This window comes from Hydractinia symbiolongicarpus, chromosome 6, assembly GCF_029227915.1.
Source record: "Hydractinia symbiolongicarpus strain clone_291-10 chromosome 6, HSymV2.1, whole genome shotgun sequence".
Lineage (NCBI taxonomy): Eukaryota > Metazoa > Cnidaria > Hydrozoa > Anthoathecata > Hydractiniidae > Hydractinia > Hydractinia symbiolongicarpus.
Window position 1 is genome coordinate 14,660,677 of NC_079880.1, and position 72,089 is coordinate 14,732,765.

Consider the following 72,089-nt stretch of genomic DNA (forward strand, 5'->3'; position numbering starts at 1 on the left):
ATCTCCTTTTTTTATTTCTACATCTATGCTCTTAAGTGTTTCATACATTCCCCTCTCACTCTTGCAGCTTATAATCTTTAGATTCCCACAAACTTTATTAAGGCCTCAGCTGCAGTAATTCTTGATCAACTTGGTGCGGCAGAAAATAAGAAATTTCTGTTTGTACCTGACTGTTTTTAAGAAATATGCTCGGTTTATTTTAAAGAAACGCATACAACGTTTTTTAATGGGGAATTGAATGACCTTAAAACAACAATAACCAAGGAGAGAATAATGACGTGAAAAAACCCCACCCAAATGTGGCAAAAGAAATCATAAAATGTTCTTGAGAAGATTTTCCAGCATAAAATGCAGTTGTATTATTCGATTAACACATAACACACATGGGACAGTGTTTTAAAAAGATTACCAATCCCTTGCTGAATGTGATAAAAAGAAAAAAAGTAACACTAATAAAGAATAAAACTCAATGCCATTTCAATGTATCTAAAGAGAATCCTATATCACATTTTGTGTTTATAGTGATTGAAAACATCTTCCAAGATGAATCATTAAACGCCGGTTTTACCCTGTTTCTAATCTGAAACATTACAGGTAATAATGTTGTATAAATTAAAATCAAACGTTTTTTGTTAAGCCGCAAATATGCAGTAAATAAATTAGTTTTAAAATGGGAATCACAATAGCTCATAAAAAAGGCGCCAAACGCTGCTCTATATATGGTCATTACGACTTTTTACCTCGTTACAAAAATATATAATCGATATTAACGGCTTGTACAAAAAACACCTTACTTATTACTTTAAAAATCGCCGTCATGTGTAAAAAAAACCTTAAAAAAGGCCGGCGATTCAAAAGTAGCTACACATACAGAGCAGTGCACTCTCGAATCTTTGATAGTGCTCAATGACCGTTGAGTTATGTATAAGTGGTATACTGTACATCCGTGCGATCGTTACTGTGTCTGCCATCTTACGTATTATGTCCACTTTGCATATTATGATTTATGTTGCGTTTGTTCTTGTCGCATGTTAGTTTACGAGAATATGGCGGAAAAAGTAACGAAGGTCTTTTTACTGCTATATATATTTATTCTACATTCACAATACGAATTAAGATACAGCAGTATACAGAGTACGCTGACATTGACAGTGGTAAATAATGAAGAAAAATAAGTAAATTAAGCTCTTCTGTCTTAAACCATTGTTAACACGGCATATAATTTCGAAACGTCTTGAACAAAATTTTTTGCTGTAGAAATCCGGGTTGTACAAAGAAACAATAAAATTAATGAAATTTAATTTTAAAAAAAACATTATTTATTATTTTTATTATAAGCACACAAAGAAAAGAAAAAACAGTATCTACGGACCAGATAAAGTTGGCTCGCCCACCAGGATGGTTCGGTTAGGCAAGGTGAAAAAACATCACACAACTGTGTTAAGATTTTACGAAACGACCTAAAGTAAATTTCAAATACATTATTTTTTAAGCTTAATATAACAATAAAATTTAAAATTTTTTCATTTGTCTGTTTTTTTTTCTCCGTATTTATTTATTTTCTCTACGCATTCATCATTATTTTAATAAACAACAAAAAATAAAAGTTTTAGCTGTAAATTAAAGTACTTTAATTATGCGCAAAAAAATCAGCCTGCTTAACCGGAATGGCATGCTGTGCGGAGATCCCGCTTTTATTAAAGATTTTCAATGTCTACCTTCATGATGTAATCATGTGATGATTTCTTATAAATAAACATTATATGCACTATAAAATATTTATATCAAAGCTCCCTCGTTGTTTCTTTTAAAAACGGTACGGAAAAGAAAGAAACAATAGTTCCATGCAATGTTAATCCGAAGCAACACACCGTGTAAAGAACCTCCGTAAACTATTAAATTCCCACTGTTATAGTGGAAGTTGATTTCGATAAATTTTGTGGTAGCTACAATCATGGACGAAATATATTAAAATAAATTTTTAATTTTAAAGTTCTCAAGTGAATCCATAGGCTATATCTGTGTTAATTTAACGCTCTTTGAAGTTAGGATCTAAAAAGTTAAATTCGTAGTCTTTAAATGCACTGATTGATGCTGATGCATAACAATTTTTCTCGATGTTGGGATCCGTATAGAACAAGTCACTAACAAAGTTTAAACGCTGTCCACCTTGCCCACCTATGCAAAAAAAGTGGCAACTGCTTTTGTTTCAATATTTGGTCGACGATAGTGATCGCAGAGCACATTAGGTAACGCAAAATCAACTGCTCTTGTTTATTTTTTTAACCATCATTGCAGTTTTTGCGGGTATATTTGAGTAAAGCAAATTGTCATTCCCTTTATCCCATTTATGGGTTTGCATGCCATTCAAATAAACTTTATAGCACCCGGTATACCACCAACCACCAGAATAACGTTCAGCACAATCATTATCCGACGGCGCATCGTAAGTTAAAAACTTTATATTTATATGGTCGGACAAAACACAGTTTCTTTGAGTGGAATTTACACACTCTCCAAATAGAAGTTTATACCGTTGGCCTTCATTTTCGATTTTAAAGTCGGGGTATAAATCATAAACCGTTTCATTAGAGGTGGTAACCATTTCAAAATATAACCAATAGTCACGGTCAACAGTCAGTTGGTTCAACGTTTCAAGGCCGAGCCATATTCTCCGTTTAGGTCACCAAATCCTTCTTTGTAATCAACCCAAGGCTTGTTAAAATCAACGCTACAGTCAAATCTGTTTTGAAACTTGATCCAACCACCGCCCTGGGTTAACATATCACAAAGAACATGTGTCATTTTCAAATTGACTTTGATTTCGTATACACCACTCTCGTTGAATCCTGCTTGATACCAATCATCACAGCCTCGTTTCACCGAGTAGGCACAGCTGCACTCATTTTCACCACTCCCGTTGGCACAATATTGACAAAACGAACTTCATAGTAACTTGAATTCTCATGTGCTACAAGTGACATGTTGCCATGATTTGTAAGGTCGAACAGTTCGCATATTACCTTATCTTTATCTTGGATAGCGTTGAAAGAGACGCAGTAATTTTATAAAGACAACGATCCATGCACTGGCATGCATTTTCAACAACAACAGTATCAACAGCAGTAGCATTTCTCCCCAATTGTCCTCCAATTAATTCTACAATTATATCATCTTTTCCACGAAAGCAAGGCGTAGTTGTCACAAGAGATGTGGTTAGATAACATAATAAAATTAAACCACGCATTTTACGGCTACTTCTAAAAGTTAAATTGTAATTCTAATAATGTCAGTTATAAAAAAAGATTTAATTTTCGTTTCATCAACATATAAAAATTTCTCCTCAAAGAAGTCATAAATTCTTTTTTTAAAATAGGTTTGATTTCGAAATAATTCTAGCTTATTATTATTTTTTTTCTTGAAATTGTTGAAAACTTTAAACATAAAGATAGGGCGTGAACTAAATTTTAAAACATAATATAACAGACAATGCTACTTTCCATTAACGTTTCCAATTTCGCGAGATAAGCTACTGCAACAATTTTCTTGAAATCTGTTTTAAACAATAGAAAATAGAATGAAAAATTCATTTTACAACTAGGAGGTGCAAAATGAAATTGTCCGCAATTTTATTGATAAACAAACACATTTTGAAAAAAACCATATTTGTTTCGTCAATTACACAAATTAAAATTCTAAGCAACCTTTAAGCATTTAAAGCTATGTAAGACAATAGACCATTTGGAAGTTAAAATTCCAATATTTGTGAATCATGAGCTTTGTGATATTATTCTTAAGTACGATATTAACAACGAAGATTTATGGATTCAGAGTGACAATGTGCCGACTCAAAGAATGTTTTGGAGATGATCCTCAACGGTATACTGACATTTCATGTAGTGATGGTTTAGGATACAATCGACAAGATCAGAACATTATTGACTTTCTTGAAATTCAATAATTTGCTTTGCTTCTCAGTGGTAGCCCTAGTAACCGCTTTATTTTGTTAAAGTACTTGGAAAAAAGACAGCTCAACACCAACACCAACGCCAACACTTTTAACAACTCCTTGAATCACTTTAATTTGAATTTTAACGGAGGCTCTTTGTGTAGTGACTTTTAAGTAAATAGAAAATTTGAGCTTTAAATAGTCTATTTTCATATATATCTTTTACGCTTAAGAGTTGCTTAGAATTTTAAAATCCAAATGGTCTATTGTCATATCTAGCTTTGGAGGCTTAAGAGTTGCTTAGAATTTGGACCTCCAAATAGTCTATTTTCATATATTCTTTTACGGTCAGGAGATGCTCAGAATCTCAACCTCCAAATGATCTATTTTCACGTATAGCTTTGAATGCTTAAAAGTTGCTTAGAATTTTAACTTCCAAATGGTCTATTGTCTTACATAGCTTTAAATGCTTAAAGGTTGCTTAGAATTTTAACTTCCAAATGGTCTATTGTCTTACATAGCTTTAAATGCTTAAAGGTTGCTTAGAATTTTAACCTCCAAATGGGCCATTGTCATATATCGCTTTGAACTCTTAAAATTTGCTTGGAATTTTAAACTCCAAATGGTCTATTGTCTTACATAGCTTTGAAGGCTTGAAAGTTGCGTTACTTCGTTATCCTGCATTGATAAAATAATGCAATAAATGGAAGAAAATATTTCAACTTTCTCAAAATTGCATCATAGTTTAGATCGAGGTTTGTTTTCTCGTTCTTTAGCCATTTCCACTTTGAAAAGGAAATCGAATGACACTTTAATGAGGCCCATCATGATAAAGGCTCGATAGATAGCGTAGAAGGACTATAAAGAACAGTCTCCCGAAAAGTTATATCAGGCCGTCCTGCAGTAAGAAAAATGCTGCAAGAAAATTTGTACTGAGAATCATTTCTATGTATTTTCCAATTATTGACATGCTGGAAGAACCGAAGCATGTACCAAAAATTGCGATCGTGTTTTATGTGATCATGAAGAGTTATGGATGCGAGATGACAATAAATGCGCTTTTTGCGAAATCGATTATGATGTATGCATTATTTTTATGGTTAATATAAAAAGAAGGAGAAGGGTCAAAAATCTATTAAATTACTATCTCGCTCGCGAGGATAGTATTGCTTTCCAACTCCTAGCTATCTAACTATGTCCGAAATGGGTGATTTCTAAGTCATCAACGAGCTGTTTTTACGCAAATTTAGAAAAACATACTACGGGGGATTCAACCCCCCCCTCGACCTCTGAAAACCCACGACCTCTGGGTTGACGTTATGATACCTCAGCCAACGTGAGATTGAACGTTGAGTAAAAACGTTTAGTTTGAAAGCTTTTATATTAATCATTTGTACAACTGGTGCAACGGCAGTCGAATTATGCCGCTGAACGCATAATGATTTATTGATGTGAAATAAAGTTATTGGATTTTTTTTAACCGTTGCTTTTTTGTGCCAATCTTGTGAAACGTTGATGAAAATAATGTATACTCTGTATGTGCTTCCGACGAACTCTTAAAAGGAGACATAAGCATAGAGCTCTAAAGCGGTTCAAGAAAATGTACATCTATATAATTATATGCTTTATGTTTCGACGAATATTTTCGACCTTACATAGATTAATTGGTGCCCTAATGTTTTTAGATGATGACATCAGCTCTTCCGTTCGGAAACTCTTACTATTTAGTGAGGATGAGGTACCCTCATAAATAGATTTCTGCCATAGTTCCATTTAGATCGGCACTATATCTGTGCCATATAAGTGGCAAATTTAACACCAGTTTAGATATTATTTCAAATTCATTGTTTTTTTAAGAAAGCGTATATCCGCTGTGAAGATATTTTTCAGTCAGCTTTATGAACATAAGTATTTCACGCGGAAATTATTCTACGTCGTTTGGTACATTCTTTTACAAAATATATTCAACGCAGAACCTTGGTAGGACATTCATGGAAGTTTTTGCTCCACAAACAGTAATATTCATTAAATTGATATGCAAAAAAGTAGTTTGATTTTTCAATATTATGTTATATCTAACTGATTTCTTTGCTGCTTTTTTATTTTGTAACAAAAAAAATCTTGAAAAAAAAAGGCGTCATCTTCTTTATTATCACGCCAGTAAGTTGTTGTTGCAAATATGAATTTAATTTGACATATCGATGATAAGCTGTTTAACTTATCGTACAGTTGATCACACATTTTTTGTTTTGTTTTTAATTCGAATGAACATTGCTACACCACAAGCAATATAAAAAGGACAAAAAGGATGCGTTTTAATATAAACTGCATGTAATCCCAGATGTTGGGACTTGTGCAACTATGGGTAGTACTTCTCTCTGCTGCAGAAATTGTTTCCATTGCGTTTTACATCTCTGTTTGATTTTGCCAAGTTGCCTGTTAAACTAAAAATGGGAAGCTTATTAGAATAAAATTTAATGACCAGCAAACGTACAGCGTAATGCTTCAAATATCTGTCATACTCCACGCATAGATTTTACACTGTTTGATTGAAAATATTTTCATTTTCAAAAGGACAATTGGTGTTCCAATTTCTCATTTTTCGTACTTTAAAGATTTAAATTAATTTATTTAATTCGAGTCTACTAAAATGTTTTTAAAGATTTTCAATATAAAACCGGGGTACATTCTAAATTTTGCTTGACTTCTTTTAAGGTTTTGGCGTACGTAAATTAAGCCCACAAAATATTCTTGCTGAGAAAATCAAACAATAATTCAAATAAAAGTAGATTTTGTTTCTGGTGACAGTATCCCCAACATAACATTTGCTGGAATTGAATTGAAAAAGTTGAATTTATGGTAACTTGAATGTGTATTACTTTTGGTATTGTAGAAAATGTATGTATTTGTGTAGTAACTTGTATTTAGTGGATACGCCTGTACTTAATGTATACACTCGTATTCAATGTAAACAATTGTATTTGTAGGCAATGTTGGCGCTCGTTTATAATGCGAACAGTCGTATTTCGTAGATAATCGTATTCGTTGCAGTCACTCATATTTGTTGCAGCAACTCGTATTCGTTGCAGCAACTCGTATTCGTTGCAGACACTCGTATTAGTTGCAGACACTCGTATTCGTTGCAGACACTCGTATTCGTTGCAGCTACTAGTATGTAATAACTCGTATTTTTTTAGTGACTCAATTGTATTTAATGTATACACTTGTATTCAATGCAGACAATTGTATTTAGTACAGACACTTTGCCGTATAGAGACACGTATGCCGTAACTTGTATTAAATGAATCAACTGCATTTATTTTATATACTTGTATTCAATGTAGACTCTCGTTTTTTATGCAGACATTTCTTTGATGATGGAATACATGTTTTTAAACAAAAAACTACATTATCAATATTCATATCGTCAACCATAATTATATAAAAAGCTAGTGCAGCGCTGATCATATCTTTTTAACAGAACAACAAGCTGTAATACTAATTCTTGTCTTAAGACAGATGGTTGTTGCTATATAGAGGCTATACCGCCTAAAAATTGTGCATTTTAGTTTGAATCAAATGCCCCGTAAAGGAAGAGGCGTTTATTAAAAAGGACATTTAATAAAAATAATAATTAACTGTTGATATAAAGATGGGGATAAAAATAAGCACCCACGGTGATAAATAAGGGCCGATGATAATAGTAAGTACCGCGGTTGATAAATAAGGGCCAACGATATTAATACGTACCACAGTTGATTTAGGACTGGGGATAATAATAAGTGCTGAGGTTGATATAAGGACATACATCGCCTATACCCATGCTTCCCCTGATCGAACCTTTGGTAATTACCTACAATCTTGTGTACAGAAAAGTATAATTTAAAAAGAAGCGGCTAGTCACCGCAAAACCTTCACATTTTTATGCCCTAGTAAGAAATTGTTTTTAAATGCATTAACAGCATTTATTCCCATCGTACGGCCATATTTAAGTGCTGAAATATTAGGGCTAATAAATGACATCCCTGAAACTTCCTGGTCTTTTTTAATTTTTCTGAAAACTTCATGGCCTTTTGAGGCAGAGATGACATGATTTCTAATATTATACCAAGCATAATTCTCACTTTGTCTTTCTGGGTTTTTTTTTCAATGTCAATAACTTTCTCGGGTGTTATGTATGCCACTAGATTATATTCAAATTCAGTTTTTGTTTGTGTATGTCATGTATACTGTATACGCTTGATTCTCTCTCTTAGAAAGTCAATTTCTGGGTTTGGTACAGCAGTAATTAAAATACTATCAGAGATAATTTATTTCAATGCATCTGCTAGTTTAAAGAAAGTGATTTCTCGCCACAATGTTGAAGAGGATCTAAGTTTATTTTAGATGTCGATACTAAAGGGCGCTTCTCTTTCCTCTGTCTGAAAAGTTATCTCGGCAAAGATTCAGGTCATTAATTTTAGTAGAAGTTACTTGCTTTCTGTTAGCCGTGCTTGTATAAATTGTATTTGTAAGTCCAATTTTGACAGTAGCTTTAATGCGATATGCAGCAGCCGCAACATGATTACATGTCTGGCTCATTTCAGCCATGCATGTACAATGGCACGACATTATCTTACCACTTTTTTCCAATCGCTTTCTAATTTCTGCGTGTACTTTGAAAATGCAAAAATTACTTCCTGTTAGATCATGATAGGCGAGAGTTTGAAGCCATGCAGATTTAAAATAGCCATATGCCTTTGAGTTTTTGTAGTCATTCAAATCTGAACTACCTAGTTCTGATGGATAAAACATAAGATAACTAAAGATGTTAGGATGCAACACTATGGGCCAAAACTTTATTCCTTTCTTGCTCATCCATCCAATCGTGAGGTATTTTGAAGGATCTGGAAGTGTTCTATCATTTATTTTCGGCTTCTTCTGATACTCCTTTTTAAAATTACTTTTTACTTCTTGAGCAGTTTTTACAGGCTGAACGAAGTTCTCAGCTGCTGAAAACACTCGAGCAATTAGTTCTTTCTTTCTTTTACTTATCCTTAAATTTCTTCCTCTCAAGAAATTCTTCAATTCTCCAACAGACGTTATCCATGTTTGTTTTAATGTTTTAAAATGTTAGTAAATAATTTGATATCTAAGGAGTCATAAGTCTACTGAATCTTAGCGGTACCACCATATACCGAGACTAAGTAATCGCATTATGTTAAATAGGTGTATCCACCTCCTGTGTTTTGATAAGCCCTAAAGAATTACTTTATCAGGCAATGATTTATTTATTTTTAGAATGATTGTTATATCTTTCAACAAACCAACTTTGCGAGCATCAAAAGTGATTTTCCCAGTTTTATGGGGAACACGAGGAAAGTCTAACAGGCTTGTACCATCATCAAATACCTAATAAAAACAAAGCGTTGATCAACTGAAAAATAGATTGGTGTTTTCTGTAAATTTCTTATAAAAGTGATGTACATACATAGTCAGCACGACTTAATTTATCTGCTGGGTCGCTTAAGACCTGCCCCACTATTGAATTATCACCCTGAAATAAAATATACAAACAAATTAATTAAAAACAACTTTTGCAACTTTTTTTTTCTTGAATATCTGAAATAATTCTCATGAATATATTCTACTTTTGGTAAATTTTTTTTTTTAATCAAGTAAATTAAAAATAACGTATTAACAAGCTCTTGTAGCAATACATTCATTTTCCTGTATTCCTCCAAGATTGATTTTGAAAGTTTAGTCTAAAAATGTGTAATAGGTCTTTTAATGCTCTAAACCTTGCATCCTTTCTTTAAGAGCTGAGATTAAGTGCAGCTAGTTGTGAAGTTGTTTGGGATTAAAGTTCTAATTCCAGAAGTATCTGTAATTATATTTTTCTGGGCACGATGCAGTGAAGTAAACATCAGGTTTGTGTTGGAATCTGCTGTAACTATCATCATTCCATCCCAAATTATACAAGAAGCCCAGGGGCTTGAAGATTTCCGCCATTAGCCTAAAAGATTTTAAAATTTGAAGTTGATCTTGAAAACGGAGAATTATTGTGTAAAGAAATCATTGAGTATTCTCAATTATTATTGTAAAGGGCACTTGTACAATATCACTGAAATATAACTTATAATATCAATATAATTTCTTAAAATATGTTTAAAATAGAGTTATATTTTCTTATAATTTCTTATAATATAGCTATAATATGTATAATTTCAACACCTGACATGTGCGTCATAACCTCATAATTTGCTGCATGGCAATAATATTTGAATAAAAACAAACGAGTTTGATTTTAATAATATTGTTGGTGATCTGGTTTCTAATGCCGTTTTTGTGTGACAATAGATCTATTATCTGCTAGCGTTGTTGTGGCAACGATGTTAGGAAATTAAATGAAATTATAACGATATGTTAACAAATTATAAATATATTGTAGAAAAATTATAACTGTATTATAGAATATATTTAATGATATTATACAACTGTATTATAAGTAGATATACAATAGGTAAACATAGGTTATTGAGATTTATTAACCCGAGGTGATTTATATTCAACGACGCGCAGCGGAGTTGAATATAATATCACCGAGGGTTAATAAATCCAATAACCTATGTTTACCTATTGTATATATGTTTTATTATATACCCAAAAGAGAGAAGCGATTCATTTTTGTTTCGATTTCTTTGTTTTGATGTTTTTGTAAAAAGAATTTTCTCGACAAAAAAGTTCCCGCCATTTCACGTGTTTGGAAATCGACCAATCAGAAAACGGACCACTAAGAAACAACCAATCACAGTTAATTACGATAAAAATTAATGAGGCGGAAAGGATAAAATCAAAACATGCGTTTACGAATGTTTTGTCAAAACTATTGTTACGTCACAAGCATTGAATAATACAGGTGGAATACGATTATTTATTCAATGGCTGTTTTTGCTTACGGGTATATAATAATAGATTATATTTAATGATATTATACAAGTGTATAATATAATATACAAGTGGCCTTATCTAACCTGCAATGTTAAAATACAACTCAATAAATAAAAAATAAATTTATGAATAATTAATTAGTTCTGCTGAATATAGCTTTAGTCTACGTGCTTGAAAAATTGTACAGAAAGAAATGACGTAACATCAAAGATAGCGCATTATAAGACGATCTTCATTATGCTAAACTGCACAAGCTTTAACATGCGATAGATATAATCTTTAAAATAAAGTTGTTTATTGGATAATAAAACAATAATCTGTTGCCCTGTTAGGATTCTTATTGGCTTAGCCTCGTTCTCAGAAAAAAATCTTTAGCCTGGATAAGTTTCGGGCGTCCAGCTTAGCTATCTATCTCTCTATCTCCTCGAGCGATTTTAAAGATTCCGCCTTCGCTGCCGGAAATCAAAAAACGTCAGCTACAATATATTCAAACTTCTCAAGCCATTCTTTCTTAACTGCCGCATCCGAACTTTGTTAATAAAACAAACCAATTCAGCAGGACGTATTTTTGTCGATGCCGCAAACTTATATCCAAAGATGTGCAACGGTTGAGTTAATATGATCTGTCGCTCCTTATTTGTTAAATTCTCCTAGATATAGAATCCCGCACCTTTACCGCATTCACCTGTTTTTCGATTATTTTATTCAAGGGTTTAACCAGGTGTAATCAAATTTAACTAAAACGTGGGCTGTATTATTCATCAGGCCGAATTTTATGTCTGCCTTATATGACGAAAATTTGGATAAGTGATGAAAACCAGGGTTAGCGAAGGTCGATAAGTTATGTTCTTTTACACTTCTTTGTGTTACTTGCTGTTATTATTTTCTTGAGTAAACGTAATGACGATTAGAAGACAGCGTTACTTTTTCGCCTTTTGATACACTGTTTCATTAACGAGCGGGTTAATAGCCTACATGGCGCTAATTAAAGAAAATCTCGTATTTCATGTTTTTTTTTATCTTGGTATTTTCCAGGATTATGTCAAAGTCAGACACTTAAAACGCGACAAGAAGACTCTTGATTTATATATTATATAAATATTTATTTTTCGCTGTAGCAACATCCCTAAACAATACTTAACACAAGTAGTGCCAGATTTGTCTGCAATTTGCGTAGCTTAAAAATAAATTCTTAAATAGAAGTGAAACTGACAGATAGTAAACAGTGAAGCAGTTTTGTTTACTTGTAGCGACGTTAAAATAATACTTTTTCTTTCATTGATTATCGAAGTTTTAGAAGGTTGCCCTCTAGTCGCCAACAGTACGTGACCTTATAAAGAGACAATATAAAGTTTTCATCAAAGAAGTAAAAAGCTTTCAGAAAATGTGTTTGAAATTTTGCTTCGTTTTTCTGATATTCAGATGTTTGTCAACTACCTGTGCGTAATATTCTCGTTTCTTCCGATTTTGTTTACTAACATCCGGCTAACGTCACGAAGGTTGTAATTGGGGTGAAAAAGATGTACTTCAAGTTGTATGTTTTTAAAATATGGCGTTAAACAAGATTTGTGTAACCTGCAAGTTTTAGCTTTTTTATGAAAAACTACAAATTAATTATTACTGTATTAGTTTCTCTATTTCTTATTATCTTTTATAAATTCAGGGATTACTTTCTCTTTATAGTATACTCAGGAGAGGTTGTTTCCACAAACGTACCTACTACAGCAAAAGGTAAGCCATACTGTCATAACTGTTTCGGACACGGAATAAAAACAAAACCTGATCCACGCTGCAAATTTGGATGCCAACGAATGGTCACTAATGCGAAATTCGCAACGTATCCAACCAAAGTTTACCTTTTGTACGACGAAGTCAATTACCAGCATAGTGCAAAACAAGAAAAGAAAGTCGGGAAAATGACGAAAAAGGTTACTCATCACAGTTACGCCCTTATATTTTCTATTAGTTTGTTTACTGTACTCATTGTTTTTATTATCGCTATTGCAGTGGTTTTGTTTAATCGCAAACGAAATGAAGAAAAGTTTGTCCATGCTGTCTACAGAAATCCTATCGCCATTATAGACAAAGCATAGGAAGACTCATTAGGGCCATGTTACATCTGTAACCTGACACTTTTGGTTTAAATGTAAGATGATTACAGATGTTGTATACATAGTAAACATTTGCAAGGAGTGATTATCAGATTATGTGTACCGTAATATTTCTATATATAGCTGTGTTATATTTACGGCAAGTAAACCGCTTTAGGAAATATAAAAGAGGTATGCATAGATTTATGAAACCACATATTAAATATTCATATTACATATTCTATTTTTCAAAAGTTATTTCTGTTGAAAAAGTGCTCAATACCAACAAAGATGAAGTAGAGAGATGTTAAAATTCAATATTGAATTTTATTATATATTCTATAAAAAAGATAAGCGTTTAATCTTTGATTTTGGTAGCCCGGGAGCAAACATTTAAAATTTGTCGTAAAAATAGTTAATACTTATTTTTTTAAATTTGTTATCCAAAGAACATAAACAATATGGTTTCAACTTTGTTTTAATGTTAACAATTATGTGTCTTGGAGATCGTAATTCGGTAATTTTTCACGACCTATGGCTGGTTAAAATGTATTTTTGCACAATTGTTTCACATTTTTTAGGCCTACTTTTAAAAAGTACATTAACACTTTTAACTAAAACAATTTTCTGCTTATCTTATCAATCTTTTATTTATTTTTGTTCTGTGCAAAATATTACGGCCATCATCTTACTCTGCAATTCGTGTAGTACTCAGTGCACAGGTAGTGTAAACATTTTCAAAGTGTTTAAAATATATTTGCGCCTCTGTTCAGGAAACGCACTAGTGTAGGACATAATGCACTGAACTAGCAGGTTACAACGTTATTGACACAGAAAAGTAACCGCAGTGTGACAACAATAAAGCCTCTCTTTATGAATACGATAGTTGTGTGCCAACTTTTGGCTTCTTTATTTAGATGTCTTGACGTCATAGACTATTAAAAATGAAGTAAAAATAAACTTATGAAATATGAAACACTTTGTAAATATCTCTGTATAATAAAAACAAGTAAGTAAGGAGTTGTTAAAGGCGTGTAGACATGGATACCTTTCGGTCACGCAAAATTTGAGCAAGTTAATAATTAGCGGGGTTGGATTTGACCCGGGTTGGAAACATTTTTGTGCCAGATTTCACAACATTTCATGACTGACCGGCGTAATTCAAGTTTTTTTTGTATTTGTTAAGGATCGGATACACTTGTATAATATCACTGAAATATACCTTATAATATCAATATAATTTCTTTTGTTTAAAATAATGTTATGATTTCTTATAATTTCTTATAATATAGCTATAATATGTATAATTTTAACACCCGGCATGTGCGTCATAAACTCATAATTTGCTGCATGGCTGTAATATTTGAATAAAATTCCCTAAATACATAAGGCGCATAGCGCCGCAATGGAATTCTAATTTTATGAATAATTCGACCTTAACTCGTGAAACAGACTCCATCCCAATCCGATAAGACTTCCAGACAATATGCGCATTCTCCCGGACAATAAACAGAAATACTAATTTTGTAGCATTAAATTGTATTTGCCTAATAAAATGTAAATACGACGACTTCTTCTAACGTTGGTACCGTGACGAACCTGGAAGAGGTAAAAATAAATACATTCAAAGAGCAGTTAATGAGATATAGGTTGCGAGGAGGGTGGGCAATATTAGATCGTGCTCTGATTTTATTCATAAAATACGCGCCTTACGTGATTAAAGAGTTTTATTTCATATAATCCTTGCCAATCTAACACTGGAATCACTCGACCTCAACTTCCTAAACAGAGTCCACCCCAATCCTCTAACCCTCTGTTCAAAGTGGATATCAAAATCAGTTTTGCTTGTATATAGAATCCTGAAAAGTAGCCTCCTTAGTTAGATATCAAAATCAGTTTTGCTTGTATATAGAATCCTGAAAAGTAGCCTCCTTAGTTACTAAGGCTTTATTATAAAACTTTTGCCAAGTGGCTTAAGTAGTACATCTAGCGATGCACCATTAAGATTGGCGTTAGTACTAGTAGCAGCCCTAGCAGAATGGGTCTTGAAAACCTCTGTGTTTATGCCGCATTTGTGTAAAAATCGTTTTATCCAACCTGATATGGTAGATACAACTGGCTTATGAAGCTTCACAGTCCCCAAGAAAGTTGATTAGCCTCATCGGTTACTGTAATGTAGTGACATCAATATAAGAGTTTAAAGTTATCACCACACAAAGGTCCGAATTTAACAGGTATGCTTCAAATATAACTTGTGGTGGAGCCCTGCCTCTACGCCAGTTCTTGTGCAATTTGTGAAAGTAAAATACATATTTTGTGTCAGTTCGACCCATACCCAAGGTTTAAATGTTGGATTACAGACAACCTTGAGAGAGCAGTTAATGGCAACAACATTACTAACTTATTAGTCAAGTCTACTAAACTTAAATCCTCATTTTTTCCCATTGATTTAATATAATCTGTTACAACTTGTATATCCCAAACGAAATTATTACGAAGTTTTAGGGGTCTCTCATTAAATATGCCATGTAGTCGCTCACAAACATAGATGTGTTGCCCTACTGGCCTTGCATCAACTTTCTAATAATAAGCGGCAGTTGGCAATTTCTTTTTGTTTTGATCTTCGTTTGGCGCGATCTTAAACCTCTTCTTTTTTGGTTCCTTATATTTTCTGCTTATCTTATCAATCTTTTATTTATTTTTGTTCTGTGCAAAATATTACGGCCATCATCTTACTCTGCAATTCGTGTAGTACTCAGTGCACAGGTAGTGTAAACATTTTCAAAGTGTTTAAAATATATTTGCGCCTCTGTTCAGGAAACGCACTAGTGTAGGACATAATGCACTGAACTAGCAGGTTACAACGTTATTGACACAGAAAAGTAACCGCAGTGTGACAACAATAAAGCCTCTCTTTATGAATACGATAGTTGTGTGCCAACTTTTGGCTTCTTTATTTAGATGTCTTGACGTCATAGACTATTAAAAATGAAGTAAAAATAAACTTATGAAATATGAAACACTTTGTAAATATCTCTGTATAATAAAAACAAGTAAGTAAGGAGTTGTTAAAGGCGTGTAGACATGGATACCTTTCGGTCACGCAAAATTTGAGCAAGTTAATAATTAGCGGGGTTGGATTTGACCCGGGTTGGAAACATTTTTGTGCCAGATTTCACAACATTTCATGACTGACCGGCGTAATTCAAGTTTTTTTTGTATTTGTTAAGGATCGGATACACTTGTATAATATCACTGAAATATACCTTATAATATCAATATAATTTCTTTTGTTTAAAATAATGTTATGATTTCTTATAATTTCTTATAATATAGCTATAATATGTATAATTTTAACACCCGGCATGTGCGTCATAAACTCATAATTTGCTGCATGGCTGTAATATTTGAATAAAATTCCCTAAATACATAAGGCGCATAGCGCCGCAATGGAATTCTAATTTTATGAATAATTCGACCTTAACTCGTGAAACAGACTCCATCCCAATCCGATAAGACTTCCAGACAATATGCGCATTCTCCCGGACAATAAACAGAAATACTAATTTTGTAGCATTAAATTGTATTTGCCTAATAAAATGTAAATACGACGACTTCTTCTAACGTTGGTACCGTGACGAACCTGGAAGAGGTAAAAATAAATACATTCAAAGAGCAGTTAATGAGATATAGGTTGCGAGGAGGGTGGGCAATATTAGATCGTGCTCTGATTTTATTCATAAAATACGCGCCTTACGTGATTAAAGAGTTTTATTTCATATAATCCTTGCCAATCTAACACTGGAATCACTCGACCTCAACTTCCTAAACAGAGTCCACCCCAATCCTCTAACCCTCTGTTCAAAGTGGATATCAAAATCAGTTTTGCTTGTATATAGAATCCTGAAAAGTAGCCTCCTTAGTTAGATATCAAAATCAGTTTTGCTTGTATATAGAATCCTGAAAAGTAGCCTCCTTAGTTACTAAGGCTTTATTATAAAACTTTTGCCAAGTGGCTTAAGTAGTACATCTAGCGATGCACCATTAAGATTGGCGTTAGTACTAGTAGCAGCCCTAGCAGAATGGGTCTTGAAAACCTCTGTGTTTATGCCGCATTTGTGTAAAAATCGTTTTATCCAACCTGATATGGTAGATACAACTGGCTTATGAAGCTTCACAGTCCCCAAGAAAGTTGATTAGCCTCATCGGTTACTGTAATGTAGTGACATCAATATAAGAGTTTAAAGTTATCACCACACAAAGGTCCGAATTTAACAGGTATGCTTCAAATATAACTTGTGGTGGAGCCCTGCCTCTACGCCAGTTCTTGTGCAATTTGTGAAAGTAAAATACATATTTTGTGTCAGTTCGACCCATACCCAAGGTTTAAATGTTGGATTACAGACAACCTTGAGAGAGCAGTTAATGGCAACAACATTACTAACTTATTAGTCAAGTCTACTAAACTTAAATCCTCATTTTTTCCCATTGATTTAATATAATCTGTTACAACTTGTATATCCCAAACGAAATTATTACGAAGTTTTAGGGGTCTCTCATTAAATATGCCATGTAGTCGCTCACAAACATAGATGTGTTGCCCTACTGGCCTTGCATCAACTTTCTAATAATAAGCGGCAGTTGGCAATTTCTTTTTGTTTTGATCTTCGTTTGGCGCGATCTTAAACCTCTTCTTTTTTGGTTCCTTATATTTGCCACTTTCTTCGTCTGAAATCTTGGAGTCAGAGGAAAAAGAAGTAGAGGAAGGAGATGGTGATCGTTTTCTCTTTCTTTTGGAGGTTTTTGTCTTTTTTCCCTTCGATTCCTCGACGTTTTGCACAAGGATATCTTCAGGCTTTTCGCCTACATTTTCAGGTTCAACTTCATCCTCCGGTTCTTCTTCTGGGAGAGATGTATGTGTAAGAGAAATACTGAACCTTTTTCTCGTTGCTTCGTTCGAACTTGTTCCTTCGTTGGACATGATTTTGTAGATGATGCTTAAGATAGCGAAGATCAACAATAAAGATGAAATACAATGCTGCTCACAAAAATGTTTGTGTTCAAACACTTTGTCCAACAATCCCGTTAATTACTACATGTCTAAGCACTCAAGGACACCGACCCGCGTTATTTGGTTTAGGAGTCAGCGTTAATTAATGGCCGTGTTCATTCCTGACATTCCTTATATGTTGTGTAAAAGAGTGATTTTTAAAAGATTTGAAAAATTTTAGAATTAGACCGTAAAATATCGTCAAAAATTTCATCCCTTAAACTAACCAAATCTAAGCTATGGCACAAAAAAAATCATAAAACCATGTCTCTTAAACGAAACTGCCCACTAGGTAAAGACAACAAGATGTCTCATTGGTCCACTAACTTTGAAGGCAACATTTATCCAGCGAAATAACGTCATTATGTTGCTTTCATTACTGTTCTAGACATGTGTAAATATCCTGTACCATGTTTATATGATAATACTCTATACATGAAATTTCTTTTTTCTATTTGGTGAAAGTCTACTGAAAATTTATTGCTTAAAAAATTTATTCTAAATATGCAAAAAAGCCTTTTGTTAGCAAGGTTGGAAAACTTTTAATTTGATGACGTCATGTAAGGCATGAGCTTTGTGTTACAGGGTAGTATGCCTTTATTAGAATTAACTTTGCGTACCGTTGAAGGACATTTTATGGAAGAAATTTAAAAGTCCAGTGCTATTCGCTTGGTATGTCGCCATCTTTGTATGTTTATTTCTTGATTATTTTTGATTTTGTTAATCCTGAAAAAAGGAGATGCAACTGTCTTTCTAGCATCCACTCTAGCGGAATAACAGACTGCTATATCATATTTTTCATTCTTGAAATACGTTCTGGTGGTCAAGAGTTCGTGTTAACCCTATTCATGCCGGCCTTTTTGGGGCCGCTTAAAACCGGGAATGTGCACATAGGACTGTGATTTTCATGAATACGAAAATAAAATAAATGATAAAAAATGCTAGTGCGACAAGAGAATTCGCACCGATGGAAATTTATCTTTCCCTACTTGATCAATCACGTTTTTAGTCAGTCTTAATAATTTCTCATACTACGCTTTTCTCTACAAGAAAGTTTAAATTACTCAAATGTGATAGAATTTTTTGTACGTGTATATTATCAGTGGCGTCATTATGCATATGTTTAAATATTCACTCTATTCCACTTTTAAACATGCTTAGAATACAAGTTAAAATAAGTTTTTCAATTGTTTTATTCTTTCTGTAACTTGATCCCAAAGATTTGATGAAACGGTTCTCAGACATGCCTTGTTATGTGCATTCCATGCTGGCTGTGCCATAAGGATAGCTCGAGTAACTCCCTCATTTTGCGTGCAAGCAAGGTATGTCCATGGCCCTCCTTTAAGAACTTTATCTGTTTTAGTGTTGTAAATACGCGACTGAAAATAAACCGCTTTTTTTAAAACACCACAGCCTTTATGATAAGGGCTAAACTCGGGTATATTTTGAATATACATGTTTTTTGGATCTTTAGGCCAATACATCTGGTGTTTCCAGAACGCTATCAAAAACTCACGCCGCACTTCGATTTTAATCACGCGGCAGGTGTATTGCTTCGCAGACGGTACAGCTGTTTTGAGATGCCTCTCGAAAATGCGAGCTTTTATCGCCACATCTCTGTCGATACTAGCTTGACGTGTTGTGTTTGATATACTCTTCAACATATTCGAAACAGAAAGAAAGGTAACAACGTAGATATCGTAGTATTTTAAATACAGAGCATTCTCCTTATCAGTCTGTCCCCGAAACTTCGGTTCGTATCCTGACAAGTCCTCTTGCAAGTTTTGAAGGCAGGATCGTTTAAATCGGACATCGACTTTGGACATGCATGTATGTAATCTTGAAACCATTGATTGGTGCCATATATTTAACTGCTTTGTTTTATAAGTGTCAAACTTTTCACCGACATATTTCTCAACATCTGTTTTTATTCCATCCCATACGTTTGTATCGCCTGTAGTGAAGAGCCTGTCCACGAAATATATAGCCGGTCCAGAACCAGGGACAAAGTTTGGAAACATCACCTTAACAACATGACATAAAAGATTCGGTAGTTGCGATAAATCAGAAGGACATAATGTTGCTTTCACACTGTAACATAATATTGTCAGAGTGATGGCACAGAAGACCCATCTGATTGTCGCCATTTTAAGATATGATCTTGTGCAATTATCAATAAAATTATTACTATCTTTTTCATAACACGGCAGGGTTTTTCTGAAATATTGTAGACAGGGAGATCCGCGATTGATAACCTACGTATAGCTTCTTGTGTCCACTTATAATTTATTGTAATATATAATAAATACTCCTAAGCCCCCCTGATGCGTATTTAAACATCGAGACAACCGATGATATTTTACGCAGCTGTGCAAAATCACCCACGTAAGTGTAGCCTTCAACGTATTATTCCGTAGAATACACTTTGTAAATGTATCGTTCATTGTGTGTTTTACATATTTTCACCTACCCTCTGATTAATACTTTCGGGTTTTCGATATCACGTCTATATAAGCGACCTGTGATAACAATGTTTTTTTATTTTTATGCTTGACTGTAAAGAGCGTAAACAGTGCTATCTTTTTAAAAAATGAAGGCGTTAACTCTTTTTACAATTTTACAGGAAATTAAAATATTCTTAGATAATTCGCTTATCGTTAGCTCTTCGTCCAGGAAAACGAATAATATAAATAACAAAAAATATAAACGCTGTAATAATTGAAATCTAGTTAAACTAAATAGTTACGTTAAAATACTTGGAACTTGTTATACTAATTTTAGGACCTTTTTTATGCATTCCTGAAAAATTAAGAGGTCATCCTGGGTAAATAATTTCAATAATAATAATTTCAATAATAATCTCTTTAATAATAGCCGTATTTTGTCTGTGTGTCCGCGAAAGCCGCGTCCCGTAACGGTAACACGAAATTTTTAAAATGCGCACCAATACCAAATGCGATATATTTTTGTCCACTTTGTTGCGACGGGTAAATTTAAAGGACGGGCGAACGCGACGGGCGACCCCGTGGATATTTCCCCGGGTTACGACTAGTAATAATAATAAGTATCGATGTAATTAGCCATTGTAATTTTTAATCTTCGCATGCCCGTACGTCACGTAACTTTGTGAGTGTTTGAAACTTGTCTAATATTCACTTAAAGGCAAAATCGATACTAATATGGATCAATTAGTGTAAAAGATCTTACTTTGCTTCGTGAAGTCACAAAAGTCATTCTAAAAATTCTTTATAAACACTAGTGCAAACACATACATCTTTAAACGATTCTTGATTCATGACGAGTGCATTCCTCCTGCGTGTTTATCAAGTTGTGTTTAATCAACCTTGATCTGTTTATACAGCTGATATTTCTCTTCTTTCTTTCGAAGCTATATGCAGAGACTATTTTACATACGTTAAGTGCAAAACATTTCGGACAAAGAAAATAATAACGTCCGATTTATTTGTAGTCCAGAATGACCTAAAATCACCTCAAATGAAAATATCTTAAAATTTAATGTTATGATATAGTTCACAAGTAAATGCAATATTTTTCCTATTTATGCGGCGGTGGTACTCGATAATAAAAGTAAAACGCAAATAGATCAAGTCAAAGAAAAATAGGATAGAAAAAGAAATATTAAATTATCTTATCGCTTGTCATATCTTATAGTGATGCAAACACACCTGACCAACGCGCAAAGTGGAAGAGATCAAACATTGTTGATGGTACGCGAAAAGTATTGGTTTAAAAAAGAAAAAAAATTCGTCCGGAAAAGCTTTAAAATTAAGCTCCACATGCCAATCATAAGTGACCTACAAAAGAGAGAGATTTACGATTGATTCCCCAGCAATTACACCAACTGAGTTGACATTCTCGAACTGGTTTATGTGGAACACAGAGTAGCAGATCAACAGAAGGTACGCGTAAACGGAGTATTATTTACCTGTCTAACAACTACAGCTGTAAATTTAGAATTAGCCGGAGATCGATCGACTGACGGCTTTATCCTCGCGGGAACCAGATTTTAAACCAGGAGAGGCACTTCATGCGTTATTTGAAACGATAAGAGAACAAATTTTCTTGGTGAACAAGAAAATATCTAAAGAACTAAGAAACATTGGTCCAATAAAAAATTCTAGTGAGTTGTTGGAATATGCAATAATATGAGATTTAATCCACCCTTAAGCCAATGGATGGGTGGAGCTTAGGAATCAGTTGTCAAAGTGACAAAAAGAGCATTTAAAGCGATCATAAAGAAGAGGACAATCAAAGAAGTCCTCGTTACAGTGCCAGCGGAAGTGGAATCCATTATAAACTCCAAACCAACAACATCATTAAGCGACAATATCGAAGATTTTGAAGTAATTACACCAAATCACCTTCTGTTAGACAGTTCATCAACGAATTCTAGTTTTTTTATCAAGACAATGCAAAGGATTTAAACAGCAGAAAAATAGAGAAGAGACGGAAACGCAACGCATTAGAACTACGGCACGACATATAAAGATATCGCACAAATGAAATTCTCACAGGGGTGGGAGTGTTGTGATTGTCAACCTCGCAAGGGAAAACTCTTTCGCATTTGTTTATAGGTAGTTGTATATAGTTTATGACCAAAATATTGGATGTGGTTAAGAGCTAAGATAGCAAAATTTACTCATAGTAGAATATGGCAATAAACAACATTTGTTTAGATATGGTAAGTGTTATTTTGTTATTTATTTGCGTTGTTTCTCAGTTTATTAACTTTTGTTTGTAGCTTTGAATATATATTTTGTTTATCGTCTTGTGTCAGTTTTTTTCATCACCTGCTTTCCAAATAAAACACATTAATTTTAAAAAACTTTTATATGCTCTGACTTCAAAAATATTAAACTAAAAACTAAAATTAACAACACTAAAATATTGTGTGCTACTTCAATACGCCTCTTCCGAAACTTATTGCGCAATAATTTGTTTTGCATGTAAACGAGGCTAGACATGGCAAAATGTTAACAAAACATTACTGCGCACACGTGTAGCACAAATTAAGATGTTTTTTTCTTAAACAAACATGAATAATCAAATTAACATAACCACCTGCTTTAGATCCTTATAAGGCATATAAGGCATCGGTCTGTATACATGTGAAAAGAGCAATTGAACGTGTAAAAAAATTTCGCATTATCAGGGATGAAATTTCTACACGGTTCAATAAATCAGATTTGAAAAGTATGTTGTATGCTGTGTAACTTAATGTCACCCTTATTACAAAAAGATGCAACAACATCCTACAAAGGGGATAAAAAAGTATCAGCACTGGCTATTATCATGTACTAGTCGATAAGACCCGTGGAAAAATCCACTTAGGCAGGATAACAGAGAAAAACAACCGTCATTTAAATTTTGATGACGTCAGCAGAGACATGTCAGAACACAAAATGTTTTTTTTCAGAAATGTGTATGCCTGTTGCCTTCATCGTATAGATCTTGAAACGCTGAGCAAGAAAATGTATAGGATCATGTACTTTTGACAAACGGTTGCAGAGATATTAGGGTTTAAAGGTTTTTTAATGACGTCAACAACCCGTCCATTCCGAAACGGATTCGGGGACCCAGGTTTGGGAAAATTACCCAAATTGGTCCTAGGTGGTCCCTAGTTACCCACGCGGTGAAAAATCATTGACGTCACCACCTCGTTTCCAAGTTATTTGGCCTCAAAGTTTTAGGTGCACTGTAATGGCTTCATTAATTTAATATAGGATATTGACGTTAAAGTAGTGTTATTTTCGTCGCGTCGTAACGCCAGAAAATTTAACATATTAGACATGCATTTTTCGGCAACATCAAAGGAAAATGGAGACATCCACTTTGCCTGTCACAGACAGACGGACACACTCTCCGTATTATTATAAGAGACTAGTCGATAAATCCCGTGGAGTAATCCACTTAGGCAGAAGGACAATGGAAAAATAGGTTGTTTTAGTTTTTTTGCTGACGGCAGCAGTGCAAATACAAAATAAATATATTTTTTTAGAAATTTGTATACCTGTTGCCTTCATCGTATAGATCTTGAAATGCTGATCAAGAAAATGTATATGATCATGTATCTTTGACAAACGGTTGCAGAGATATCAAGGTTTAAAGGTTTTTTGATGACATCATCAAACCGTCCATTCCGAAACGGATTCGGGGACCCAGGTCTGGAAAACTTACCCAAATTGGTCCCAGGTTGTCCCTAGTTACCCACGCGGTGAAAAAACATTGACGTCACCACCTCGTTTCCAAGTTATTTGGCCTCAAAGTTTTAAGTGCATTGTAATGGCTTCACTAATCTTAATTAACTTTCCTTTGACGTCAATGCTATTTTATCGGTAAAGTTTGGTAAATTACAGAACAATTTTATAGGCGATGTTTTATAGAATTTGTTAAAGAAAATTTTGAAGAATGTAATCCACTTTGCAAAAGTGACAGACAGACACACGGAACTGGCGTATTATTATATTGATCACTAGTCGATAAGGCCCGTGGAAAAATCCACTTAGGCAGGATAACAGAGAAAAACAACCGTCATTTAAATTTTGATGACGTCAGCAGAGACATGTCAGAACACAAAATGTTTTTTTTCAGAAATGTGTATGCCTGTTGCCTTCATCGTATAGATCTTGAAACGCTGAGCAAGAAAATGTATAGGATCGCGTATTTTTGACAAACGGTTGCAGAGATATTAGGATTTGAAGGTTTTTCGATGACGTCATCAACCCGTCCATTCCGAAACGGATTCAGGGACCCAGGTTTGGGAAAATTACCCAAATTGGTCCTAGTTGGTCCCTAGTTACCCACGCGGTGAAAAATCATTGACGTCACCACCTCGTTTCCAAGTTATTTGGCCTCAAAGTTTTAGGTGCACTGTAATGGCTTCATTAATTTAATATAGGATATTGACGTTAAAGTAGTGTTAATTTCGTCGCGTCGTAACGTCAGAAAATTTAACATATTAGACATGCATTTTTCGGCAACATCAAAGGAAAATGAAGACATCAACTTTGCCTGTCACAGACAGACGGACACACTCTCCGTATTATTATAAGAGATGTGTGGTTTTTTTGACCTTGATTTTTAGCCTTCTGCTACCGTATGTTGTCAAACATTTTATTATATTATAATTTTCATAATTTTAATATAAGTTTCACTATAAAGTTTCAGTTTTAGTTCATTTTTTATTTTATTTTATTTCTATGATTTTGGCCAACATGCGGGTCTTGTAAAATTGATTTACTTTCTTGACAAGATCTGAAAATTATTTTTCATCAAATGAAGTACGAATAATTATTAATCCAGTAAAAGTATAAACAACAAAGTCACTAAATGTTGCACCAGACAAACCCATTGCCATTTGTATTTTCGTATAATAACCATAAGGGCGGTTTCTTTATAATTTTAGTTTACCAATTTTTTGTATCATAGAAGTTATCGTCAAGAAGTTGACTGCTAGCTAGAAGTTTACTGTTCCTTTTCTACCTGGGGCACTTAATTTCCAGAAGACCGACATATGGTGCTTTTTTCGACTTGTCACTTATCATCTGGACTAGCAGCATACCAAATCAAATTCGGTTAAACTACAACATCAGTTTTACGAACTGTAACATCTCGTCTTAAATGGTATTTCAAAATATTTTCATATTTTTTACTAGCTTACGGTCATATATTTTACCTTGCTTTATGGCGTCTTGCACTATTTCTGAGTGTTCACTCATTTGTTGTGGATTTAATAGTGAGTCTGAAAGAGTTTGACGTTCCTCTTGCGTGTAAGAACTTTGTGTGCATTCCTTAAGGTAATCCTATTTTTTCTACTTGAAACCAAGAGGTTACACTCTGACTGTATTATGGTATCTTTTTCTAAGATTATGGCATTCTCTAATTAAAGTCGAATAGTATTAAAAAAACTGTTCTTCTTGGGGTGTCACTATCCAATCTAAGGGGGTATATGGGTGATCTTTATCGTAGACAGTCATGAGTAATGGCTGATAGCTATGTTCAGTGGTTTTCAGATTTGGCATTGGTTCATTGTCAACTAGGTTCAAGTGAAAGAAAAGTGGACTCTGAAAAACAAATGCCCCATAAGGTGTGTGAACTTGCTCATGTTGTGATACATCTCTGAGTGGAATTGAGCGTGCAAGACAAATGTTTAAGTGTTTTTCTTTTAAAGAGTTTTGAAAGTTGACCAATTTTTCCCAGTGAACTTTTTTATGGCTACCTTTCTAGGGTTATACAATGTAGATGATATTCCTTTTTTGTTAACTTTTTCTTTGTATTCTTGTTTCCATTACAGGACTCTTCACTTCCGCTTCACTTGTAGGTACCCCCCCCCCCCACTGCCGAAGTCTGCTAGTGCAAACTATCTCCTCCGGTACCTTTTGTAGCTAGTTGAATGAATAATTAGCCACCTTTGGCAGAAGTGCCATTACGTGGTTGCAATATCCAATTCTTCTTCATGCTAGCTTTGCACTGTTCTTTAATCAAAAATACGCTATGATCCCATTTAGTAAATATGCTAATCTCTTATTTTTAAGTTTTCTTTCTAGTGATTTTCCACTGTTTAAGCGGTTTAACTCTATTTCTCTTTGAAAGTAAATATAGGCAACTATTTCAAAGAATGAAAAACTCCGTTTCGTCTGGATCGACGATATCACATTGCCCAGGTTTTGCTTTTTTTTTCGCGGCGATGTCTTCAGTCAATCGATGGTAGCATGTTAGGCACTCTCTACCCATTCCGCCATAAATCGAGAAAACTAACGGTGTGAAGAATCCGTTCTCGACTTCCAATACTCTTTCGTTGTATTGATTCCTCTTCGCAGCCTCGTTTCTAACATAACATTGCTTTAGGATTTGGTTAAAATAACGCGATGCATTTGGATCAAAGACCCTTATATCATAAAATGCATTTTGTCTTTTTTCCCAAAATCCTCGAGCTCTTAGTAGTTATCTGTACGGTTACTAAGTAGTTATCTGTACGGTTACTAAGTAGTTATCCGTGCGGTTACTAAGTAGTTATCTGTACGGTTACTAAGTAGTTATCTGTACGGTTACTAAGTAGTTATCCGTACGGTTACTAAGTAGTTATCTGTACGGTTACTAAGTAGTTATCTGTACGGTTACTAAGTAGTTATCCGTGCGGTTACTAAGTAGTTATCTGTACGGTTACTAAGTTGTTATCTGTACGGTTACTAAGTAGTTATCCGTACGGTTACTAAGTAGTTATCTGTACGGTTAAGCTCGAAAAGAGCTAGAATGCCGCGTTTAAATTGTCGTTTGTTAGAGAGGAATGAGGCGCGGTATTTGTCAAATTTATACTTTTTAGCGCGAGAGAGAGAACGTGTTTATTTCACAGGAAATTTAAAAATGAAACTAATTAGTAGGAAAAACTTTCGGGAGCCGAGGATTATCTGCAATTTCGCGAAAAGAGTTAAAATTCGCGAAACTTTCTGCCAAATTAATCAGATAAAATTTTACGGACTGCACATAAAAGTTTTAATATGATCTTGCAAACCTTAACAATAACATTAAGGAAAATATTTGCTCATCTTTCTAGCTGATCACCTATTCAATGTTGAGTCACCATGGTAACATGTGCGACGCTATACAAACATTTTTGATGTTAATTATGTTAAATATAAATGATGATGAAATCTCATCAATTATTAACCCGTAAACCGGAATATTTCAGAGGTTTGGGATAGCATAGGGCTTTTTTACTCTCTCAAGATTAGGAGATATTCAATTTGAATACTTCATTCTTATGGAGATCATTTGGCTTGGACAGGTGATTTTCTATCTTATTTGTTGCAGCTTTATTAGTATTGCGAATTACTTAGCTACAATAAATATAACGCCTGTCCATTGTTATTTATTTTGATTGTTTATATATTTTTTCCATGTTGTATTATTTGTTTTTCTTAATATGAAAGAACATATACCAGAGGAAATTATCACAAAAAAACAATAAACAGCTGGAAATCACAGCAGACGAAATGTTTCCCATACACTATTCTATAGTCTCTGCAGTGAATTCTTTTTTTGGAGACTTTAATTTATTTTACTGTTTAAAATTTCAGTGTTTCAATCATCTTGATTTTTATCAAAACATACATACAAACTCAAAAGATTCTTGTGAGTATGTCAAACTACTTTTTTGTGTCCCTTCGACAATATTTCTATGAATTTATATCTTATCCATCCATTTAATATTATTTTGTATATAGAAATCATTTTCATAATTGTTCTTAATTTACCTGGGACGCGAGGTCCGAATTAAATGTCGTTCAATCAACCAAACTTATATAAATATTATATACCATAAATGTCGCATTTTTTAAACAGAATTTGAAATTCTTCATATACTGTATATAAAAACTAAAAAATATGGCTGTGGACAAAAAATCAAACCACTTGTATATTTCAATAGGGGTCTCATAAGTGCCCCTATTGAAAATATCATGCTCAATGCAAAAGAATACATAATACCATGCCAAGAGAAGACGCTGAAAACATTCCTGTTGGATATTATCCTGAAGGTAGTGGTGAGCATTATGTCAGTATTTAGCGGTATTGATTTCACAATTGCAAGAGACCGAGAGGACGTTGGGATCAAGACCTTTGTCTACGATGATGATAACGGAATTGTTGATAATAATATAAGAGATGTGGGCGAGATGGTTGGTGGAACTGATGTAAGAGATGAGATCGTTGTGGTTGATGAAAATAGAATTGAAGATGGAAGCTTAGAGCAGAGTGAGGTAGTCGATATGGATAACGAGAGAGCTGCGGGTGAGGTGGTCAAAATACTGGTATGACAGATGAGAGTGGAGTGTGTGACGATTCAAATGGATGTATCGTCTCCATTTATTTAAAGTTAGTGACAAATGAGATTCCTGCGAGTATGAGGATGCGTGCCAAAGATTTGACCAATTTAAGTGGGGGTAGATGTAGTAGTATTTCTTTGGAACTCAAAGAAATGCTCTCAAAAAGTGCTAAGCGGCCAAGAAAAAATGATACAGGAAGCTAGTGAGGTGGAACGCAGCATATTTAACATTGAAAGCACTGCAATATGGGTGGTTCGCAATTTTAGCTATTTTAGGCCGAAACAATGCTTTTTCTAGAACGTTAGGTGTGTAAATAGCTTCAAGCAAAAAGACATTTTATTATCGACCAAGCATTTTATTCTTCTTCTCTTTGTTCATTGAATATAAATTTCTGTTCAAAGGTTGCTTCTTCGATCAATGAATTTCCGATCAAAAGTTGTTTTAGGTGTTAAAAGACTTTGCGACATTTATGCTTGATCATTAAATTTTGTGCGATATTTATGGTTAAGTTTGCGACATTTATAGTTGATGTGCGACATTTATGGCTGATTGCGACATTTTTAGCTGATTACGACATTTATGGCTGATTGCGACGTTTATGGTTGATTGCGACATTTATGGTTGATTGCGACGTTTATGGTTGATTGTGACATTTATGGTTGATTGCGACATTTATGGCTATTGCGACGTTTATGGTTGATTGCGACATTTATGGATGTAACAGATGTGTTATTATTCAAAAATTTTCCGTTTATTGTCAAGGCTGTAGCCTTTTTCTATAGCGTATAATCATAGGGGCAAAATATCCTTTTCTAATGTCGGTAAAATCGGATGTATAGCTATACATGCGAATCGAATCTATATTTTCTTAATTTTTTTGAATTATGCCCAGCGCAGCATATAAGGAAATAAACAAATAATAATAATAAATCAAATTGAAAAATTTATCCTTAACCAATTCGTGAAGTTCCGACTAGCGGATTTAGCGACATGTTGTCAGAATGGGAACATTGGAAGTGTATATTATAGAGTTATTTACAACAAGACATGCATTTTTTCTTACTGTGTATTATAGTTATCCCTACTCTTCAGCAGCAGACACTTTGTACCATGATTTTTATTTATAAAAACTTGTATAGCTGTAGTTTTATTTCCAATGTATTTAAAGCGGGAGTCCTTGGCAGTTCCATAGTTTGCGCTTACATACGTTGCAATTGCCTTTTCAAAAACGGATTGTTTTATTTTCTATCTTAAAGTGTCTGAATAATTGACATTATTTTTTTTTAGATAACTGTTGAGACCTTTTTATTATGTGACAATGACTCCCGGCCTACCCTTTACCATACCCTATGTAGCTTGAAAAACATTTTTATTTATGTTACGTCCATAGAGCTAATACAAAAGTGGCGCTGGCAGTGGTGTTTAAAAAAATGTTCAATCTCAGCAATGCTGTGGTATAAAAAACTTAATTTTTACCCAAAGTTCGGCTTATTTTGGAGTTCGCATCCCCCTTTAAGCCATTGATGCTGTTTCAAGTTCGTTTCGTGTTACTTGTGACTTCAATTCTTTATTTTATAAATTTAATGCCTTATTTTCTCCATGAATATCTTGCATAGTCAACAAAACACGTTTAGGTGAAGTGAATGAAATTGGTGCATATAGACTTACGGGAGTGTTTAAAGTTGACTGCAACATGCTTAGTGCTTTTCGTGCCTTTTTTTGTTGTGTTGAAAACGATTGACAGATACCATCTCCATATATATATATATATATATATATATATATATATATATATATATATATATATATATATATATATATATATATATATATATATATATATATATATATATATATATATATATATATATGATGCGTGAAACTTTAAGTTGTATACAAGTCGTATTTACTTTTTAACCTTACCAATATTATATATATATATATATATATATATATATATATATATATATATATATATATATATATATATATATATATATATATATATATATATATATATATATATAAATATATGTATAACATATATGTAAAACATAGTTAATATATGTACATTTGTTTTACCTGGTTGCAGGCAAAGTTTTTTCTTGTAAATTGAGGTGCGGCATCGATCCAGGTACCATTTTTTTCCCTTTTTCATTTACAGATAAAGAAGGAGAGAACTTATCATTTTTATGCTTATTCCGTCGTCTAGAAGTAGTTCCTAGTAAGCTTAAAAAAAATGTTTTTCACAAATATTAAGGGTATAATTTTCAATTTGTATCTTCAAAAGATTGTCCACCACTGTATCTATCGTGATAACAGCTACAAGTTTCCCCTTTAAGAGAAGCTATATTTGTCATTTCCTTTGGGTAATCCAAATATCGTATATTTTTTTACGTGTGAAACTCGAGCAGCCATATAGAACAATTTGCCCCAGGAATAACATTGCATTCAATCTCAACGTTCAAAGTATAGCACAGTAATGATGTATTGTCAGCAAACGAATGTTGAATTTTGCCGCTAAAAAGTTTTATTTCGTGCACTCTAAAATAGACTGGGTACGAAAAAATCCCGGAACACAACCTCAATACGGGGAGCGGAGTGCGCTTGCTGCAGTGTCCAGGCTATCTCTCTTTCTTATGACTATGTGCGTACTACGTTTTTTTGCTGATTTAGTGACCAAATATTTTGCGGTAATTTAAATTCGTGGATTATAAAATCCTTCTCACGCTAGTAAATTTTGTGAAATGATGTTTGATAAACTAGAAAAAAATTATAATCCTGTAACGATTGTATGTGAAAAGACTTTTTTACTAATCTTGCAACAGACTGGTAGCCTTATGGTATAGTATTCGTTGTGGTGCGAATGTCATTCGCCGCTTAAATCATGTCTAAGATTAAAGCGTTGTTTTAATGTTCATCATAAGTTAAGGATTTGCATCTTTAATAATGGTGTAGTGAAAAGAATGATATGCCTGCACGAATTTTGTCATTTAAATGCACTAGGAACTTCTTCGCATGACTCTCATTAATTACACTACCAAAAAAATACTGAAAAAAATAATCCTAGATAAAAAGTTGTGATAGTAATATACAAAAGTGACAACGTGTAAAAGTTAAAATTGATATCGTCAGGTATATGTTATTTCCACATAAATGATGATAATTTTTGTTCTTAATATACAAGGTGAAATTTCTTAATTGTGCTGTTGCTGTTGTTCCGGTACTAATATTCGAAATACACCTGCAGTTTAATGCTTTATTTAGATATAGTATGATATAGTATAACGTACGGAAACAGTAGGGTGATCATTGAAGAAAAAAACCGAATCATACTCTGCTATATCTGTAACAAATATTCTTACTTGGGAGGATATATGGGAATACAGTCAAAGTTAAATCCCCAAAGTCATCCTTTCTTACACTTTTAAAACAGCCTCATCTCTGGATCTGATCCTGATAATGAGGCAATTAATTTTTAGCTTAAGGCAGCAATACACAAACAGAATTTTTGAAACTATTTTGACTACAATATCGAATTTTTAATGGAAACAGAAATTACGTGCACAATGCTTTATTTGCGAAACAAATTATTACTTAATTGCAGGGAACATTTGCTTTGTTAATTTCATTATCGTTTTCTTTCAACTTGATTGATTTGCAACGGTAATATTGGCAATGCAAAGAGACTAAAAAAGTAGATATAATTTATATTAAAACAAACCCATTTGGTTTATTGTAGACAACAATTACATCCACTCTGCTAATCTTTTTGGCATTTGTTGTTACCGAAAAAAAACTCTGAAATGAATCCCTAAATAGCGAAAGACGACCAAAGACACGCAAAAATTGTACATTCTCATCTTACAAATTACAACCATATATGGCTTCTCTTAGGCTAACCAATTACAATCGAAATATTTCCATGTTGTTTCGTTAATTTCAAAACATGGTGTTGTATTGCTTATTGTTTAGTTTGCATGCACTAAATTATATATATTAGCTAAGATATCGTGGAGTTTTTATTTTTACGCCAGCAACAACTTTGAGTGAAAAGAGGAGAAATATTAAAATTTATTATTCATGTCATAAATATTTTACTAAGTACGTTTTAGCTGTCTTGGCACATTGATCCGTTATTTTTCTTTTGCGAGAAAAGAAAAGAGAAGTGTCAATCTTGAAGAGTGTTCAGCAGAAAATATATTTTGTTGGGAGCTAGTTGCAAAAGTTGTCTATAATTTTAAAATGCATGGAGAACAAATATATTAAATATTGCGTTGTTATGAGGAGTTATTGTAGCTTCAACAAATTTTTTATGGTTTATGGTTTGTGCAAATGTGTAAATGAGTAAAGAAATGGATTTAAAACAAAAGAAATTGGCCTAATTATAATCCTACGTTTATCTTGTTCAAGATTAAGTTCTAGATAATGAAGCCGGCAAACTTTTTTGTATTCCGTACACAGTAATTTGAAGTTTGTTAAAGTCCCATTTGCTAGGATATATATCGTTAGAGATAAAAAATGGAGAGTCTAGAAAATTGCAATAATTGTTTGGAGGATACAATAGGGCCATAAAATGCTCGTTTAAAAGCAAAACATAAAGCAGTGCTTAAAAGGTGAAATGCACAAACAATATGAATGGATAAAATTATTATCTGTTTTGGATAAGATTTGAGGGCAATTCTACGGGCGCTTTTTCTTATAAAAAAGAATTTGAGTCGCACGTTTTTTGCGATGTTGTTCATGTGTGAATGTCTAAAAGCATATCTTAATACGTCGCTATTTTTTCTTCTTTGATCTAGCTGCATTATTCACTGTTTCAATTCGCAAAGATTGATAGCGAAGCATATCATAGCTAATATTCGTGGAAGAAACGACAAGTTTCCTTAGCAGACAGGTTTAAATCTTTAATGAGCCTAAATGTTTTCGTGTTCTTAGTAAATTTAAAATGTGGTTGAATTATATATTTTGTATTTTTTTTGACGACAAATAGTGGCTTGTCTTTCTTTACATTTAAACTGAAAAGTGGACAGAAATGAAGAGGATGAGGTCATTATCGTTTTCGTTATTTTTTCCTAATATATTCTCTTTTCTTTTAGTAGTCATCTATGCCCTTGGCTATTTCTGACAATGTTTCTCTGTCCAATTCTCTATCGTTATAAACAGTGCGATTAAAAAAGTATATCTTTAAGAAGAACTAACGAAAAAAAACCTACATATATGCTTTTATGTAATAAAAACATTATTACATATCACGAAAAAAACATGGCATAATTTTTTTTATATCATTGCATTTTATTATGTCCAAATTTCGTCCCCGTAAAGCCATAATTAAGTTAACAGTCGCCGCCATTATCGAATAAACTTGGTTCGTACATATTTTGTTGATTTGTGACGTCTGACGGCGTACATTAGCTCAGCAGGACTTGTGAGAATGCACTCACGTCTTGGTCTTCCAAGAGAGATTATAGTTTATCTCGAAGTTCGAGCGATGAAAAAGACAAGTTAAAATCCAGTATAACGACATCTTCATGGAAAAACAAATTTTTTTTACGTTTAACAACATACGAAAATATAAATTTAAAGTTTTATTTTCAAGTCTAGCATATTAAACGAAGCACCTGTTGTCTATCAAGAAAAAAAAGGTGCATACATGTAATGCTTATTTTTTCTAAGTGATAACTCATGTTTAAAACTCGAAAGATATTTTAAAGGGAGAAACTTTCGCTGGAAGAAAGTTTCACGGTTTCGCGGTTTTTAGGGCCTTTCCGCGAAAGTTTCTTCCGCGAAATTTTCTAAAACGTGTTGTCCGCGAAAGTTTTTTTCCCGCGAATTTTTTTGTAAATTTAGTTTCCAGTAAAGTATTTTTATGTTTATTGTATTTAACTACTCAGTAAAAGCAAAATACAAGTATCTTCCAGCGAAACTTTCTTCCTTTAAAGTATTTACTTTAAAATATGATAAATAAAATTACTCTTTAACAATCACAGGAGGCACAGTTAGCATTCCCTCGCTTCGTTCTTTCAGAATGCGTTTGTTTACATCCCCGCAGACTTACGTCAAACAAGTTAGTATCTTATCGAACAAAGTCCTAATCGACACTGTCATGGCGGCGACCGTAGGACTGCTTTGACCTTAAATATCTTGAGAACCAAAGCTCACAAATTAAAAAAAAAATTAACACAATTTATATATCTATATTATAATAAACTTTTAAGCAAAACTTATTACCAATCGTTAGTTCTCCTTTAACAACCGCAACCCACTTTATAAATAAAAAATCCTTAACACTCTAATTATATCACCGCAGGTATTATTCTCAATTGAGGGCACATATATCCTACATCCTATTTAGGTATTCACTTTAAATTTTTTTGAAACACTTTTAGAAAATGAGATGTTTATAAAGACGTGTTAAAAAGAATTTAAATGAACTTTCTGTTTTATTTTAAAACACACAAAACATACACAGAGCCAACGAATCTGCATTTTGTATGTGCACAAAAAATTAAATGTCGCCGTAAAGCGAGCTGAAGAAGGACAATTTTTGTTGCGTAACATGAACGCATTTAAACATCAAAGATTTCTAAAATGCGTAGAAATTTCCATGAATATTTTTTTAATGGCTTATTTCAATTTTTTTTATCGCCCATATGTTATTTTTTAGATTATAGCTAGCATGAACATAACAGCCGCCGGTAAAGTTGAAGTTGTAGATTGGAAATCTATAACAATTGTGTATATACTGTTTGGCATTTTGACACTATTGGGAAATGTTTCTGTGATTTACGCTTACTTTAAACTGAAAACATTAAGGACGCTCACCAACAAGTTCGTTGCATCTTCAGCAGTTTGTGGAGTGGTTATATCGGTTTTCTATGTACCATTTTACCTCGTGTTCGATAAACTGACCAGCTCAATATCTACTCTTGCTGCGCCTACAAGCAGCCTTATAGCCGCCTTTAGTGGCTTTGGTATTTTGTTCAATGTTGCAGCTATTACCTCTGAGCGTTACATTGCGATATCGTACTCTCTGCGATACCGAGCCATCTTAACAAAGAAAAGAGTTTACGCAATGATTGGTGGCGTGTGGATACTACCATTTGTACTGGCTACAACTCCATTTATATTGCCCTGGATAATTAAAGATCCTATAGAGGTTGAGCTGTGTTTTCAGATATATCAAGGCTTTTTGGCAGTTATCATCAGCGTGACTCTTCTCTGGATTTTTATAGCCTATGTGCGTATTACCCTTTTCAGAAAGAAACACGTTCAGTTCGATCGTATACAGAAGAAGCGTCTTCAGCAACTGTTAATATCCGAATCACACGAGCGAGCAGACAGCAACCAGAGGAATGTAACTGAAAAGACGTTAGGACGATTTTTAGACGTTTCGTGCTTTTCTAGAAGGCATAGCTGCTGCAGAAAAACTCATTCGAATTCACCGATAGATAAGGACTTCGTCAACCCTTTTATGTCGCCGTTTGATATAAATCTTAATATCAAAGAAACAGATCCAAATGATTTTCTGTTGCATCAAAGCACATTGAAACACTTATTGTCACCTGTTGCTGTCGATAAGGAGGGCTTTCGAAGCATGAATGGTGTAGCGAATAGTACTATAAAGAACAACGAAAACTCTTTTCTAAATGATAATATAGAAAGTCAATATGAACAGACAACTTCTGGCCAAGAGAACAAAATGAATGTTTTGGTTTCGTCTGAATCTTTGAAACCCGGTTTAACTCTGTTTTCGCCATTAAAATGTCTGAATAAAAATAAGTTTAACAATTTGCATCAAAAGCGATCGCAATCTTCCGAACAGTTTCCAGTCGACAGAATGATTTCTAAACATAAGACCATACATTTACTGTATATGAAAGAAAAGTCTCACAGTGACAGCGAGTTAAGAGAACTGCTGTATGAAGATAGTGTTGGAGCACCAAAACATAAAAAAAATAAACAGTCATCTTTTTCCACCACCTGCAACGATTCCTTAATATTTCCGCAAATCGACCAATGCGAAACATTGCTTTACGAATTTCCTGGTCTAGTGGAAAATGAAAATGCGTACGAGAAAAGTCATTCCAGCGATTCAAGAGATGATGTGCATGAAAATAATGAAAGTCAATGCGATTTAGCTGCTGACATTTTACAAAAGAATTCTCTTGAGAATAATGCAGATGGTCCAGTACCAAATGACTTCTATAAAAAACGTCCCTACAAACCAAGACTTCGTTTGTCGCACTCAGATTATGTTTCACGTTCTTGTGTCCTGTCACCGAGATCAGTTTTTCTCACAAGAAACTGGAATAAAATTCGAGACAGCAAAAGAATTACTGGACGGAAAGGAAGTAAGCATGTAATGATACAAGCGAGGGAATTTCTCCTAGAAGTAAAAAACACTAAAATGATAGCTATAATTTTCCTAACGAATGCTTTATGCTGGATGCCGTTAATTTACATCAATTTCACCATTGCTTTGGGTCGTGAAGACTTAGTCAGTCCGCGACTGATGGTTACTTCACAATTTTTGTTCATGATAAATTCCCTTTTAATGCCGTATATTTACGCTCTTTGTAAGAGAGACTTTAAAGCGGCGTTAAAACAAATTTTGATGGGGAAAAGATAAACATAAAACTTGGGATAATTCCAGTGTGTGTTTTATCTTGACTCCTAGGAATCTGTTTTCTTCAAATACCTATTCAGGTTAAATTTCACAAATTTCGCGATTTTTTTCCCTGAAAACTTGACCCGTATTAGAAATCTAAAAACAATCCTTCGCGAAATTTAATATACGCAATAATTATAACATCTACATTTTGTGATCTGTTTTTGCAGGAAATCCAATGGTTTTCTCTTTAAAAAATGAAGCAAGATGTGAAAAAAATTATTAAAATATGATAGGTCGTTGGGACACATGTTTCTTCTTCCCACGGGTCTTTTTGTTAATAGCTTTATTTTAAGGTTTTCAGAGGAAGCAGTCAATATATCCTATTATATGTTAGTATTTTTTTATCTTTGTTTTCTTTTGAGAAATTAGTCTCATATCAATTAATTGAAAGGTGATCATATTTCTTGTTAATGTTTCACTCACCTTCACCTGAGTTCTCTAATTTTGCAATTCGTTTTGATTATCCATATTTTAGTTTGAGGTGTTTTATGTTCCTTTCTGTTTTTAAACGAGCAATTGAGTGACAGTGTCACTTTATGACTATATCTGCGTTATTAACTGCCACTTTGTAATCCCTTTACCATAATAAGACCTCGCACTTGGGGGCTGACTTTAAAATCATGAAAATTGACACAGTTGTAGGATGCTACTATAAAACATGAATACCCTCTAAAAATGACGTCACATGCACCAATAGCATGCCATTTTACCCTAAATATTGCATAATATATTTTAGTTTCTCTTGTGCAACTTAAACTATAGAATTTGATTTTATATTGGTTTCAAATTGGTTTTATATGGTGGAGTCAATTTTTGACGTCAATGAGATCAGAAAAGCTCCCTATTTTACACTTAAAAAATATTTTTTTCCAAACTGATATTTTTACAATTGGTGTATTGATAAAATAAAGCGTCAAAAGAAATTCAGTGAAAAAGTAAAAACGCTATTATATTGACGTCATTCGAACAAAGTAGAACAGATTATAAAATATCAAAGAAAAATTTCCCTGGAGTGGCAATCTGTTATTTAAAATGTAAAAGAAATATACCCCCGTTGCAATAAGCATCACCCTCAAAGTAAAAACCTTTTTTAAAAACTTTTTATAAAAAGCTCCTTTTAGAATTCCTATAAAGGTTATCAACACCAAAGCATTTGCGCACCAAAACTTTTGCGTTGCTATACATGTTGCGGGAGTACCGAATGGTGATTAGGGTAATTGTGGAAAAACCAAAAATTTAGTGAAGAAAAACCTAGCTTGCTATCCTAAAAAGACAAGCAGGGAAACTTGGGCATAAAGGTTATAAATTCATTATCGCGTTAAATTTACGCCAAGAATGTAGCGAATAAAGAAAAAAACAAAGTAAAAATAGAAAAAAATGTATTCAAAAAACAAGTTTCATGCTTTGTATGAATCATGCTTTACTAAACCAACATAATGTGGACCTGGAGGCTTGTTCGAGGTTATAACAATAATAATTATGATAATACGTGCCATGAGTATCACCCTATCGATTTCACGACGCGTCTGGCAAATTTTTAAAAACAGTGGAAACTATTAAAGATTACCGCACCACTTAGTCTTCTAATAGTTTTTTTTTTTTTTTAAAAAAATTTTACACATAAACACAACATATTTGTTACATCAATTTTATTGAATTTTAATGCGTTCTTAGGCGACCTAGAGAAGCAAACCACGATTGACCCTGAGCAGACAATATATTTAACGCCTGTAAAACAAATGTGATTCATACGGCACCGAATAAGCTACAAAATAGGTTTCTATATCATAAAAAGAAAAAATATAGAACACTTCAAGTAACTATAAGTTAATAAAAAGAGAGACTCTCTCATCGTACAATCTATATGTTTGTCACCATAAACTATCTAATCAAAAAAAAAGAAGAAAAAAATAATTTAGCATATGATTGCAGATTATTGGAACAGCGAACGATAGCATGACTCAGAATGATATTAAAAAAGCATTTGGAAGGAATTGCACAATGGGCACACCATCTTGTTGTTTATACAAAGACGCCAATATTACAACAACGATAACATCAAAGTTTTTCTATTGTGGTACATTTATGAAAGTCGTACAATTTTTGTTAAATATTTATTATTTATGTAAAACATTTGCTTTAAACCCAAAAGTCTGATATTCGCATTTGCAGCATTCGATCAAAAAGCTTATAAACATATCAAAGCAACATATATGTAGACCTAAAATATTATTGAAGAAAGACTTCTTTGGTCTATGTTGACAATACCCATTGTCTGTCTCTGTGTGATTTTGTTCAACAGACACAAAAAATATTAAGGCTACAGACTAATCTATATTATAATGCTTAATCACTGTGCATGCTCATTCCAAGTGATTGAGAATTATAATGCGAATAGCGAGGGGTGAATTTCCGTGGATTTATCATCAGCGTACGACTAGTCTTACTTTATTTCAAAAATATTTTTGTATACACAATATTATAAGGATAACTCATGTAAGAACGTAGCTAAGGCTTTCCTATGCTAAACTTTGTGTGGCTAAGGCCTTGCATGGCTTCTTATTAATTTAGTCTGTTTTGACAAGCTTTTTCTTTGCATGATACTCCTGAAGTAAAACTTACTTCGGCCTGAAAATAATTAGATAGAAGACATAAACTGAATACAGTTCTGAAATAAATAAATCAGAGAGTAATAATAAAAGCTTTAAAAATAAAGAGATAGAAAACGTACACTAAGCATTTCTAGATATGAAACAATAACTGGCAAATATAGCAAGATTTTAAAAAGTCTAAAAGTAGAAGAAGAAACAACTATTGCTTCAAATCATTAAAAAATATTGACTGGATTCGTTGGGTAAAAAATTAATTGTCTAAATTTTGACCAAAAAATACTTGGATATCCTAAAAAAGAGTAACTTAGAGTATCCAAAGCGTTATTCAGTAAGGCGGTGTTTAGCATCTCGTGTTTAACATCTGTAGATGTTAAACACGATTGAACTTCTATACATTCGCAGGCAACAACTTTCGTTAAGAACCATTACAAATTAGAAAGCATTACCATCTTTGGAACGGAAGCTGAGCATATTAAGTACCGGCATTCTCTGAGAATTGCGACCCTAAACGCCATAAAGAAAAGGAGCTTTAGAAAGAAAACAGGTCCTAGTGGTATTCAAGACTTTTAATTAAGGGCATTTACCACCAGGCACAATAAAGCATGTGGGCGATTATGCATTTTCGTTCGAAGTATCAGTATGGATGGTGGCTGGTTACACAGTTTTGAACAAAGGTTCAGAAGTGCAAAATTATAGAATAATTGCATGTTTAAGTCTTAGGCATTGACTGGGATATTAAATGACAAAGTACGTTTGACGGAAACAACACTATACCGACAGAACAAAAATAGTGTCGTAGAATAACAAAGCAGTTAAATGAACACTGTGAAAGAGACAGACAGACGGAATACGGTTATTATAATAGAGATTTTAAATTTGAGACCCGTACGTTTAGTAGCCCGTTTTTAAGGAGAGCTGGAGGTAAATCCTTGTTAACTTTGAAATTTGTTTGTATAGATTACTATTTTTTTACATTTTTTTTCAAAATTGACGCATCATTGATGAAGAAATATTGATGAAGAAATGCACGACCGGATATGTTTATATGCAGAGATGTAATTAGTTGTCAAATTGTACCCTGTAAAAAAATCTGGAAACCAAGAACTTGTACCTGTGAACGAAATATGAGCTAACTACATGTGTTCAGTGTTCATAAACAAAAATAGAGATGCTTTTATCATCTTGTTTTTTATAAGTGAAAAATATTACAAAAGGAAAAAGAAGTCATGTGTAACGTACAAAAAATTAAAAAATTGGAACCCTTAAAGTGTCACCTTTTTATATTGCCATGTCTTCACGGTGTTATGTGCCCACAATTAGCAGATAAATTTGTGAAAAAAAAGTTAAACGCATGATAACTTTTCTACTCTGGCCTTCTTATTTCTTCTTTTCCGGTCGATGTGTTTAATATGACAAGTTAGCACAATGATATTATTATAATACACGATGTTATTATAATTTTCTTCCTCGTTGTTGAAAGCCTTCCCTGTCTAGACTTCCACTGTCATTTTTTTCGTGCTTCCTACTACATTAAACATAATATTTGCATCAGGAAGAAGGCGGTGAAGAATCTTATGACGTTTTATAACTGTGTTCAACACTTTATAGCAACTTCATTTTTTCGGTTAAAAAATTTCCTGTTTTTTCTTTTTTATTTGAATACATACTTTACATTCTATGTCTATATGGAAGCGGTTTATCATTATTATTAAGGAAACAGAAATCTGATAATACAAAAGTGTAAGGGAAAGTTAAGCGATTTTTGCGTAGTCGTAGACAATACGTCTCAGAATATGTTGCAAGTTCGAATCTCTGCATTGCCGCACTGTAGATATGTTACGAGAATTGTGATAAATACAACAACAACAACAACAGTACTACTTAGACAATAAATTTCAATACATATCACAACCAAATCTCGGTATAGGTTACAGGAAAGAGCAAAAAAAGGTGTCTTTGTTACGTGGTGTCATTCGTAAAGAGTGCGCCAATGACACAAATTTTTCGGATCTATGTGCAGGGCTCCTTGATTGCACTCATAAGCGCAAGGAATGTACACATAAGATTTGGTACTTAAACAGAAATACCACCGGGTATGTTTACAAAAGAAAACAGTATCGACGTTGTTTGATGTTTTCTTACATGTAGCTTAACTTCCCTATAGCTAGTTTTAGGATTAAAATAGCATTTATTATGCATTTATTATAAAATGGGTCAAGTTTGAATATTAAACCTTTTCGCTAAGCTAGCTGGACTAAGTATGAAAGGACTACAAGGCTGAGATTTTTAGCTGGGTCAAAACTTAAGAGGAAGATTACATCACAATTTTAACCTTATAGTGACACATATTTGAGAACAGGTGTGGGAAATTCCATTGTTCATCAAGTTACCCCATATGGGTAAAATGGAAAAATTTTTTATGAAAGAACATCAGAAACATATATGAGGATTACTTTCGCATTATCTAAAATGAAAAATTTTTCAAGATAAACTTTTACGATTTTGTGATTTATAATTTTTCAAATTCCAAGCTGAAAATGTTTTAGGTTTAAAACGAATGTTCCATAGAGTGTGTAAACTCTTCGTTCTTACCCTATTGTCATATAAACTATGAAACAACATTTTTGCAGGAAAACTGATTAGTCCCTGTAGCCATTTTGGTGTCAGCGGTATGAAAAACTATGCTTTTTGTACAAGTAAAAGTCCTGTAACTTTAGTAAAAATTAAAATAATGCCTCAAAACTCAGTATTATATGTTCTTAGACCAGTTTGATGAAATAAACCCAAACTACTATCATAGTTTCCGATACGCTGATAAACTGTTTTTCACAGCATATCAATTTTGACATGTAGATGAACAGCAAACATTAAATGTGATTTTAAGGATTAAAATAAGTCACACACATGTGTCCTAGGTTTAGGACCAAACACCTTATCCAGCCCAGAGAAAGTGGGAATGTCTAAAACACAGTGTCAAATATTCAATCTACATTTCATGCTTGTTAGAAAGTTGTTAGTAAGTTATTTTTGTGCCCATATGGACCTGCAACACGGTTACTTGTACTAATCGCTCAACCTGGCACCACTCGCAACTACAAGTCAATATCACTCCTTGCTATAGTTTTCCATTTTTTTTTCATTTCATAAAAGAAACCTGAAAATCTACAAAAAATTATTTATGAAAAATAGACAATGCCTTGCATACCTAACTAGCTATATACTCAAGTCTTGACTATTCACTGTTATGGAAGGTCCAAAATAGCTAGCTATCTTTATTTAAAATGAAAGAATGCTTTGAAAAATCTTTTATGTAGCTAGCTACAAGACATAATGTATATAGCTACTTGTACTTTATCACTTAATTATTTAATAACAAATGTGCCCCTGGGGTGCTGGGGTGGTGTTGGGTAGCTCAAAATCACAAAGCTTCAAACCGTGAAGTTCAGTTGTGTCGCATCAGAAGTTTCCTGCGCTAGCCAATACGATGAATAACGTCGAGGAACTTTGGGTAGTTTTTAAAAAAATGTCGTTCTGCCATATGATTTTCAGATTTTTGCTGTTAATATCAGCATGTTTTAGCCATAGAGCGCCACCATCCGTATATATAGAAAAAAATGTCTTTAACCGCCTTTTATGCATAATAACAGTAGCCCTAAAACTGGATTAAAGAACGAAAAAATAGGATGGGCATGACGTCCTTGACTTGAGTTTAGGCCACTTCTGCGCGTTTTTTTTTTGAGTCTGATGCTATCCATACTGCATTTTTTATATAGAGGTTTGAACTGTAGAATCATTTCCAATACGCTTTTTTATAAGAATATGGTTTATGAGAATATCAGGCTGGGCTTTCAAGTTAAAAAAACAAACAGGCCTATTGCTTAGAAGATTAGAAATATGAGAATAATGATCACTCTGGTTATAATTTAGGTATTCTCATAAAATAAGAGTACAGAATAAACTTTAATAGCCTAAATAGTATTAAAAATATATTATAAAGAAATATATTCACGTTTTGCGACTTGGATCTATTTGATGCACTACAAGCAATGTCATTCTAACATTAGACAGAGCACAAATGCTTTTAGCCATCAAACAAATTATTTTTTTTCTAAAGAACAATATGCTAAAAGTGGTCTAAAAATAAGACAAATTTCAGGATAAACACGCAAAGAAATAGAAAAACTCTGGATCGAATTTTTCTGCTTAGCTTTAACATATAACAATTTGTTGTTATGTATGTGTTTATATCTTTCCTGATAATATAATTTTTGTATTGGAAAAAAAAAATTGTTACTTTTAATACCAAGCATAACATGGATAACAATTTATTTAAAATCAGTAAACAGTACGAACTTGCATGTTATATCTTACATTAAGGTAATCTTATAAAAACATATAGATAGAAATTTTACTATTTTTTTCTCTTTTCTTTTTAAAAAAAAAGCAACATGAAGGAGGTGAAAAAGAAATTTTCGAGCAATTAATTGCTGAGATAAAACTGTGGTCACAAAAAATTGTGATGCGTTGTTAAAGAAATAAAATATCCTTAGTGGAAAACAAAATAGGAAAAATTTCAAACTCAACAGATGAAAGGATAAGAACACCTCAAGTCGAAGCGATACTGTGTTGTCTGACAAAAATAAATCAACTCAACAAAATAAGTTCACACGCACTATTTGTTAAAAAGTCCTTAGCAAATTTAAAATATTTTTAATTTCATCCTTCCCTAATGACGATGGGAACTGTTTGCAAAAACATTGATGTTTTTAGTGTGAAGACGTTGTCGTGTTCGCATTCCTTAATCGTTTTGTCATTGTTTGTTGACGTTTTTTAAGAATATTATAAACTTAAGATGAATTCCTAGATCATGTTTCAAACTAAAAAAGTCAATCAATCAATTAACATCGAGTGTCAAACCGTTAGATAAATAAAAGAATGAAATAGCGAAACGTCATTTCATGTTTTTATTTCTTTCAAAAGGAATATAAAGGCGAACGCGTCTGATTCAGAAATAGAATAGTGGTTACAGAGTTTTCAAAAGCCTTTGATTATAAACTACATCTGAATCAAAGCGGAAAATTTGATTGAATCAAAAAGACAAGTTTAATAATTACTATGCGTCCACGTACTGTATCTGCTGTTGAGCGACCAGCTGCATCGAAACTTTTAACTGACGACGATCGTCGAAATTCACTGTGTGAAACACATACCAACAAAGAAGAATTCGTAGAAGAAAAGTTAGAAAAGTATCGGATATTGCTGGAAAGGGTAAGGTGTATACTCTTATAAAATCTATATTTTGTTGATGTTTTTATTGTTGTTGTTGTTGTATTGTTGATGTTTTTATTGTTGTTGTTGTTGTTGTAGGCTTTTCCCAATTTTTATATCCTTATTCATTTTATTTGTAAATATTAAGTCAGATGCAAATCTAGCCTGCGATATTCTGAATCGTTGTTTACGCTTTTTAATCACTTAAAAATCACTCACATTTGTACATACAGTCTATAGTGCCCGTATACGTTTGTCTGGCACGCAAAGTGGTAACCACGATAGCGAGACACACGAAATGCAGTATATAAAGAATTGCCGAACCCGTGAATTTTCCACAGGCTATCTTCTAGTATAAATATACAGCTCGATTTACAAGGGGAATACAGCATATGTTTGATTGACGCAAAAAAATAATAGTTCTCAATTTTTTTTTCTAAAAAAATTCGCAAAAAGTGTAAAATTTCGAATCACGAGTTTAAAACGTGCCAAGGTTTGCTATTTTCTTCGTGTTGTCTATTTCATCGGAAAATATAATTATTCCAACCTTTTTACTTAAACATAAACCGTAATGAAACAAACAACAAGACATAATTGCGTTTTCTGTTCAAAAATTTCTTAGGTGCTTTCAACAATTTATTTTGTTATCTTTTTCTCATCTTTGAACATTTGAAATTTTGCTCAGTTATGGGTGGGTTTTTCAAACTTACAGCTAGTTAGGTAGTTGTTTTATAGGTTATATAATAAGCTTAACTAAAATTACTCTTGTAAGATATTTAGGATAAGTAAAGTCAATTATTCTGCTTCAGAAAAAAAACAAATAAAATGTGATAAATATTTACGTATTGACAGCTCTATAGACAAACATATCATTAATTTTTTCTCAGGGAGGTTCTATATTTGTGTCAGATTTAAACAACGCATGACATCATTGCTACGTCATGCACAAGTTACTGTCGTACAATTATCAACAAACATATTAATTTTTTACCGCCAATATGCTTAGGCGCGACTGTTGTCAACTGTGGCTTTGGTAGTTATTGCCTATCTTAAGCTTTATTTACACGACCAAATTTACGTAGGTAAAAAATTGGTCGTGTAAATGAAAATTTTATTTTGCCGGTTAGTTGACTTTATACTTTTTATTTTTTTTATTTTTTTTTTAGGAATATGAACTAAAAACAAGAATGGTAAGGAGAACATTTATTTCGTGGTTCTATATACCTCTTTTTACTTAAATAATCCGACAAGAATTTATAGTACGATTTTCAATTAATTGTTATACATAAAAGCTCTCTCTCCTAAGAAGCTGCATATAGAACACGCTCCAATTATTCCTTAGCTATGGACGTCTTTTTTGGACCGGATTGGGTATAGCTACCTACCTATCTACAGTTTTGAGACCTTGTGAAAAATGCATAACCACTATAAAAAAGTTCTCTTTTAATTAAAGCTTTTCAATCTTGTCACAACTGCCCACATTATTCTTACCTTTGCGAAATTTTGGGTACTTAGCCAGTTCTACAAAAATTTATCTTACCTATGCCGACGATTACGTAATTGTTTTTAAATACATTTTTTGTGCGCAGAGATTATCTGAGTTGATAAAGAAAACATTTTTTGTGTTTTCTAAAGAGATGTGACTTGAAACTAAGATTATAAGACGCCAAAAGCATTAACTGTAACTGCTTCTCATATATGTTTAGGATAACAACATAACGGGCAAATTCGTTTCGCAAGTAATTCAGAAAAAATACTTTATTTACTTTTTAACGCCGGCTTAAAAAAGGCGCATGAGAGATGTTGCACAGATGCTGTAAAGATAATTCCTTACGTGTAATGGAAACTGACCTTAACATCTAATAAACAATAGTTGAAAGGTATTAAGGCTTGTATACATGTGCAGAAAATGATTGGCTCATGACTATAAAAAATATTTGCCACTCATCAAAAATGCCACCTCTTTGTTCACTTAGCAACCCGTCAAAATAAACAGAACGGTGAAAAGCTTTTAAGAAGAAATTCACGGTGCATACTTTTACACAAGAATGCTATATTTAAAACGATATGTTGTTTTATCGTCAAGTTATGTTTACTGAAATCTGAACCAAGACATTCATCACATACTCTGATACGTTTTTTGACGTGGAAGTAAATCCTGCAGCAAATAACAATTTGTTTCATGCGTTGTGGACTCATGATTTCATGAAATATTTCCCAAGGGAATTTTAACGAATTTTTTATTTAGAACACGCTTGATAGGTTTGTTTGAGTAAAATTATCACGAACAACATATCTTATTTCCTTATCAAGTAAATCAAGTTTAACAGAAACCCAACTAAATTACCCACCGATCTAGGTGAAATCTATATACAAAACTGACAAGAGGTGGGAAGGGGTTGGGTGAGCGGGTGGACGAGTAATTGAGTGAGACTTTAAAATGTTTAAAACGAGTTGGCTGGACAAAATTGTTATATATTGGGACACTGATCAGATTTCAAGTGTCCCATTGGTATTCATGTGTTAGCTACCCTGAGTTTGCAATTTGTTAATTACAATGACGTTTTTTATTTTGTAGCTTCGCACTTACGCAGAGGCGAACAGAAGTGAGTGTTTTGTGTTTTTTTTCTTATCAGACTATACCTATGTTGCAAAGCCTAGGAAGCATGCCTATATTCTCTTGATACCTCCAAATTACAGAAACTACATTTAATTGCGCCAAATAGAGTCAAACATCTAACAATGCGATAACAAACTGAACTGATGTATTTTAAAAAGTTTGCTTACATGTTTAAAACTAGATTTTCCTTCTTCACTATCTAAAGCGATTAAGGCCAGTACATACAGATACAGGCCCTCGTGTTTAATTAAATCTAATTCGAGTTCTAATTAAATCTAATTCGTGTTTAATTAAATCTAATTCGAATTTACATACAAATCGTGTTATCTGGAATAGCTCCAGCTGTTTAATGTCCTTGATAAAAGTCTCGATCATTGATTGCTCTATTAAGGTAAGAGATAAGAACTGTGTTGAATACTTGAGCTTAAAAGAGTTACATGGTCAATGTGATGTTTGTTCCTGTACACCTTGTTAAAAGAAGATTATTGAATTTAAAATACTTAATAGAAAATTAAGCAAACGTTGGGAAATATACCTTCGTGAGGATAGGATTTTAAACAAGTTGTGTACAGAAGAACCATAAACTATCGTAATCAACCATCAGTTGAACCACAACACAGTTTTGCAGTTGTGTTCTGTTTGACCGCAATGTAAAAATCTCAAGAGCAATGTCTCGTTGCTAATATAACATCGCCCAAATGAATAACAGTGAATGTTTTTTAAACGACATGACTAAATTCGTTTCTTTTCAAGGATGTGCATCATGTTGTGACTGTGGAAAACAAATTCATGCATCTAGTACACGAGAACATTCCCTTTCTAACGTTTATCGACATCAAAACGAGGAAAGATCGAGAAATCGTTCTCGGAGACCGGTAATTATTTTTTTCTTGCAACACGTGTTAGAATTGATTAAACATGGCATAATGTGTGAAATTCTACTTAATGTATATATCGCAAATGGTCTTTCCTATATCCGTCCTTATTGGTGTAATTTCTTATGTGTAGCGTAAGAAAGACTGGCGTGGAATGTATAAACAAAGTTTAAATGTAAAATCTTAAAAATAGCGTCAACAAAAAAAGACATAAAATAAACCTTAAATTAAAATTTCCTCAGGGAATTTATATGAGCATTTTTTTTCACTGTATTTAGTTCCAATCTAACATAAAAAATTATTATGGTTATATTATGTTCTATTGTAATGTCTCTTTCCACCCTTCGCCAAAGTAGTTTTTGTGAGAAAAATCTACATGACATCTTTGTTTACGTTTTTCTAACCGCCCCTTCTTTACTTTATAGCTTTCAGCTGACAATATCGACATGAAGAATGCATTTGCACTTCGCAAAATTACGGCAGACGAAAAAGCTAACCGACGGAGAGAAAGCATACGATCACTTGAGCAGGATTTCGTACGTGCTAGGTCATTGATGCGACGCTCAAGGAAGATATCATCTAATGACAGTTTAAACGAATCGTTGAATGAGAGCAGTGAACAGATAGCTTCGTCGAGCGAATCTTTGAAAGATATTCGGGAAATCGAGGCACCAATACGACAGAGACCCATCTCAAGCTGCATTTGAATGGGAAGATAGAGATTTTTGTAAATAATACATATACATATATAGTACATTTTTGTACTGCTTTTTTCTGTATTGCTTTTAAGTGTTGTTGAAAAATATGTTGTCAAATTTGCACCTAATGGACACCAACATAAAGTCAAGAAGTGTTTCATTTTTATAGAATATTTTTGATTTAAAAGCATTTAAATAAATCAATACATTAATTGTCTATTCTGCGCTAGTCATATTAAATTGATGAAAATACTTTTGATTCACAGCACATTGGCGAAGTTGCCCTTTTCTAAATCATGAACGAAATGAACAAACATGGCCAAAAATGGATAACAATGCACAGACAACACAAATTAATAAATTGTACAAAAATTATCAAAAATTGAACCGACAATGCACACAAATGAACAAAAATGAACTAAACATGGACAAAAAGGATAAATAAGGAACACAAAAAAACAAAAGTGGACATTGATAAAACTGAACAAAAATAAACAAACATGGACAAAACATTCTATCCATTGGACTTGACCTTATAAATTACATTGAACTACTTCCGACTACTAGGTAAGACACATTCTGCAATTTAAACCCTACTGCATTAGATTTACCTAGAATTGCTGTACATCTATATACGTGAACACTCTAGAAGCAATAAAAAGATACGAATCACTGTTTATCACAATCTAGAGTAGGCTTTTTGGCCGTTCTGATAAGCAGGGAATAGAAGAGGCTTATTTCCTAAAGTAATAAAGGAGACATTGCATTGCGACAAAACTTTACCACAAATATTAACCAATATGGTGACACAGTTGAAATGGAAGAAAAAAATATATGTGCTTAGGGTACACGGTGTCACTTGTCGCATCAAATTTGATGACATCATATAATGTATATGTACTTTTTTCTGTTTTTGATAAAAAAAAGTTGCAGATGAGAATGATGATAGCTTAGGCAATAGGGTTGAAAGGAAAATTAAAAAACGCAAGAAAAGAGGGAGACAGATGAAACAGTGGCTACTAAGACGTCAAAATAAAGTAACTTATAATCTTTTTATTTCTGTCTTTATACTTTGGGCTTATAACGTCGTTATAACGTTTTGGAACTAAATATTGATTGGTAACGTTAATTTTTATGGTAATTCGTGGAACTGTTTCTGTACACTGAACTAGTCGGCCAACATATCGATTTCGAAAATAACCCAAAGGCTTTGACAATTTCCACATCGAAGACAACAAAACAAAGTAAGCTTTAGTAGCCTTGCTTGCCGGAGTTTGACGTGAATGGAAATTAATTTCCCGCGCTCAGGAGAAAATATGCTCATTCAGAATAAAATAGCTGCAGTAAACAGACGATACGTTTTGTTGCAAATTTTGAAATTAATTACGATTTTGTTTATATGACACCGTGTTAAAAAAGAGGAGCCAGAAAACAACAACAAGAAAAAGTGGGGATAAGGAGACTACAACCAAGGGTTGTAAAATGTTTTACTTAAAGATTTGTTCTTATTTGGCAGTAAAAATTTCTTCAAATTGTTTCGAATGACACCATCAGACTTGAACAGCTACTCTCTCGGATAGGACCTTCAATTGTAAGTCATTCAAAATCAGCAATGTTACAAGTCTTGGTGAGCGTTTATGTATTGTGGTACTTAATTACAGGAGATGCTAAGATTACGATTGGAAGTAGCCACATAACTGTCAGCACTGTATACGGGAAACATGAAAAGAAATGTTAAGTCAATTGCAGACTCGTGTTTTTTTTTATGTTCCTGACACAGAAAGCAAGTGGAAAGAGGTAGAAAACGAATTTAAAGTCCGATTAACTTTTGACATTGTTTAGTGCAATAAACGGCAAATATATAGCAATGCAAGCGCCAGTCCGGAATGGTTCAGACTACTTTAATTACAAGAAAACACATAGCACAGTATTGCGTGCTGTGTGCGTCGCACGTTACAAATTTACCTTGATCAACATTGGTGATGCTATAGAAAGAAACGTAATTTATAGACCACCCCCATCCACAATAAAAGATGCCAGTATTAAGTTATATCCATGTGTTTTAATGCTTTTCAATTAAAATCACACACATGTTTAAACATTGCTTAAATTTTGCTCCTTGCACGAAAAAAATATATTTAACTATTGTTTATCAAGGGCCAGAAAAATAATTGAAAATTGTTTTAGCATAGCTGCAGCAAGATCTTGTATTTTCAGACGTTCTATTATTGCGTAGTTTGAAACAAAATCAGTAGTTGCTCTACACAACTTTTTAATGAAAATTCAAGAAAACCATAGAAAGTAAAGATACTGCCCACAAGGATTTGCGGGTACCGAAAATGGCTAATTTGTTTGTCGAACGAGAGTGATGCTGCCGCTTATAATCGCCATTTTAAATTTGTGAATACACCGGTAGACAAAAAAAACTTACCGCTACCACCACGATAAACACAGACGAAACCCAATACACATTTCTACCGAATATGGAATAAAAACTTTAAAAGGATGCCAAAAAACTAGTCGTTAACCCGTGGAAAATCCTCGGGCTCCGTAGCACGCTGTTCTTTTGCGGGCTGACAGACAGAATACGGCTATTATTAAAGAGAGACGCCAGGTTAAGCTACAAATAACTTTGTGACCTGTCGGTGAATGCCCTGAGGAGCACTTAATAAGAACCACAAGTCAGGTGAAGCTCTTTAGTCCCGGTGTGCAGTATGTCGTAAATCAAGTAAAGCGCACACAACATTATAGTATTACGAGTGTAATATCTTTTCCAAAAATAACTTTACTGCAACTTAAGCAGAAATAAAAACACAGTTTACCACCCGTTATTACCCAGTCATAGCAAAAACAATCAGCTAACATATTTTTTGCAGAAAAGGTTTCCGTTAACAGAATCGTGACACCAGACTGAGCGCTTTTTACTGGTAAACTTTGTCGCAAAAATGTATAGGCTTAATACCCTTTACAAGAAGAACAGTTTATCGCAGCTTCGCTTTAAATAAAAACACAATAAACAGCCCGTCATTTCCGACGAGCTAAATCAATCACTCAGCAACTTTACTTTGCAGAACAAGTTTGCAGAGTTCATTTTTAGTCCTGGATTTAACATTAGAATGATTATTTGAAAATCTTGCTGCAGCCAACTGTATTTAGCTGTTTTCATTTATTAGTCAGAGTTAGCAATAGCTATGTGACAACCCTATGTGATTAAAAATTAGAATGTCATTTGGAAGTTATTTTTAGCCCCCTTTTTTCCCATAAGAACAGGAGTTCGGTGTCCAGTCATGGAAAAACTACCCAAGGCAGGATAAAGATTTTTGTTGCTTGCTCTTTAAGAAAAAAGGCACTCTAATCAAAGCACTATTTTGTGTAGCTAGCTCCATAGCTAGCTAGCAAGTAAGTAATTTCATGACTATCAAAAGGGGTATGTCAGCACCAATCAAAAGGAGATCCAAGTAAGTACCAAAAATTGAGATAGCTAGCTAGTCGAGTTATAAGTTATAACTTTAGTTATAAGTTATAACTCGAGTTAGAAGTTATAACTCAAGTTATAACTTAAAAACGTGTTAAATTTTAATATAAGTCGAGGTGGCACAAATATGCCACCGTAGCTTTGTGTCACTTCTGAGAAAACATTTTTTTGTTCTAAGAAGATTACATTGATTTTAAAATTATTTTTAATTTTTTTTTCGGTTTGTTTCTACAGTAGAGTCTCCATAACTCGAACCTCTATAACTCGAATCTCTCCTTAACTCGAACAAATTCGTTGGCACCGTGAAAATCTATATATTAATAAGCCAGTTCCGTGTGTCTGTAACAGGCAAAGTTGATATCGTCATTTTCCTTTGATGTTGCCGAAAAAAATCTTTGATGTTGCCGAAAAAAATATGTCTTCTTTGTCGTGAAAAGCCGCGAGTTTTGTGTGGTTTGTTAAATGAAGTTCTAGCACAAAGTAACGGAAATTGTGTTTGCAAAAAAGATGGCTGTCCTTTTTAAGCATTTGTCTTCTCTTGCCTTCAAAATAAATCTTTACAAAAGCATTTAAAAAGGGGCATGGTATATAAATGAAGTATAGCAAGGTTTCTGTAAGGTTTGTTTATGTTTTTTAAAGTTTTGATGATATTATTGATGCGAGACATGTTTGTTAGCTAGCATCAACCACACCAACAACAACTAGCTAGGTAGCTAGGAATTTATAAATATGTAGCCATGTTATTTATACCTAGCTAAGTCTCCAGTTTATATTTAAGTGACCAGCTATTAGCTGCTGTAGCTACCTTATGTTAGCTTCAGTTTTATGTTGCTTTTTACATGTAAGCTAATCTTAGTGGTCTTTGCTAAGAATGTGACTGTAACTTATTTTAATTGACATTTTAAGCTTAAATTAACAAGCCACAACAACTTTTAAAAAAGTATAACATAATATTTAAGAAGAGTTTAAGGACTGTTTTTAAGCAAATAATGTATTTTTCACAATTTGTGTATGCAAATAATGTATTTTTCACATTTTGTGTAACTAAACTTATATACATCGGTTACATGCAATATGACGAAACGATTTTTATTTAACATGTAGTAATTCTGGTACCTTAAGTGTAGTGATTTTTGTTGTTCTAGATGTTCTGACTAAAATGTTTTTGTTTATGGCATTTTGTCTCAATTAAGAAAAGTTCAACTTTTTTGAGGGAGTACAACACCGAAAAAACTTGTGTTTTTTTTATATTTTGTTTAAATTCTTACCGGACAGGACTCTGTACAACATACCGAAATGACTGATCCCTCTCTATTTATAAATTTGATGCGTTCCAAATCACAGTTTTTTGAAATTTTGGGTAATATTTAATGAGTACAAGATGCAAATACTGATTTTTGTTGAATCAGAAGTATTTCCTACAACCATTCTTTTTTTACACTTTTGTGGAGAAAAAGTGTATGCAATATCATCAGGATAACTGATTTTGTTGCAAACTGTTTTTCTTTTTCAAATTTTGGATTGAAATATTGTTATAAAGGGCATATATCAATAGACATATATATACCAAAATAATTAAATTCTGCAAACTTTGATTTTGTCGTTCACCTCTCATCTTTTATATTTTGATTAAACTTTTGAGGAAAACCATAGGAATTATTTAGAATTTGTATTTTGTGTTGCAAATTTAGTGCAAAAATTTAACTGTTGTGAGGGAGGACCATATGCAATTATATATACTAAAAATAATAATTTGATATTCTACAAGTTGTATTTTTGTATGCACTTAAATGACTGCTTTTTCTGAGTTGAATTTGATGGGTTTCATATCAATTTTGTGGAAGATTTTATGGCTGAAGACAATATAGAACATGCCAATTGAACTGATTTTTGTTCATATTTGCTCCTCATAAACCTTTGTGTTCTGCATTTATTGTAAACTTTTGTGAGGTAGGACCATATATATATACAATGTTTTCAAAATAATGATTTTTGTTGATTTGAAATCTACTCCTTGCATATTGCTTTTTCGACATTTCAGGTTAAAATGTTTGGTAAAGTCAGTACGGATCATTAGACAAAAAATTGTTTTGTTAACCGGTTAATTTTTACATTTTGTGCATATTTTTGCGGGAGAGGATGGTATGCAACCGAATAAATGATTTTTCAAAGTTTAATTTTTTGTTTTTAGGTGTTTTGTGTTTGTTTGAGTTTGGCTTTTTGATATTGTTTAAAATGCGTAAAGAACTTATTTCATAGATCTGTGCTTACTGTTGCAAGCCTTTCTTTTCGACACTTTAGATTAAAATATTGAAGGTTTTCAACATAATCACATAATAAGATGTATACATATTTGAGATATGTGTTATTTCTGACATTATTATTATTGTTGTCGTAACTGTCTGGGTTGTGACTGTCAATGTTGTAACTTTCTACTAACTAGATTTTACACCTTGCACGCCGTTGTTTTTCATATTTTGTCTGAAGTTTTGTTGGGAGGATTTCATGCGATTTGACATTTGATATTTTGTGTTAGATTTTAAGAACTTTTTTGTTAAATTATGACTTATATACTTTCTTTTTATGCATTTTCAGATAATTTTTTTTAGTAAAAGGCATATTCAATACACTGAAATATTTGCTGATGTCATCAAAATTCAAATGACAGAACTTTTCAATTGTTTTTCTGCCTAAGTGGATTTTTCCACGGGCCTTATCGACTAGTCTATATAATAATACGCTAAGTGTGTCCGTCTGTCTGTGACAGGCAAAGTTGATATCGTCATTTTCCTTTGATGTTGCCGAAAAAAATCTTTGATGTTGCCGAGAAAAATATGTCTTCTTTGTCGTGAAAAGCCGCGAGTTTTGTGTGGTTTGTTAAATGAAGTTCTAGCACAAAGTAACGGATATTGTGTTTGCAAAAAAGATGGCTGTCCTTTTAAAGCATTTGTCTTCTCTTGCCTTCAAAATAAATCTTTACAAAAGCATTTAAAAAGGGGCATGGTATATAAATGAAGTATAGAAAGGTTTCTGTAAGGTTTGTTTATGTTTTTTAAAGTTTTGATGATATTATTGATGCGAGACATGTTTGTTAGCTAGCATCAACCACACCAACAACAACTAGCTAGGTAGCTAGGAATTTATAAATATGTAGCCATGTTCTTTATACCTAGCTAAGTCTCCAGTTTATATTTAAGTGACCAGCTATTAGCTGCTGTAGCTACCTTATGTTAGCTTCAGTTTTATGTTGCTTTTTACATGTAAGCTAATCTTAGTGGTCTTTGCTAAGAATGTGACTGTAACTTATTTTAATTGACATTTTAAGCTTAAATTAACAAGCCACAACAACTTTTAAAAAAGTATTACATAATATTTAAGAAGAGTTTAAGGACTGTTTTTAAGCAAAAAATGTATTTTTCACAATTTGTGTATGCAAATAATGTATTTTTCACATTTTGTGTAACTAAACTTATATACATCGGTTACATGCAATATGACGAAACGATTTTTATTTAACATGTAGTAATTCTGGTACCTTAAGTGTAGTGATTTTTGTTGTTCTAGATGTTCTGACTAAAATGTTTTTGTTTATGGCATTTTGTCTCAATTAAGAAAAGTTTCAACTTTTTTGAGAGAGTACAACACCGAAAAAACTTGTGTTTTTTTTATATTTTGTATAAATTCTTACCAGGCAGGACTCTGTACAACATACCGAAATGACTGATCCCTCTCTATTTATAAATTTGATGCGTTCCAAATCACAGTTTTTTGAAATTTTGGGTAATATTTAATGAGTACAAGATGCAAATACTGATTTTTGTTGAATCAGAAGTATTTCCTACAACCATTCTTTTTTTACACTTATGTGGAGAAAAAGTGTATGCAATGCCATCAGAATAACTTATTTTGTTGCAAACTGTTTTTCTTTTTCACATTTTGGATTGAAATATTGTTATAAAGGGCATATATCAATAGACATATATATACCAAAATAATTAAATTCTGCAAACTTTGATTTTGTTGTTCACCTCTCATCTTTTATATTTGATTAAACTTTTGAGGAAAACCATAGGAATTATTTAGAATTTGTATTTTGTGTTGCAAATTTAGTGCAAAAATTTAACTGTTGTGAGGGAGGACCATATGCAATTATATATACTAAAAATAATAATTTGATATTCTACAAGTTGTATTTTTGTATGCACTTAAATGACTGCTTTTTCTGAGTTGAATTTGATGGGTTTCTATCAATTTTGTGGAAGATTTTATGGCTGAAGGCAATATAGAACATGCCAATTGAACTGATTTTTATTCATATTTTGATTTGCTCCTCATAAACCTTTGTGTTCTACATTTATTGTAAACTTTTGTGAGGAAGGACCATATATATATACAATGTTTTCAAAATAATGATTTTTGTTGATTTGAAATTTACTCCTTGCTCATTGCTTTTTCGACATTTCAGGTTAAAATGTTTGGTAAAGTCAGTACGGATCATTAGACAAAATTGTTTTGTTAACCAGTTAATTTTTACATTTTGTGCATATTTTTGCGGGAGAGGATGGTATGCAACCGAATAAATGATTTTTCAAAGTTTAACTTTTTGTTTTTAGGTGTTTTGTGTTTGTTTAAGTTTGGCTTTTTGATATTGTTCAGGTTGTATTGTTGTATAAGCATTTAGGGAAAAGAAAATGTTTAAAATGCGTAAAGAACTTATTTCATAGATCTGTGCTTACTGTTGCAAGCCTTTCTTTTCGACACTTCAGATTAAAATATTGAAGGTTTTCAACATAATCACATAATAAGATGTATACATATTTGAGATATGTGTTATTTCTGACATTATTATTATTGTTGTCGTAACTGTCTGGGTTGTGACTGTCAATGTTGTAACTTTCTACTAACTAGATTTTCACCTTGCATGCCACTGTTTTTCATATTTTGTCTGAAGTTTTGTTGGGAGGATTTCATGCAATTTGACATTTGATATTTTGTGTTAGATTTTAAGAACTTTTTTGTTAAATTATGACTTATATACTTTCTTTTTATGCATTTTCAGATTATTTTTTTTAGTAAAAGGCATATTCAATATACTGAAATATTTGCTGATGTCATCAAAATTCAAATGACAGAACTTTTCAATTGTTTTTCTGCCTAAGTGGATTTTTCCACGGGCCTAATCGACTAGTTTCCTAATAAACTCTTATAAAAAAACCTCTACAACTCGAACCTCCATAACTCGAATCTTCCCTTAACTCGAACAAATTTTTTTGTCCCTTGGAGACTTTTCTCTCCATAACTCGAATTTTCTGACATCATAATCAAAATTCGAACAGTTTTCCTGATAAATTGGGTCTAAAAATTTTGTTAATACGTGTTTTGCAGGCCTTATTATTAATTCGAATGATTAATGATGCGTCATCCAAACCTTTCGAACGTCTTTTTCGAACGTTTTCGAGAAAATCTAAAGAATTTCAAAAGAAAGACACTCTCATAACAATGTCGTCTGTGGCAGGATCAAAGCGTCGAATTGACAATAAGTCGTGCAAAATCAAGTACAAAGCTCTTAAAGTGTTGGAAAAGGGTACTGCGCCAAAGGATGTGGCAAAAGAGTTCAAAATTCCTCCAAGCACCCTGTCAACTTGGAAAAAAAATAAAGAAAAGATTTACAAGCAGTTTAACAACGGGCAAACATCGAAGAGATCAAAGCCAGAAAAATTCGAAGATGTGAACAAAGCTGTTCATAAATGGTTACTTATGATGAGGAGTGAGAATATCCCAATCAGTGGCCTGATGCTGAAAGAGAAAGCTCTTGAGTTTGCCGAAGCGTTGGGTGTCGAGTCATTTCAAGCTTCTCAGGGGTGGATGGCTAAATGGAAAACCAGGTTAGTTGACTAAGATTTTGTTTGTTTATCTTCGTGAAGATAAAATCTAAAAAAATGTTACAATAGCTTTGGTAGTTGTTTTTTCAAAATATCAATAGACTCTCTTTCAGAGAGGAAGGATAATTTGCATGGGACTTTCATCCCTAATCCATCACCAGCATTCAATGACTTTCCAGTAATTGTTATTTTGCAAACATTGAAGCTGTCATTCTTCAGAAAGTAAAATATGACTTTTGCAAAGCATCCTGACTTTCCTAGTGGTAGATGTCCAATGATTTCTCCATCATTTTTCTTGACTGCAACTGCATATTTATCCATTTTATTTGTTGGTTCCATGAAACCATAAAATTCATCTCCAACAGAGGGTGTCCAATTACTTTTATAAACATGATACCCCATGACAAAAGCGTCGATTTCGTACGTAATAAGTTTAATGATAGGAAGTTCTATACAACAAATAATGTCTGTTAGTCTTTTGACTTGTTGGACTTTCATGGCTTCCATGCTTTCTTTCACTCGTCAAAACTTCGAAACTTGGTAAAAATCGAATCTTTTTCTATTCGAATTCTTTCACAAATCAAAACATGGTAACAATCGAATGTTTTCTATTCGAATCATGGCCATGGCATTCTAAATTTAGAATTCCATGATTCGAATCAAACAAAATGTAAAGCTCCATCTACACTAGTCACAACTACAGAGATAAACGTTTTTCTCATCCATTCCTTTCAGGTATGGAGTATCCTTCAAAACCATCGCTGGAGAATCACGGTCCGTCACTGAGGAAATGACAGCGCCATGGTCGGAGACAACATTACCAACCATTCTCTCCCGCTATCCTCTGGAAGACATTTTTAACGCCGACGAATTTGGGCTTTTCTTTCAATGCCCTCCCAATAAAACTTTGCATATGAAAGGTGATAAGTGTTCTGGAGGAAAACACAGCAAAGTTAGACTTCTGGTTTAGCTGCTGGTAATGCCTTGGGGGAACGATTGCCAATGTTTGTAATCGGCAAGTCCGCCAACCCTCGTTGCTTTAAAGGTGTCAAAACACTACCCTGTCGATACCGTTCGCAAAAGAAGAGTTGGATGTCTGGAGAGCTGTTCGAAGAGAGGGTACGCGAGCTTGATCGAAAATTCTCTGTCTCTAAGCGAAAAATTGCTTTGATTATTGACAATTGTACCGCACATCCTCATGTTGAAAACCTGGAATGGGTAGAATTGATCTTTCTTCCTCCAAATACCACGTCCCGACCCCAACCTATGGACCAAGGAATTATCCGCGCCCTGAAAGCAAAATATCGATCGCTAGCAGTGCGGAAATTGATAAAAGCCTTGGACGAGGAAAAATTGACTCCGAAGTTCTCGATTCTTGCAGCTATGTACATGCTAAGGAAAGCATGGGATGATGTTTCCAACAAAACATTCACCAATTGCTTTCGAAAATCAGGAATTTCCCAAAAGGATGCAGAAAGAGCGATCCGAACGAAGAATTAGAAGACGTCGACGAAGAAGACAAGGATGAAGAAGATAAGATCACAAGACCGACGGCCGAGCAAGTGCGTACAGCTATCAACGTCCTCGAAGACTTGAGTATTTTTTCACATTTTGGAGAAGAAATGATAGCTTCCCTGAGGGACTTGAATCGTAATATCGCCAAAGATTTTAATATGAGTTGTAAGCAAACAGTTATCACCGACTTCTTTTCTAAATAAACATTAAAAAATTCATTAAAAGTGTATTGTTTTGACTTTCATTAACCTAATAGCCCCCTTAAAGTTAGACTTAAGATTAAATATAACGTTTTTATCCAGCTGGTTCAAGTAAAGGGAGGATATTGCGCTAAAAGTTGAAAACCTCTACAACTCGAATGTCTCCATAACTCGAACGATTTCCTTTTCCCCGTGGCTGTTCGAGTTATGGAGACTCTACTGTATTATCTAGCTAGCTATCTTTATTTGTTAATATAATGGATGTTCCTAAAGGTATTGAAGTTATTTTTTTTAAACATAACTAAGCCAATGTCCGTCCTAAATTTCAAAATGTTAATGTCAATGCCGAGCAAAATTTTCAACATAACTTAAATTTTGATAATGCTCAAAGAAGGAGGGAAGAACATGCTGATATGCTAAGGCAACCGCATGTAGAACGGGATCGGAAAAGACGAGCCAACAAAACTTTACAGCAAGCTGAACGGCGTAGACATGCGCAAGCTACACGACAAATCGTAAAACGTGCAGCTGAGAATGCTCAGCAAGCTGTTGTACGTCAACAGGTGGATCGACAACGTCATCGTGTAAATAGAGTAAATGAATTACCCTAACAAGCTGCAGCAAGACGCAGAGCAGATGTTCTTTGTCATCAATAGCTAGGGCTCCACGTTTAGGAAATTTAGGTAGGGTTAACAATGCTTTACCTGCTACCCTTTCTGCAGGTTAATAATTTGTGTCAGCATTGTAGAGCCATTAAGTTTGCTAATGAAAATCATTTTAACTTTTGTCATTCAGGCAAAATGGCCCTTCCTGCTTTTTTGATTTCCGTCGCCGCTATGCGGGGCGGAATCTTTAAAATCGCCTGATGGAAGATAGATATCTATATTATAATACCCGTATACGTCTGTCCGTCCGTCCGTCTGTCTGTCACGCAAAATGGTAGCTTAGCTGCGCAGGTAGCAAGACACACGCAATGCGGTATAAAAAGGACGGGCGAACCCGTGGGTTATTTCCACGGGCTAACGACTAGTATATATAGATAGATAGAAAGAGACAGCGCAGAGCCCGGACGCTGTTAAGTTTTTGTCCAGGCTAAACGCTCGGAAAATCTCATTTTTTCGAAAGCCAATGAAGATACTTTATTTTAATCTCTGTCAATTAAATGACCAATCTGAACAGAGAGTGTACTCTTCGTGTGGCCAGAACATTCCGTGTGCGGCCATGACTAAAAGTGCTTACATTTTGTTGGTCGCCCCTTGCTGGTCTCTTTGATTTGGTCGTAGTAGCTTTATTGACGGGGAGCTAAGCACTATTTTTTAAATTCGTGTATTTTATCAGGTAAGCAACAAAAAATCTTTATCCTGCCTTGGGTAGTTTTTCCATGACTGGACACCGAACTCCTGTTCTTATGGGAAAAAAGGGGGCTAAAAATAACTTCCAAATGACATTCTAATTTTTAATCACATAGGGTTGTCACATAGCTATTGCTAACTCTGACTAATAAATGAAAACAGCTAAATACAGTTGGCTGCAGCAAGATTTTCAAATAATCATTCTAATGTTAAATCCAGGACTAAAAACTAAATCTGCGAACTTGTTCTGCAAAGTAAAGTTGCTGAGTGATTGATTTAGCTCGTCGAAAATGACGGGCTGTTTATTGTGTTTTTATTTAAAGCGAAGCTGCGATAAACTGTTCTTTTTGTAAAGAGTATTAAGCCTATACATTTTTGCGACAAAGTTTACCAGTAAAAAGCGCTCAGTCTGGTGTCACGATTCTGTTAACGGAAACCTTTTCTGCAAAAAATATGTTAGCTGATTGTTTTTGCTATGACTGGGTAATAACGGGTGGTAAACTGTGTTTTTATTTCTGCTTAAGTTGCAGTAAAGTTATTTTTGGAAAAGATATTACACTCGTAATACTATTATAATGTTGTGTGCGCTTTACTTGATTTACGACATACTGCACACCGGGACTAAAGAGCTTCACCTGACTTGTGGTTCTTATTAAGTGCTCCTCAGGGCATTCACCGACAGGTCACAAAGTTATTTGTAGCTTAACCTGGCGTCTCTCTTTAATAATAGCCGTATTCTGTCTGTCTGCCCGCAAAAGAACATCTTGCTACGGAGCCCGAGGATTTTCCACGGGTTAACGACTAGATAGACTAGTCAACTAGATAATAGAAACAAACCGAAAAAAAAATTAAAAATAATTTTAAAATCAATGTAATCTTCTTAGAACACAAAAATGTTTTCTCAGAAGTGACACAAAGCTACGGTGGCATATTTGTGCCACCTCGACTTATATTAAAATTTAACACGTTTTTAAGTTATAACTTGAGTTATAACTTCTTACTCGAGTTATAACTTATAACTAAAGTTATAACTTATAACTCGAGTTAGAAGTTATAACTCGAGTTAGAAGTTATAACTCGAGTTAGAAGTTATAACTCGAGTTAGAAGTTATAACTCGAGTTAGAAGTTATAACTGGAGTTATAACTTAAAAACGAGTTAAATTTTATTATAAGTCGAGGTGGCACAAATATACCACGGTACAAAGCGAAGCAAATAATTATTAAGAAACTTTGCTTTTCAAATGATGATTTGCCTAAATTGTTTTGCTAAAATTAAAGCTATGAACTCTTTGCCGGATAGTAAAAAAACGTCAAAACGGAATCGAGAGAACTTTAATTTCTGATTAGTCCTTCACTGCAAAATGCGAACCTCATTGGCCCTTTAATTAAAGATAGCCGTAAAAGATATCCAAAAATCTTCACCGTGGTGCGTGGTTAACACAAGTCGCGTTTAACGCACAACAGACAGACGACGGCTATTATTAAAGAGACTAGTCGTTAGCCCGTAGAAAAATCCACGGGTTCGCCCGTCCTTTAAATTTGCCCGTCGCAACAAAGCGGAAAGAAATATATCGCATTTAATATTTGTGTTTCCATAGCATGTCTTTCTAACTTAGCGGGGGGTGCGCGCAGAGACAGACGGATTACGTCTATTATTAAAGAGATAATAGGTTTGTTTAGGATTTATTTAGGATGTATGTAGCTGTCGGAAGACAAAAAGCACCTCCAAGCGAATAATAGCATGATTTAGCACTGACAGTTGAATTAAAAGAGTTCTGACAGTGTTCAGAAGTGAAAACCATGTCGTTTGAAAAAGTTATAAATTTAGTTAGGGTAAATTTGATTTAAATCCATGAGAATTAGGCAAAAAAGCCTAAACGCAGAACTACGATCGGTGTTCGTAATATTTACCTTAACTATGTATATTGGCATGGTAGATTACGTTGAAAAGAATTATAAAATTTTCGTGAGACATAAGTTCGTGATATGGTTTAATAATCATGTGACTGTCCCATGGTCCGGGATTTTTTATTGTGAAAATTACTTATGGTTCATTTTTATTTGTAACAGCTTTGATTGGATTGATATCTAATTCGTTCACAATGTGATCTCCAAGTTCCTGTTCTGTGAGGTTTGGGTGAACTTTTTCAACAAAGTCTGATGTTCCTTATTGTTTTGGTGTGGCTACGTACAATTTTAGAATTTTCAAACAACTTAAGTATATCTACGTTATTTTATATTACTTTGTCACATGCCTTTAATAATCTGGGAAATCTTCAATCTAATTCTGGGCCGTAAAATATAACAACCAAGTGATTTTGTTAAAAATGTTTTATACATTGAAAAAGAATTTTATGTGATATAGCTCGCCGAGTTGGGTTGCAGCAGAATCATACCTAATTTTTATTGTTTTATTTTAATGCAAAATTTCTACCTCATCTGGCGTAAAACCTTACTTGCTACTTCTCCTGAGAGAGCAGGTAGTTTCTCATGTTATTGCTGCAGCCCAACTAACTGGAATGACGTCTTTATTTTCGTGCATGAATAAAGCTATCTTCATGCTTTCGACTTAAAATATATACATTACTTGCAGAAAGTATTAGTTTTCTGTAGAGAAATGGCAGCCGTAAAGCTAGCTAAATTATATTGAAGATGAGGCACAGTAATGCCAGCGTCTAGGCATCCCTGAAGATTGTGTTTATTTTGTAGTCTGTGTGTAGTTTTATTTCTGTTGTATGTTCTTAACCTTAAGTTTTGTGTTAAATGTTACACTTCATTAACTTTATGTTATATGTTAGCATTTTAATGTATATTATTGTTGTTCCAGTTAACGGCCCATTTTGTTACTTTTAAAGTTCTTTTGTTTTTTATATTGTGGGTTTTGTTGCGTTTTACATTTTTAGCACATAGCGGATTCATGTGTGTATTGTTAGTTAGTATGTATGTATAACTGTTTGCGTGTAATGTTGTTTGGTGGAGGTTTAGACAAAGTGGTTAAGTAAGATATTTTGTTTTGTTTTAATGTTTCTATTAGTCTATGTTTATTCTTAGTCTAGTACTTTCCCACTTGATTCCCATCTTGTTTGTTGAGCTGGTTATTTGGGCTCTTCATTCAGTCTTCTCCCTGGCAGGTGGAGGTTCTTGTGCGTGCTTGTTTGCTTTCTTTTTATTATTTGCTCTTTTTGTACTTTTTATTAAGTAAAGTTTTGTATTTTTATTTAGCGTTTTATGGAGTAAAATCTATTTTATGTTGAATTAGTTTATTTCCGTTTGAACCAAACCAATAGTTCCCACTTGTTTGTGAATGCAACACTAATAGCCACGTAAAGCACGTAGCTACGTAGGCACGTAGGCACGTAGGCACGTAACCACGAAGGCACGTAAAGCACGAAGGGACGCAATTTAGTAAAATCTGGACTTTCCACGGGATAGTAACTATTCTTTATAAAAATAACCGTATTTTGTTTGTCGGTCAAAACTGAACCACGCACGAAACATTTAAACTACAAATAACAAATTGATATACTTTTATCGACTTAGCTGCAACGGGCAAATTCCCGTGTACGAGAGAGTATGAACCTTTTAAGACCAGACTTTTATAGTTAAGCCTTCCTATATAATTATATAAAAAGACAAATTATACTTCTGGGATTAAATAAGTTAATAACTCGTTACTAAATTTTTACACATTGGAGATATACATTATGCAAATTTCTTTCAAAACTCGTTTCAATAGAAGCTAGCAAATGAACAGGAAAAAGAGAGAGTTTATTCTCAATCTGTTTTAAGGTTTGTGAAACGATGCACATTTTTTTTGAATTATTTATCAAGCTAACTGTGTTTTTATTTGCGAGTTTGCTTCACATATCAATTACTTATGCAAAATTATTGCTTCCCTATTGGACATTTATATCAACGTTATATATTATTTCTTAATAATTCATTTGTTGTATAGATTTTTTGCATTTAGCTGTATCATACATTTCGTGAAATCATATCATTTCAAGCTAAGAACTGTAACAGTTCATTTCTTTTAATCGAATATTTTTCTTTTTCTTCATTTTCTGAAGAAAGATAAACACTTCCGTTTTAGGAAGATAGTCATCTCGATATGGGTGTTTTAACGACAGGTTTGTGATTCTTTATTTTCTCTACATCCTTTTAAAAGTGAGAAAAACAAAGCAATATTAAGTCTTTTTTCCTGAGAGCACACAAAGACTTGATTTTAGGTCACAAAAGTTTGTAATATGCTTTAAAATGATAATAAATGCTCAATTTGTAAGAATGAAAAAACAACAATTTATGTTGACCATGTGAAAAAAGCAGACTTAAACAAAACCTCTTAATTTTTCTAAACACAGAAGGTAAAGTTTTCTCGTTTAAAAAGGAAATTATATTTCGATTTTAAAAAGACTAAGAGCTAACCTGTTAACTTCTTCAATGAAACGTTACAAACTTTCCCTGCAAAGAAAACATTATTTAGTACAGCTACAACATCTTACTAAATTTCTGGCCTGGTTCTATTATTGACGACCTTAAAACTTACAATTTTGCATTGCCATATAGGTGATTGTCAGTCATTGACATACAAAGAAATCCAGGTATGGAAAGAGCATATTAAGACTCATGGAATCATCCAGTTTATCAACTGGTACAACAAAGTGAAAGATACTAACCACGACACACTTAAATGGGGAGATGAGGTAGATCTTTTTAAAACAGATTCTTAGTATTGCAAGAAATAATAAATTCACTTTTTGTATGGTCTATCTGATGAATGTGGAAAACAAAAACTTGATGGAGCAATTTATACAGCTTTACCTTCAAAGTTTTAGTTATATGTTCAGACATAACTATGACTTTTTTCATCAACCTATTTGAAAACGCATGGTAATATGAGATGGAAAATAATTATTAGCTATAACATACTTTGGTGAATTTTAGCACTAATCTAAACTCACGTAGCAGTTCATTGTAGTGTTGTTCTTTTACTAACTATATCATCCCACTTAGTAGAAAGTAATACGGAAGGCCTTAAGAGAATCTGTAATGTTTGGGCTAGAATACATTGCCGTAAATATAAGTATGCAGCTAAGTAGTATCCGCTTGTTTACTTAAAATATAGCAGTTGGAATCAAGCATGCTTTAAACGGGGAATTTTCATTTTAGATTGAAATGTTCATGTTGAAGTTTGACAAAAACAAAAAATCAGTGAAGTTGTTATTGAAAGCGAAAGATTTATTGAATACTCTCCAAGAAGCTGAAAACCAAAACCCTGGGTAGGACTTTAAAATTTAATATTTATGAGTTGTACGAAACACGTAGATATTGGATAGAACTGATTCGGACAGGAATTGTGAATTTTTTTAATATGCAATGTTTTTATAGCATGTTTTGCATCGGGGCTAATAAATGTAAAAAATCTTTTTTTAAAAAAATAACTAATTTTTTTCAAACATTTACCAAAAAAGCCACGTCCAAAGACTAAATAATCTTTCCACTTCGTGAAAAAGCTTAATGATTATTTTATTTTTCCTTCCTTAGTCAAACAGACACAGCATGGCGACCAGAATTCACAGAGTATATGATGGAATGTAAGTATGTTTTAACCGCCCGCCTAGTAATCCCGTCTTGTACTCTCGTCTTGTACTCTCGCTTGGTTCTCCCGCCTCGTACGCCCGCCTGGTATACCCGCCTGTAGGTTATCCTCCGTCCGTCCGTCTGTCCGTCCGTCCGTCCGTCTGTCACGCAAAATGGTAGCTTAGCTGCGCAATAGCCAGAAGCACGCAATGCGGTATAAAAAGGACGGGTGAACCCGTGGATTTTCCGCGGGCTAACTACTAGTTATTCTAAATAACAGTGGCCTAACGTTGGAAATATATTTAATTAATAATTACTTTTGCGTCACTTTCGTATATTTTGATATTTAATTTATACACATTTTTTTAAATTATTTAAATATATAATGATTTTTAGCATCACCTGGAATGCCCTATGGTGGAAATATTGCTCATTTTAATACAGTGGAAGCGAATATGAAATTGCGGTAAGTCGTGAAATGTTAGCTGGACACACACCTAGTTGAATAACGTACATCAAAATTAAATTCTCTGGACTGAAATAAATTTGATTTAAAAGCGGGAAACTTAAATACAATTCTGAATTCTTTTTTCAAATTAGACCAAGTAAAGCCCTCCCGCAGTTGATATTGTTTGTCATAAAAGAAATGAAACTGAGTGTGGTTATTTTAAAACCACGAATATTGATTGGTTAATAACTTCAGATTTTAACTTCAAATTTAAATTTGACCGAAAACATTTATTTTAATTTGACGCCTTTCATGCGTCAGTGGAGCGAACACAATAATTTAACTAAACACCAATTTAATTTCCGTACTAAATGTTGATGCATATGTTGTAAATAATAAATTTATTTTTGTTTTAGACGTGAAGAACTTTTGTCTCTTCTCAAGCAAAAAGATGAATTTGTTGTCACAATGTCGACTTACCCAAGGTAGTGACCACTTGCTTTGTCATTTCATAAAAGCATACTTGTAGTTACGTAACAATAACCTTTAACAGTTTAAGAAGCCGCACCCTGCTACTCCAATGGGTGTGATTCTGCTATTGTAGCAGAACATAAAAGAATTAGAATAATTAAAAGATAAATAAATGAATGGATGAAAGAATAACAATATTCAATCAAGAATAAATACAGAAGTGACGACTCAAACGATTCTCTGGGCACATCAAATTTTGTATTTGTTTTATTTATCATTTATTTGGCTTCTATTAGATAAAAATAGTTTTTCTGCGAAAAAAAGTCTTATAAGATCATTTATATCATAATATTTCGATTTTTTTACCCGCGTTATCTGTCAACATAGGATAATATAAATATGAAATTTATACTTTAAAATTTTTTTTTAGTTAGACATAAATCTACAATTTTGTTTTTCACTAAAACATCTTTAAAAACAGTTTTAAACAAAGTATTAGTTTTTTCTTAAACAATTACTAAGAATTACTTGAAGGATTATATAACGCTCAAAATGTTGATTTTCGAAGAATTATGAGACCCAAACAAAAAGTATGATTCTCATAACAAAATTGCGGCATGCACACTTCGAAAAACTGCAAAGTTTTAGTAATACTATAAGCTTTTCGTTTGAATTGTAACTTATTTCGTTTACATTTTATTTTGATTTGATCTGAAATTCAGATTGGGTTGTGAGGATACTTTTTATCCACCTTTGGAAAATAAAGTTGACGAGAACGATGCTACAAGATCAATTTATGTATCTGACGAAGTTCTCAATCAGCTGCACCCAAGATTCAAGTAAATTCCTTAATTCATCCTAATGTTCTTTGTACTCTGAAAAGCTGTAAACCGCTGCAGTGGATAGTGGTTGTTCACTGTCTCGTTACTTTATCTTTTATAGCGCTATTGACTTTCCTACATGTTTGAATAGAATGCAAGAATTTACATGACTTGAAAGATAAAAACTAAGTTGTTTGTATTCATTGTAAAAAGTTTCAACCGTTTCTAAATAAGAACACTAAGTTATAAATAAATTACACGCTTTTTCTTTGATCAGAATATGTTCTCTAAGGATACCAGACTGGTATTTCAGGTTAAAAACAAAAAGTCTATTGTGTAAAACAGAAGAGGAATAAGGATATTTGCCAGCCTGGTTAGAATTTTTATCTTAAATACATATTATAATTTTATATTGTTTAGAAATCTTGCCAAGATGATTACAATGCGTAAAGAGAGAAAAGTGTACGCGGAAGTACCAAGTACGTACATTAACTAAACACGAATATGTCCAGCATTTACTTTTATTCCATACTGCCAGCCTTCAAGAGAAGGCAATTCATGCGTTTAGGAAACCTAGTGTGACAAGTCCTCCTCCAGGGCGACTTAATAACCATTGTTTTTAATTCCCTTTTTTATATCGTGTCCCAAAGAGTTTAAAGCATTACATTTTAAATGCAATACGCTATTCTCAATTTAATAATGCTAAGATAAGCTTGGCTTCGCATTCAGGCAGTATGTTGTTTTTTCAGTTTTTCGAGATACGAACACACCATCCCCATTCATGGATAAAGTTTCAGATGATGCAGTTGAAGATAAAGAAGTATTATTGCCAGATCATGTTCATATGGATAGTGTGACGCAGGGATTGGGTTGCGGTTGTCTCCAGGTAATATCTGAAATAACTTCTCCAAGTTCTTATATGGCGGAAATTTCCTAACGGACCAAATTACCTGATCTAGTTAATCCTAACGAAATCGTCAATATATTATACAGCAAAAATTTGTTATAATCAATTTTATCTAAGAAGACTACTATATCGGTAAAAAGTGACCAAATCTTTTTTTTTTTTTGACTAATATTTTGTATCGTTTACTATTTTTTTACCGATTTTATTTTTGCCGACTAAGTTTTTACGACGTTTACTTTCGATTTTCTGCCCCTTAGCTAGCACATTAGAAACCAAAATTCCTGTAGAATAAAAAAATGCAGAGTTTGGAGATTTTAATTGAAATGTTCAGTTAAAATTTTTACATTAAAAAGATTTTTAGATTTTCTTTGCATATCGCTATCATTGTTCATTATCCATACTTGTTTTAAATGTGCTTGCTTTTAAAAAAAATATTCCAAAAATTATCCTGCAAAAACTAAATTTAACACTAGTGACTAATGTTTTTACAAACTAAAGGTTTGTACCGAATATTTTTAGCTGACTTTTTTTACCGACAAGGTGTTCAATAGTTTCAATACCTTATCAGTAGTCGTCACTTATTTTAGTATCAAATAGCACACACAAACGCTAGTGGCGCAGTTAGAGTGCCTGCCTTTAATTTTTAATCCAGCGAATTGCATATTTATTTAGCAAGTCTTTTAAACTGATGGTTTTTCACTAGGTTACCTTTCAAGCATGTAACGTACCTGAAGCAAGAGTACTGTATGATCAACAAGCTGTTCTCGCACCTATTGCTGTAAGCATGATTTCAATTACAATTTTACTTTTAAAAGTAAAATAGACATAAGTTAAGATTCTAAAAAAATATTCTAAGATCCTAAGTTTGTTTGCGATCATTGATAAGTGAACTATGTCAATTTCACAGTGCGTATGTTACAGACGCAATGTTTATAATTGCTTGCGGAACGAACTTCGAAATTCCACCCTCTTATACAATATATAACGTCCGTATTTGTAACATTAAACCGTTCATTTACGGTCATACTACCAGGAAGAACTTTTCGTGTTTTAACAAGTTTTTCATTATTCGTAGCCGCCTGAGTGTTGCAATGTGTTGCGTTGGAAGAGATTTGTGATTCACATCTTTCTTTTTCTTTCTACCAACAACAGCTCAAATAGAATTTTAAAATACTGATGACCGTTATCAAATCTTTAGATGGCACTGTCAGCCAGCTCTCCCTGTGTTAAAGGCTACCTTATCGATACTGATACAAGATGGAACAACATCTCCATGTTGTGTGATGATAGGACAGACGAAGAATTAGGAAAAGTGGTAGGTTTTAATTTTAAATGGCCATGCTGCAGTTGATGTGTTATTTCAATTTAGGAATTTACAGAGAAAATTAAAGACGTATTTTTTCCACTTCCACTTTTTCCGTCTTTCAGCTAAAACAATTAAGAAAAATCTTGAATTTCCGTCATTTTTTTTTTTTTTTTGCTTTTAGCCATTGAAAACCAAACAATTTCGAATTCCAAAATCTCGCTATGGAAGTGTAGATATGTTTATTTCTCCTGACGGAGAGAAATATAACGATACCCCGGTTGTGTACAGAGACGATCACTTGAAACTTCTCCTTGATGCAGGTGAGTTATGTCTTGGTAATTCTTGTTTTGATGTGTAATTCTAAAGCATTTGTAAGTAAGTTCATCTTCGCATACATGACAACATAATCATCATCTAGAAGAATGTAACTTATCTGTTTTACTTATTTAGGCATTGACCGCCAAATGGCTGAACATGTCGCCCATTTATTCATCCGAGATCCTTTGGCTGTATACAAAGGT

The 72,089-nt window shown here is 33.3% G+C and overlaps 5 protein-coding genes and 1 long non-coding RNA gene across 7 annotated transcripts in view; 5 read left to right on the forward strand and 1 right to left on the reverse strand.

Moving 5' to 3' along the window:
- Window positions 1-1,748: 1,748 nt before the first annotated feature.
- Window positions 1,749-3,216, reverse strand: LOC130647977 (ficolin-1-A-like). Its single transcript, XM_057453992.1, is given in 2 exon segments — window positions 1,749-2,670; window positions 2,673-3,216. Coding segments are annotated over 2 exon segments (543 nt in total). The 5' UTR covers window positions 2,806-3,216; the 3' UTR covers window positions 1,749-2,260.
- Window positions 3,217-12,118: 8,902 nt separating this feature from the next.
- LOC130647907 (uncharacterized) lies at window positions 12,119-13,447 on the forward strand. Its single transcript, XM_057453906.1, has 2 exons — window positions 12,119-12,318; window positions 12,563-13,447. The coding sequence occupies exons 1-2, from the start codon at window positions 12,264-12,266 to the stop codon at window positions 12,970-12,972; spliced, it is 465 nt and encodes a 154-aa protein (XP_057309889.1). The 5' UTR covers window positions 12,119-12,263; the 3' UTR covers window positions 12,973-13,447.
- A 14,119-nt stretch (window positions 13,448-27,566) lies between these two features.
- Window positions 27,567-30,007, forward strand: LOC130647241 (uncharacterized). Its single transcript, XR_008982826.1, has 2 exons — window positions 27,567-28,171; window positions 29,389-30,007. It is a non-coding gene; the product is annotated as an uncharacterized LOC130647241 (long non-coding RNA).
- Window positions 30,008-35,508: 5,501 nt separating this feature from the next.
- LOC130647879 (uncharacterized) lies at window positions 35,509-38,584 on the forward strand. Its single transcript, XM_057453885.1, has one exon. The coding sequence runs from the start codon at window positions 35,543-35,545 to the stop codon at window positions 37,493-37,495; it is 1,953 nt and encodes a 650-aa protein (XP_057309868.1). The 5' UTR covers window positions 35,509-35,542; the 3' UTR covers window positions 37,496-38,584.
- A 6,484-nt stretch (window positions 38,585-45,068) lies between these two features.
- On the forward strand, window positions 45,069-49,893 carry LOC130647801 (uncharacterized). Its single transcript, XM_057453782.1, has 5 exons — window positions 45,069-45,417; window positions 46,584-46,607; window positions 47,996-48,023; window positions 48,791-48,912; window positions 49,338-49,893. Exons 1-5 carry the CDS (start codon window positions 45,265-45,267, stop codon window positions 49,617-49,619), a joined length of 609 nt encoding a protein of 202 aa, XP_057309765.1. The 5' UTR covers window positions 45,069-45,264; the 3' UTR covers window positions 49,620-49,893.
- A 15,053-nt stretch (window positions 49,894-64,946) lies between these two features.
- LOC130647321 (glutamate--cysteine ligase catalytic subunit-like) overlaps window positions 64,947-72,089 on the forward strand; it is a 9,957-nt gene continuing 2,814 nt past the window's right edge. The window contains exons 1-14 of one of the 2 annotated variants that reach the window (XM_057453124.1): window positions 64,947-65,033; window positions 66,129-66,165; window positions 66,602-66,738; window positions 67,205-67,314; window positions 67,580-67,629; window positions 68,012-68,081; window positions 68,480-68,548; window positions 69,257-69,373; window positions 69,776-69,834; window positions 70,105-70,241; window positions 70,966-71,040; window positions 71,461-71,577; window positions 71,750-71,888; window positions 72,019-72,089. The exon at window positions 72,019-72,089 is cut by the window's right edge and continues 135 nt beyond it. In XM_057453124.1, the coding sequence (XP_057309107.1) occupies window positions 66,147-66,165; window positions 66,602-66,738; window positions 67,205-67,314; window positions 67,580-67,629; window positions 68,012-68,081; window positions 68,480-68,548; window positions 69,257-69,373; window positions 69,776-69,834; window positions 70,105-70,241; window positions 70,966-71,040; window positions 71,461-71,577; window positions 71,750-71,888; window positions 72,019-72,089 (1,170 nt within the window). In that variant the 5' untranslated portion in view covers window positions 64,947-65,033; window positions 66,129-66,146. Of the gene's footprint in view, window positions 65,034-65,805; window positions 65,825-66,128; window positions 66,166-66,601; window positions 66,739-67,204; window positions 67,315-67,579; window positions 67,630-68,011; window positions 68,082-68,479; window positions 68,549-69,256; window positions 69,374-69,775; window positions 69,835-70,104; window positions 70,242-70,965; window positions 71,041-71,460; window positions 71,578-71,749; window positions 71,889-72,018 lie in introns of those variants that run through there. The other variant, XM_057453125.1, reaches the window with a different exon arrangement.

Bases quoted from the DNA above. Each gene is read 5' to 3' on its own strand.
- LOC130647907 (XM_057453906.1), top strand. From the start codon at position 12,264: ATGTGTTTGAAATTTTGCTTCGTTTTTCTGATATTCAGATGTTTGTCA. The intron at 12,319-12,562 runs GTGCGTAATATT...TTCTCTTTATAG, and splicing joins CAGATGTTTGTCAACTACCT to TATACTCAGGAGAGGTTGTT.
- LOC130647879 (XM_057453885.1), top strand. From the start codon at position 35,543: ATGAACATAACAGCCGCCGGTAAAGTTGAAGTTGTAGATTGGAAATCT.
- LOC130647801 (XM_057453782.1), top strand. From the start codon at position 45,265: ATGCGTCCACGTACTGTATCTGCTGTTGAGCGACCAGCTGCATCGAAA. The intron at 45,418-46,583 runs GTAAGGTGTATA...TTTTTTTTTTAG, and splicing joins ATCGGATATTGCTGGAAAGG to GAATATGAACTAAAAACAAG. The intron at 48,913-49,337 runs GTAATTATTTTT...TTTACTTTATAG, and splicing joins GAAATCGTTCTCGGAGACCG to CTTTCAGCTGACAATATCGA.